The sequence below is a fragment of the Danio aesculapii genome, chromosome 16 (assembly GCF_903798145.1).
Source record: "Danio aesculapii chromosome 16, fDanAes4.1, whole genome shotgun sequence".
NCBI classification, from domain to species: Eukaryota; Metazoa; Chordata; class Actinopteri; order Cypriniformes; family Danionidae; genus Danio; species Danio aesculapii.
In genome coordinates this window covers 41,325,352-41,388,004 of record NC_079450.1, presented here as the reverse complement: position 1 = coordinate 41,388,004, position 62,653 = coordinate 41,325,352, and the positions used below count along the sequence as shown (strand labels likewise).

The 62,653-nt window shown below is 33.4% G+C and overlaps 3 protein-coding genes and 1 long non-coding RNA gene across 9 annotated transcripts in view; 3 read left to right on the top strand and 1 right to left on the bottom strand.

Moving 5' to 3' along the window:
• The first annotated feature begins 1,918 nt into the window (after positions 1-1,918).
• si:dkey-260g12.1 (uncharacterized) lies at positions 1,919-14,133 on the top strand. 4 transcript variants are annotated; one of them, XM_056475537.1, is made up of 9 exons: positions 1,919-2,031; positions 2,302-2,370; positions 2,561-2,621; positions 8,376-8,480; positions 8,656-8,913; positions 10,428-10,547; positions 10,634-10,662; positions 10,735-10,888; positions 13,104-14,133. In XM_056475537.1, the coding sequence occupies exons 1-9, from the start codon at positions 1,948-1,950 to the stop codon at positions 13,337-13,339; spliced, it is 1,116 nt and encodes a 371-aa protein (XP_056331512.1). In that variant the 5' UTR covers positions 1,919-1,947; the 3' UTR covers positions 13,340-14,133. The 4 variants fall into 4 exon arrangements, with proteins under 4 accessions (XP_056331512.1, XP_056331514.1, XP_056331511.1 ...); XM_056475539.1 differs by having other exon boundaries at positions 2,558-2,621; positions 8,791-8,913; XM_056475536.1 differs by having other exon boundaries at positions 2,558-2,621.
• A 9,020-nt stretch (positions 14,134-23,153) lies between these two features.
• Positions 23,154-27,454, bottom strand: LOC130242908 (uncharacterized). The gene is made up of 4 exons (XR_008839108.1): positions 27,399-27,454; positions 26,640-26,767; positions 24,855-24,989; positions 23,154-23,285 (listed from the first exon to the last, which is right to left on the bottom strand). It is a non-coding gene; the product is annotated as an uncharacterized LOC130242908 (long non-coding RNA).
• An 11,192-nt stretch (positions 27,455-38,646) lies between these two features.
• tnfrsf1a (tumor necrosis factor receptor superfamily, member 1a) lies at positions 38,647-48,568 on the top strand. 2 transcript variants are annotated; one of them, XM_056475996.1, is made up of 10 exons: positions 38,647-38,794; positions 39,190-39,259; positions 39,621-39,741; positions 40,205-40,333; positions 41,073-41,222; positions 41,323-41,404; positions 43,041-43,123; positions 43,454-43,602; positions 46,967-47,084; positions 47,172-48,568. In XM_056475996.1, exons 2-10 carry the CDS (start codon positions 39,224-39,226, stop codon positions 47,474-47,476), a joined length of 1,173 nt encoding a protein of 390 aa, XP_056331971.1. In that variant the 5' UTR covers positions 38,647-38,794; positions 39,190-39,223; the 3' UTR covers positions 47,477-48,568. The 2 variants fall into 2 exon arrangements, with proteins under 2 accessions (XP_056331971.1, XP_056331970.1); XM_056475995.1 differs by having other exon boundaries at positions 39,186-39,259.
• A 3,178-nt stretch (positions 48,569-51,746) lies between these two features.
• plekhg6 (pleckstrin homology domain containing, family G (with RhoGef domain) member 6) overlaps positions 51,747-62,653 on the top strand; it is a 39,194-nt gene continuing 28,287 nt past the window's right edge. For both annotated transcript variants that reach the window (XM_056475286.1, XM_056475287.1), the window contains exons 1-4: positions 51,747-51,847; positions 56,306-56,498; positions 57,744-57,869; positions 57,960-58,112. In XM_056475286.1, the coding sequence (XP_056331261.1) occupies positions 51,828-51,847; positions 56,306-56,498; positions 57,744-57,869; positions 57,960-58,112 (492 nt within the window). In that variant the 5' untranslated portion in view covers positions 51,747-51,827. The remainder of the gene's footprint in view (positions 51,848-56,305; positions 56,499-57,743; positions 57,870-57,959; positions 58,113-62,653) is intronic.

Genomic DNA, 62,653 nt, shown 5'->3' with positions numbered 1-62,653 from the left:
ATGAGTAGAATTAACTTTTAGTAAATGTTGAGTTAACTACACTCATTTTATTTGATAAAGTTGACAGTTGGATTTTACAGTGTGTTTATTTAATGATCTCCACGGATTCACTTTAAATTGATACATGTGCAAAGTGATTGAGTATCAGATATTATCTTAAAAATGTTTTCTTCCTAGACTCACTTGAGTATCTTAAGGGAAGGAATAAGTCCTGGATTGCAGCAGTGGCACATGAGTATACTGATTTAAAGAGTAACACACTGTAAAACAAAACAGTCTACTTTATTTAGTGAAATGAGTGTAGTTAAAAAATTTACTGAAAGTTAATTCTACTCATTTGAAAAGGGTTTTGAACTCAACTCAAATAGTTTGTAGCAATTGGTTTCCTCAAACGGTTTGAGTTGCCTTAACTTCTTGGGTTTTACAGTTCTCAGTTGGTTTGAGTTCTCTTTATTTATTGGGTTTTACTGTGCTCAAATTACTTTGTTTGCTCAAATGGATTAAGTTCACAGTACTCATTAGGATTAGTTTTTGAACTGAAACGGTTTGTTTCGATTAGTTTCCTCAAATGGTTTGAGTTACCTTAACTTTTTGGGTTGTACAGTGCAGGACTATATGTTTATATATATAAATATGTATGTAATCCAAAGCAGAAAAGAAATCGCTTGCTTTCACTTCAAGTGTACTGAAAGACTGGTGCTTAAAAAAAAAGATTTCAGAATAAAGGTTACTGCTGATCACACACTGCGAGGAGTGGAGTTTTTGTGTCATAGTCTGTGTTTTTCTTTCTATAGGTCATTCTTTCCTCAAAGTTTTTTTTTTATTTTTTATTTCTATCTCAGACTGTTATGCACTTAATTCAAGGTAATGCTGTAAAAAAAAAGTCAAAAGAATTAGTATAAAAATAAAAAAAACATTAAATATCAAATTTGTAGATGTTTTTGTGAGCTGAAGTATGTCATTTCACCATCTTATTTATCAGAAGTTTAAACTAAAATGTTTGCTATGCATAACACAAGATTTTTTTTATTTTATTTTAGCATATTCAGAGCTCAGCATATATAAATACACCCCTCACAAATGTATCTTTTAAATTCATACTTTTAATAGCTATACAATATAATATTTGTGCATATACATTAGGTTAGTCAGTACTGAAGCCAAATCTGGAGCTTATCTAACAAAAACTAGTACAACCAAACGTATATGTTATTGAAAAATATTAAATGCAAAATTTAACAAGAGGAAGAATCAAGAGAATTTTTTTTTTGCAATATTTTGCTTGAATTTAATTTTACTGTCTTTCAATTTCTAAATATATTTGGTGACTAAAATATTATTTTAATAAACATATCAGTTTAATAAATCTGTTTGGTTTAAATGCACTAAAATACATTGCCCATATTCACTGAGAAATGGATAAAAATATTCATTTTCAAAATGGGATGTATACTCAATTATGCTGAGCACTGTATGTATTGGGAGAACACTCCAGGTTTCTACAATGAGTAAGTTGTTATTTTACAGTAATTTACTTGTTTGTTGCTATATGACCTAGAATTATGTTCAAAACAATAATCAATAACAAAAAAGAAAATTTCAACTGTTACATCCAACTTGCTCATTGGAAAATAATGAATCTACCTTCTTTTAAAGTTTGTTTTACATAAAAGAGGTTTATTTTATTTGCAGCTTCACACAAACAGAGTTCATCTATGTATATTTTTATGAGCCATTTCAAAACTGCTCCAATCAGACTCACAGTTTGCGTCTTCTTAAACTTAATCAAACCAGTAATAATGAAACATCAATGAAACCGTAACAGCTGCACAGAATCTAAAGCTATAGTCTCTCTCTCTCTCTCCAAAAGCAGGTGAAGGGCAGTATAAGAAAGAGAGGGAGGAGAATGACAGGAAGACAGAGCAGGTGAGGAAACAATGATATGAGATGAGCAGTAAAGAACACAGCCTGGCAGAAGACACTGAAATTAAGTTTGAAAGCGGAACATTTTGGATTTTAACTACTGTTAAGGTACAGACGATTTTATTACTTAGATTGCAGTTGTTTTGTTTCTTTTGTTTTTGTTTCTTTTGTTCTTGTTTGAGAGACACAAATATACTTATCCATCTATCTTTTTCTGTCAAACAATTCTGTTGCAAAATGCAACATTTATTTGAAAAAAAAAAACTTAATGGTGTGAACCATTCTAAAAACACTTATCCTTATTTAAAAGTTAGATTATTTTGTAGAATAGGCCTATGTGATGTTGTTCGAATGAATTTATGATTGTATTATTTACAGATGCGTACAACTGTGTTATCTGTAGCCTTGGTGATGCTGACAGGTCATCTGATAAATGGCTTCCCTATGGTAAATTTGTATGCTCCGATAACATAAATGTTTTATGGAATTATGTGTTAGCTTCCTTTAACATGACGTTGTGTTGTAAAAATCTCTCTCTCTCTCTTTTCAAATTAATCACTTTAAAAAAAATGAATTGTGTCCATATTAGAGGCTTTATTTTATGATTTTCTTATGTGTTGCCATTTGTTTTTAGCAGAACGGTAAGATGAGAAGCCCCAGAGAAGCGTCAAACAATTGCAGCGATAGTTGTCCAGCAGGTGAGAAAGCATGTTGAGCTGGTAGCCTACTTTTTTAATAGAATCATATGTGATGTCACATTCTTCGAATTATGTCCATGTTTGTGCAGTGTGCGTGAGTGTACTTTTCTGTCATAACACTTCCCAGTATTACGTATGTGGTCTGGTCAGGAAATTGGCTAAGAAATTGATGGTTATTTGTTGAGTTTTTCTTTATCGTTTGCTCTTTTTTTTCTTTCTCCCTCTCTTCGTTTTCTCTCATGATGGGAAATGATTTGCTCTGACACAGAAGAGTAAACCACTTCCTTCATTAGAATGCTACTGCCGGTTTGAGCTTCTGTGTAACGTCCTGTTTTTGATGCTATTTCTCGTCTCTCCTCTTGAGAGACCTCAGTCAGCAAGTAAGACTGTGCACAGAAGTGTGTGTGTGTGCACATATATGTGAGTGTGTCTGTCTGCCGAGCACCCACATCCGCCTTTTAGAGATTCAGCATGTGCCCTTTAAGCTGAATTCTGTGCACAGTCAAATACAAATTTAGTTATATACACTGTGTTGTTGCGTTGTGGATTTGTCAGAAAAAGTGTGCATGCAAGTTAAATTAAGACAAATGAAAGATAAAATTATATTTCAGCAATTATATTTAATTTAATTATATTTTGCAAACCTTTTGTGTGCACCTTACAAACTTATCATTCACTTTGTGATGAAACTAATAAGGTGGCAGTGTCTATTTTAAAAAGACAAGTAATACAAATATGCAAGCAAACATTTTTACACCTGTCCACCTTAATTTTGAATATACACTTCCTGTCAATGTGCAAAACATATCCATTGGTCGACTGCTAAGCAACTAGATATTGTAGTTAACTAGAAATATCTGCACTACAATTGCATATGCATGTTAAAAATAGTGGCAGTCGTTCACACAAGATGTGTTTTTTCCAATCAGCTGAATGCAATGTGTGGAATGGAACAGAATGTTGTAGTTCAAAGTTGAAGCTGTGAGATTTTGAAATCGAGAGATGTGCTTAATTTAGTGTCTGCCCACTTTTTCAGTTACGCTTGTTATATATAAATAGAATGTATTATATATATATATATATATATATATATATATATATATATATATATATATATATATATATATATATATATATATATATATATATATACATATATAATGTATTATTATATGTATATTTTTTATTTTCTTATTTGTACAATTTATTTACAATTTTATAGCAATCCCACAAAATTTATTTGTGGCTATTAATATTGAAAAATATGGTGAAATATAATATTATTCATTTAAAATTGTATCTATACAAATGATTTATTTAAAGTGTATTATGTATTTATTTTTTGAGTGTATGTTCATTATGTATTTATATGCAAATGTATAGGTATTTTGAAAGTGCAGGGGACTCATAGGAGTTGGTGGAGCTAAAGGTCTCAAGATCTCATGATGCACTTTGCTCATCGTGGCTCTGATTTGGTGGAAATTTCAATTCAGCGTCATGAATAATATAGTTTTTATGCACAAATTCTAACATTTATCTATTTATCTAAATATATATATAAGTATTTGAATTAATGAAAACAGACGGATTTGCCTAAAGAATATACAACCTCAGAGATCACTCATTTACACTCAAACACACTGCAAGTAAAAAAAAAAAACACATACAAATAATTATTAAAACTTTTTTTTTTAACAAAACAACTCAATCAATTTTACAACACACGCTCGCAAATTCTCACAACACATGCAAAAAGTGCTGACCACAACGGAAATGTGTAGGGGGTCCCCAAGAGTGACAAACTCAACTGCTTCGTGTTTAGACTCAGCAGTGTTATCGGAGATCAGAGAAGTGAGGTTTTTTTTTGGGGGGGGGGTATTGTACTATTAATCATTTATTTTAATTAGCTAAAAAAGTACAAACAAAGAATCATACGACCAGGATGTTAAAATAAACAAACATTACACCTCTCAGATCCCCAACAACACTGCTGGGGTAAAAATCCAAAATCAAGCAAAAAGTGCTCAGGAGTAGTTTAAATAATGTGTTGGTGCTCTGTGGGCAAGGGATTCATCAGAACAAACAGCAAAAATCAGTTCAAGACACTCGAAAAATGTGGAAAAAAATTTTTTTTAAATCTTTTTTTATATTTTTTCCACATTGTTTGAGTGCATTGGACTGTTTTTTTGCTGTTTAACACTGCTGGGATGTTTTGCAGGACATTAATTCTTCGTTTTTCTATATGCTCAAGTTTTCGTAACGTGCAATGCGTTTCTGTATTTGCATGTTTTGTGAGATTTTTCAAGCCCATTTGTTCTCAAATTGGTTAAAATATTTCTACATTTGTAAGTGTTTTTCTCTTTGCATGCATTTTCTTAAAGTCACTATGAAGTTTGCACTTCTTGTTTAGATATTTATACAGGGCCGCCAACTTTTGGTTTTAGCTTGGAGTGAGAGTTTATGCATCCCCCCCTACTCCCCCCATTTATTTATAAATATAGAAATAGTATAAACAAATTATTATTTTGGCCATTTTTGGGGGGCATTTTTGCATTTATTAAGTTTATAGGACAGTGTCATAGACCGGAAGTTAAGTGGGAGAGAGAAAGGGGGTATGGATGGGAAATGTCCTTGAGCTGGGATTCGAACTCGAGACACCCTGAAGTGCTACAGCACCATATGTCAGCGCGCTAATCACTAGGCTGTTGCACCGACGAACATATTACTTTGATAAATACATTTTATAAAATATTAATATAAATAAGAGTATTATTATTATGATGATGATAATGATACAATTATTCATTCATTCATTTTCTTTTCGGCTTAGTCCCTTTATTAATTTTGGGGTCGCCACCACGGAATGAACCGCCAACTTATACAGCATATGTTTTACGCAGCGGATACCCTTCCAGCTGCAACCCATCACTGGGAAACACCCATACACATTCACATACATATACTACAGACTATTTAGCTTACCCAATTCACCTATACCACTTTGGACTTGTGGGGGAAACCGGAGCATCCAGAGGAAACGCAAACATGGGGAGAATATGCAAACTCCACACAGAAATGCCAACTGACCTTCTTGATGTGAGGCGACAGTGCTACCCATAGCGCCTCCGCATCACCCTATTATTATTATTTTATATTATTATTATTAATATTATTATTATTATTATTATTATTATTATTATTATTATTATTATTATAAATAAATAAAAATATATTCTAAATGTAACTGGAAAACAATAAATGGAAACTCAAGTGATATGCTAAGATCATTTCAGAAAAACTGCATATATTGTATAATATTTTGCTCTGAAAAAGAAGGAAAATGAATGAATGAAAATTATTTTTATTAGAATGAAATTGAAATGTGCATCTATTAACTTATAAAAAAATCTAATAAAAAATATTTTAAGGGGATGATTTTTCTGCATGAGAAAATGGATATGTGGTGTGAGAGCGTGAGAATACTGTCAATTGCTGACTCTCACGCCGAATGCATGAGAGTTGGCAGCCCTATTCATATAGTAGTACTTGTTATAAATGATGTATCTGTGCATTTCATTATTTTGTAAAAATAATTTTGCTCTCATAATCTTTTATCAAATACCATAAACTTCCCGGCCCCATCAAAGTGACTTTTTTTTCAGCTATCAGTGCACGTCTGGTTTCTGCTTTTGTCCATAAATCTTTCTTAATTTTGTTAGCAACGCCCATCTTCTATTTTTCTCATTTTAGGACCTTTAAATTGGATGTACATGTGATATTAAAAAGGACAACCTTAACCTTAACTTAACTTTTAAAAAGGATCTTAACTTTCATTTCAGAACAACTTTGTTTTAAACATTATATACCGTTTTAAACACGTTTACTGAAAATAAGTGCTTTTGAGCTCTTTTGGCCACCATAACAAAGTGTGTATTGCATCTGTGCTTATATTAGACCAGGGCTGCTTAGATCTCCTGGAGATCTACCTTCCTTCAGAGTTCAACTACAACCCTGATCAAACACACATGAACTAGTTAATTAAGACCTAATCAGGTGTGTTTAATATTGGTTGCAACTGAAATCTGCAGGAACAGACCTGTAGCAAGAGGGGTTCGAGTGGTTCAACAGACCCAGCCCCACTGACAAAGTGCAGAATTTGGCCCCTATATGAGCTTATTTGTCTCATTTTTGACAGTATGCCATCATAAATTGTGAAAATAACCGATTGATAAAGGCTTTAAGACACATTTAATTTTTAATTATTTAAATGTACAAATTCTGACTGAGGAAATGAGCTGGCTAGTTTGTTATTTACCCACATTCTACAGGTTTTAATATGTTTTTAGATAGTTTTAATAAGTTTTAACAGTTTCTTAATTGTTTTTGTTAATGATGCATGATAATAAATTTGTATTTAAAAAAATAAGTATTTCTTCATACTTCTTTATTCACATTTTTTTATTTAAAGTTCTGATCTTATAACATTATTAATTAAACTTTTGCAAAAATAATTTTGTTCTCATAATCTTTTATCAAATACCATAAACGTCCCGGCCCTATCAGTTGTTTTTTTCAGCTATCAGTGCACGTCTCGTTTCTGTTTTTGTCTAGTCGTCAATCTTCCTTCATTATGTTAGCAACACCCATCTTCTATTTTTCTCATTTCAGGACCTTTAAATTGGATGTACATATGATATGAAAAAAGGACAATCCTAACTACCATTTCATGGCAACTTTAACTTGTTTTAAACAACATTATGTACAGTTTTAAACACGTTTGACTAGCTTTTAGGCTCTCTCGGCCACCATACCAAAATGTGTAATGCATCTGTGCTTGTATTAGACCAAGGGTGCTCAACCCTGCTCCTGGAGATCTACCCCCCTACAGAGTTCAAACTCATTAGGTCCCATTTTTGACAGTATGCCAACATAAATTGTAAAAATAACAGATAGAAGAAGGCTTTAAGACACATTTAGTTTTTAATTCAAATGTACAAATTCTGACTGAGAAAATGAGCTGGCCATTTTGTTATTTACATACATACAGTTTTTAATGTTTCTAGGTGGTTTTTAATAAAAAAAATTTACAAAATTTTTTAATTCTAATCTCATAACATTATTTATAAAACTGTAATAACATGCAGTTTAAACACACATTTCTAAATAAACACTTTGTGACAAAATTCTTTGGTAAGCACTTTTACAAAATTGTAGGAAATATTTTTGTTGCATCAAAAAGTGTGGTTATGATCACAATCCGACAAGCTAATGCAGCAAAGGTTAGTGCTTAAAATGTCACTAAAATTAAGAATTTGAACCTCGTAATTTAATAGAAATTGAAGAGAATAACTGCAAAAAGCTCCACTTTTTAAGAAAGAAGAACTACCCCTTTCAATAGACTGGCTACGGCCCTGAGGAAAGTAGATCTCCAGAACTAGGGTTGAGCACCCCTGTATTAGACAAACAATTTAGCCTAGCTCAGAGAAACAGTCAAACTCCACTGACTGTAATGTATTGATGCAAATTGTAGACTAGTAGCAGGTTACTAGTAGCTATTGTTCAATGATATGAATTAAAAGAAACTTATGCTGACTTTTAAAAACACCATTTAATTAGGAAACACTGGCACCTGATTAATCTCAATTAACTAATGTGTATTTAAAAACTAAAGTGGTCTTTTTTTGTGAGTTTTAAATAAGGTGAACTTTAGCTTTTTTTTTCACTCCGTGTTTCTGACTACCTGTCCTTTTTCAGGTTTTTTCAAAGATGATTGCAAATGTCTTCAATGCGACCCTGGTTTCTTCAATAATAGAGAGAATGAAGACAGTTGCACCCGCTGCTTCCAGAGATGCACAAATGGTAATAAGCTCATTTCACGTAATTATCCTTTAACAAGATGAAGTGAGAATAGAAAAAGGAAGTCTGACAAAAAATTACTTAATTTTGAAATTGTGTGTGTGTGTGTGTGTGTGTATGTGTGTGTGTGTGCTTGTGCGCGTGTGTGTGTGCGTGTGTGTGTATCTGTGTGTATCAGAATTCAAAATGGAGGAGGTCAAGGAGTGCACGACCACATCAGATGTAGTGTGTCGCTGTCAACAGGGTTATACATGTGCCTCATACGATCAGTACACAGGCCAGTGTGAAAGCTGTGTTCTCATCATCACCCCAGGCACAACCCCAGACCCTACCCCAGACCCCACCCCATCACCTCAGTCCTACATCTCTGCTGATGTCGCTTCCGAGGTCCCTTCCTCCATCACTTCTCCCAAAGGGAAAACTGACAGTCCAATTGGTGAGCATAGCTGTTTTCTCACATTACAGTAGGTGTGGGCACTATTATTTTCATTAGCATTTCGAATTCTTCCCCATGTAAGAAAGATACACTTATTTTTTTTCTTAAAAACACAATTTATGGGTAAAATGTGAAGAAAATTATATTTATTGTTATTATTTTTATTCCGTTTTTTATTAAATTCTCTGAAGACTGGGTTTGTCCATATTCTTTCTGAAATTGGGTTAAGACAACCCAGCAGCAGTCGTTAGTGGAATAAAGGGTCTGCCACTAGGGGGAGCAGGAGGTTATGTTGAATACTAATCGAGTGCAGCAGGCATGATGTTAACACCACTCTGGTTCCATCAATAAAAAAAGCCAATAGAATTTTCCATTGAGTTTTGGATTACTGTGGAAAGTAATATCTGTCTTACACCAAGAACATGTTCCTGAATGAACTTTAGAGAAGGTTATGAAAGTGAAATACAGAAGTAAAAAGCAGAAGTTGGGTTGAAAAGTTAGCTGACTACACCAAAGTCACATTGCTTTACCACTACAAGCTTCTGAAAGTTCTTTCAGTTTTTATTTTAGAAATACTCATTGCTTAATTAAGTTACAATGCACTACATTCTTTGTGAGTGTGACAGATAGATAGATAGATAGATAGATAGATAGAGATAGATAGAGATAGATAGATAGATAGATAGATAGATAGATAGATAGATAGATAGATAGATAGATAGATAGATAGATAGATAGATAGATAGATAGATAGATAGATAGATAGATTTTATGTTGATATATTAAAAGCTTGAAATATTTAATGCATTAATTATTTTTCCTGACACAATATAACATTTTATGTATTGTTTAAAAATATATAATTAAGTGTGCAGCAGACACTTTTATCTTCAGGTTTTTAATTTTTAAATGATTTTTTCAGTAAAGTTTTTAATATGGACATAATTTTATATCCTTTGACATTAACATGTCCTGTTTAGCAACTTGTAAACAGCCTTGCCTTTTTCACAACACATTAAAGCTAAAAAAAAAACCTGTTTACTTTTGTTGTGCTTGTGTTAACCACAGACATTTAATTAAAAACCTGATGACACACTGATAAATCCGGAAGTAAAAAAATAATAAAATTGTTGCTGAGTTTTAAGACTCCTGAAGCATTGGGGTTAGATTTATCTTGCATTCTTTTTTATGAAAACAGTTGAAGTCAGAAATATTAAACCCTCTGAATTATTAGCCCCCCTGTTTTTTTCTGGCCGAAATAAAACAATTAAGACTTTGTCCAGAAGAAAAAAATATTAGACATACTGTGCAAATTTCCTTGCTCTGCTAAACATCATTTGGGAAATATTTAAAAAGAAAAACATTTCAAAGGGGGTTTAATAATTCTGATTTCAACTGTATATAACCATGGACACTAGTTTTATCTATCTTTAGGTTTTAGAATCTAAGATTTCAGCATATTTCATTAGGAATATTTCATTTCCTTAACTCATTTCCTTGTAATTATTTTACAGGTTACAAAGATTACTTGGTATGGACTTTATTTGGACTCATTTCCTCAATGCTATCCATCATCATCCTCACGCTGTTCCTCCGGTTCTGCAGTAAGAAAGAGAAGGAATGCTTAAAACACAGTGAGTAAAAGCCACACATAATTACAAACACATTTCTTTTCGGAGGTACTATTATCTTACCTCTCAATGTTTCTTCTCTTCCTCAGTTGTCAGGCAGTGCTCATTGGGAGGAGATGTAAGTAAGAGGTTATGATTCTTTGTTTCTAACCTTTATGTTTGAAATATTTGACTTACAGTCCTTCTTCAGGTGGACAGTGAGGTCACACCTCCCAGCCAACCAGATGAGCAGCCTCATACCCATGAAATGTTGTCAGATGTCTGCTCACCGACCAATCACAACACAGATCCTTTTCATCAGCCAGTCAGCCAAGAGCAAGCTGTTCCTCCAGCTGGTAATTTAGGTATTATAAAGAGTTGCTTTTTGTAATTTTCTTTTCCTATTAAACGGATTAAAGACACAATGCTCTTTTTTCAAATCTATTCATCTGATTTAAAAAAAAAAAGCTTTAAAAATGCCCATCTTTCTAGCCTGAAATGGGTACATAAAATCATTTATTAACAAATCTGCTTATTATTATGTGTGTTATATTTGGAAAATATTATATTTTTGATGTAAAACTATTTAGTCATGTAGTCAAAGCAATGTGAAAAAACATGCCACACAAATAAATAAAGCTGGAAATAATATACCTTGCAGAACCTCATGACCACACCAGGTCAAGGTAGTAATGATTAAATACCCTGATTTATAATTCACACACCTAAAGTATATGAAAACATTTGATTTATGATTTGTAGTTGTTAGAGTAAGTTTTACTGGTGACTTTTCTTCCTAATTTAAAAACAAAAAATTAAATAAATAAATGACAAACAAGGGTGGCATGTTTCCAGACATGTATATTTATTTTTAGACTTTTTTTGTGCGTAAGTTAAAAAGTCTAATTTTAAGTACTTCTTAACACGAGTAGCAGTGCGATGTGGCTGTATATCAGCACTGGTGGGAGTGCCTTAGTGTCCCACCAGTGCTGATATACAGCCATATCGCAGTGCTAAGAATGTGATATTACTTTTATACAACAGTTCTACGGCATAATCGAGTTTTTAAAATAGAAAATGAAACACAGAGAGTCTAAACACCCTATTGTATTAGGAACTACTTTCTTCCGCCATTCATTCACATGCAGCTGATGTCAGAACAGCAGAAACTGTTACTAATTCACCAATGTCATTTTAGATCTAGTGTTTGAATGATTCTCTAACATAATGTCAAAAGTAATGACAAAACAGGTGATTTTGCTGACATTTTAAGATTATAAGGCTGAACGGCATGAAATTTAATCAGTCTGGAGACATTTTCCAGTATTTCTCTGTTGAAATTGGGATATCACAATAAATAAACCCGAAAAAGCCAAAGCAAAGCAAACACTACCAGATTGCCGTTGTGTTTGCGAAACGCTAAACACATACTGGCATTTCTTCTTTCTTCCTTTTTACTGAACTAGTCGGTAGTAACAAAAACAGGAGACTCAACAGAAGAACAACAGATGGTCAACCAAAAAGTATACAAAGAGTAGCCAACACAAAATACATACATTTCTGATATGTGAGTCCATCTCACACAATTACTATGATATAAATACAGCACTACAACATATATAAGAGAGAGATTGACTTAGAAAGTCACTTAACTGTTTAATAACGATTTGATCAGCTGGAGTTAGAAATTATGTCTAGTTTTTCTCCTCTAAGGGCTTATTATGTGGTCTCTATCGCCATCTTGTGGATGGACAACGTCAACCGTCTTTTCTCTGCTCAGTACAGACTGATGGATGCCGACGTGCTGTATCTTCGAAATTATAAATTGTTAAAATAGGAACTATCCTTGTAAATAAACTGCAAAGTTGCAATCTAAACAACTACATTCATGCCTAAAAAGCCTAAAAAGGGCATTATATTGTCCAACAGCTGCAATATTTGTCAAATATATTGATCTGCTGTCACTCTATGTGGGCAGAGTAATACAAAAGGGTGAGGAGGCTGTACGAGTTCTGATATTGCAGAATACTGCATGGCTATTAGCCAATCAGATTTGAGAATATATATATATATATATATATATATATATATATATATATATATATATATACTGTATAAAAATCCATAATTTTACGTTTTTATAAAAAACGTATAAATATTTTTTTCGTTTTATTAAAAAACTTAAAATAATGGCTGTTAAATTACAGAAATTTACCAGAAAATTACATTTAAGGAAATTTCTGTAATGTCCGTTATTCTACGGTACATTTCTGTAATTTAACAGCTGTTATTTTACGTTTTTTTTCGGCACCCTAGCTGCCGGAAAAACAACTTCAAAATTACGTTTTTTTTTTTTTACAGTGTATAGATATATATATATATATATAGTATTACCGTATATTATATATATATATATATATATATATATATATATATATATATATATATATATATATATATATATATATATATACATATATATATAAACAAAAACACACATTTGACCCAGAACATGTTAATGAGAAAAAAAAAACTTACCAATGTAAGTGTAAAATGAAATGTTCTTTCTTTCTCATATAGGTCCTCTTCACATCTATGGCCCCCAGACAGTTTTTGTTAGCTTGCTCAATCATTTTGCAGGCGAGCAAAAAGCACACGAACAGGGTGAATCTCTAAACAGCAGTAACATGTCCTACCCTCAGTCCCCCCCCGTTCATCTCTCTGAAGAAGAAAGAAGCGGAGAGGACGATTTCATATTCTTCCCATCTCAGGAGCAAGGAAAAGAGTGCCACATTTCCAAAGAAGAGATGCTATGAGGAATCACAGGAGACTTCCCATTTCCGTTCTTCTTCCGTACTGTTCTGCTGCTGTGCGCTTTGTTCTACCTGCTGCCTCATGAGTGTTCAGTTTTAAAACTCTAAGCCTGGCAGGGGATTTCATTGAGGGCAACAAAGGAAGATCTGGCCATCTGACTAGTAGTATGGATGACAAAACTGATGCGTAAGAACTTGGCGGTTTGTGCCAGCTTTGAAATATCAGTTCGTACAGTGTGTTTATCTATGCTGAAGTTTGTTTGAAGAGTGCACAGGCTTTCAGGTCTTAGGTTGGATGAGTCTCAGGAAAGAAAAAAAGTGGAATCTTTTTTTTAAGTGTTTCAAGGCAATGTGCAGTTCTAAGACACTCAAAGATTCTCATATATGATGAAATATTTATTTTAGTTGAAGGATCATCACGAAGTTTGCCTGTAAAATCTTGATTTCTAAAGGGCCTTAATATGTTTTAATTTTTAAGCTTGTTGTGTCTTGACTAATGATTTTTATTTATTTATATCTATTACAATTGTTAAAAAAAAATTTATGCTTGCACAAGTCCATGGCTGACGTTGTCATTCTACGTCCTCTTTTCTTTGATTTTTATGTGGCAGATAAGATCGATCACCAAAAAAAAAAAATCCCTGACATTTTGAGGGTGGTCTGAAAATGTCAACATTGTTTCTCCTCTCAGAACTCAATAAGCACGGCACACACAACGTTTATCTTGTGTTATGTTTTGTATTTGCTGTAACAGACATTTTTATACCCGTTATTAAGTGTAAAGTGCAATATAATGAATAAAGGTTTATTTTTGTTATAATTCATTTGCATAATTATAGACTGCAATACAAGTTATTTACATGAAATACATCTTGGAAGTGACATGAAATTGACTCGCCAATTTATGATTCTTTTATAAATAATAATAATAATTATTATTATTTTAAAATGATTTAAACACTGAAAATATACAAACTTTATAGAATAATATCTGACTATATATGTAAAATAAACATAAAATATAAGTCCTATAAATCACATGCTTTACGCCTGTCAAAAGTTTTTTTTAAAGAATATTTTGTTGATTTTTTTATAATTAATGTATTAATTTTAAGATGATTGAAACATTGAAAAAACATTGTGTATGTCAAACCTTCACACTTTCCCTTTTATTATATAATTATATAAAGCTGAACTCAAAATCATTTGCCCTCCTGTGAATTTTTTCTTTTCTTTTTCGAATATTTCCCAAATGATGTTTAAAAGAGAAAATACATTATCACAATATTTTCTATAATATTTTTTCTTCTCAAGAAATTGTTATTCATATTATTTTGGTTAGAATAAAAGCAATTTTTCATTTAAAAAAAAATAAAATAAGGTCAATATTATTAGCCTCTTAAGCAACATTTTTGTTTAATTATCTACAAAACAAACCATCGCGCTAATAATTCAGCAGGGCTAACAATTCTTCAAATGTACATTTGAATTTAAAATCTTGATCTTAAAAAAAGTCCATCAGCACGCTGTTGGCAAACACCCCCGTTATAAATACAAACAAGCTCACAGAAAAGAAAACACATTTGTTATAAGAAAATCTGTATGTGAAATGTTGTGTTTGTCTTTATGTGAAGTGGGAGCTCAAATCTTTCTCCGTCTCAGCATTTCTCAGGATGGACCGTCATTCTGTTCTCTCGTAACATTCTGGATGATCCACCTCAGTGCAGAGTAAATGGCAGCAGCAGGTTCGTACTAGAGTAAATACTCAATACTCAGACGCACCAGTGGTCTTCGTCCTCCTCCTCCTCTCTCAGACATCCTCCAGTTTCTCTGTCTTCCCACACATCTCCTGCACTGGCATTGGGACCTCTTCTTCCTCTGTGCACTGACTGGATACAGAGTTGCTCTTTGTATAGTGCCAGAAACCTGATGACACAGTGGGATACTCATTATTAAAAGCTGCAATGCTTTCATGCAATATTGATTTCGTTATGCTGAAGTCACAGATTTTTGTTTTTCTTTCATCACCATGTTAACGCTAAAAATAGAGGGGTTTTGTGTGTGTGTGTGTGTGTGTGTGTTTTTTTTTTTTAGCTGTCTCTCCAGGTTTTCTTAAATGGTTTTGATAAATCAAAATAATTTTGATAGGATTATCTATAGGTATTGTTGCTTTGCAATCTTTATATTATATTATATTATATTATATTATATTATATTATATTATATTATATTATATTATATTATATTATATTATATTATATTATTTTATATTATATTATATTATATTATATTATATTATATAATTTTATATTATATTATATTATATTATATTATATTATATTATATTATATTATATTATATTATATTATATTATATTATATTATATAAATGTATATTATATTATATTATATTATATTATATTATTTTATATTATATTATATTATATTATGTTATATTATATTATATTATATAATTTTATATTATATTATATTATATTATATTATATTATATTATATTATATTATATTATATTATATTATATTATATTATATAATTTTATATTATATTATATTATATTATATTATATTATATTATTTTATATTATATTATATTATTTTATTTTATATTATATTATATTATATTATATTATATTATATTATATTATATTATATAATTTTATATTATATTATATTATATTATATTAATTTATATTATATTATATTATTTTATATTACATTATATTATATTATATTATATTATATTATATTATATTATATTATATTATATTATATAATTTTATATTATATTATATTATATTATATTATATTATATTAGTTTATATTATATTATATTATATTATATTATATTATATTATATTATATTATATTATATTATATTATATTATTTTATATTATATTATATTATATTATATTATATAAATTTATATTATATTATATTATATTATATTACACTGGCGTCGCGGTGGCGCAGTAGGTAGTGCTGTCGCCTCACAGCAAGGTCACTGGTTCGAGCCTCGGCTGGGTCAGTTGGCATTTCTGTGTGGAGTTTGCATGTTCTCCCTGTGTTCGCGTGGGTGCTCGGGTTTTCCCCACAAATACAAAGACATGCACTATAGGTGAATTGGGTAAGCTAAATTGTCCAAAGTGTATGTGTGTGAATGATATTGTATGGGTGTGTCCCAGTGATGGGTTGCAGCTGGAAGGGCTGCGTAAAACATGCTGGATAAGTTGGCGGTTCATTCTGCTGTGGTGACCCCTGATTAATAAAGGGACTAAGCTGAAAAGAAAATCATTCATTCATTCATTTTCTTTTCGTCTTAGTGCCTTTATTAATCTGGGGTGGCCACAGCGGAATGAAGCGCCTGAAAAGAAATGAATGATTTATTCATTCATTTTCTTTTCGGATTAGTCCCTATGATAATCTGGGGTTGCCACAGTGGAAAGAACCGCCAACTTATCCAGCACATTTTTATGCAGTGGATGCCCTTCCAGCCGCAACCCATCACTTGGAAACATCCATTCACACACATACACTATGGACAATTTTAGCTTACCCAATTCACCTGTACCGCATGTCTTTGGACTTGTGGGGGAAACCGGAACACCCAGAGGAAACCCACGCGAACGCAGCAGATGGCACAGTTGGCACAGAAATGCCATCTTACCCAGCCGATGCTCGAACCAGCGACCTTCTTGCTGTGAGGCAACAGCATTCGCACCACAGTGTCACCCCTATGAATGATTTAATTTAATTTACCATAATAGAATACTTGTGTTGCTATACTTGTAGGCACACTTAACTTACACGCAATAGCAATGATACATTGAAATTTACTAAAACTATAGTACAAAGTGTTGCAGTTGAATTTCGAAGAAATTAAAATAAATATTAATGCTTTCGCAACAATAATAATTGTTAATACTGTTTTGTTGATTTTTGTACATTTTTATTTAATTTATATAGTTTTAGAAATGCTGTAATAAGTGCTATTTTTATCATGAATTGTTATATTCTTTATATTATATTACATTTATGACCATCTTAGGGACGATGGAAAATTCATTCTATTTTCCATTGTTTTAGTCCCTTCGGCTAAAATTATTATTAAAAAGGTACTGAATAACAAGAATAACCCAATCACATTTTATACCACTAGATACAGTGCTTATATATATAAGTACACCCCTCACAAATCTATCCTTTCAATTCATATTTTTAATAGGAAGCTATACAATATTATATTTGTGCATATACATTAGATTAGTCAGTACTGAAGCCAAATCTGGAGCTTATTTCACAAAATAACTTATTATAATGGTCCAAAAACTAGTACATCCAAATTTATAAGTTATAAAAAAATTAAATACAAATTAAAAAAGAGGAAAAATCAAGAGAAGCAAAAAAAATAGAAAAATTTTGTTGAAATTTTGTGGTTTGTAATTTTGTTTTGCAATATTTTGCTTGAATTTAATTGTATTATCTTTTGATTTCTAAATATGTTTGGTAACTAAAATATTATTTGAATAAATATATCTGTTTATTAAATCTGTTTTGTTTAAATGCACCAAAATACATTGCCTATATTCACTGAGAAATGCATAAAAATATTCATTTTCAAAATGGGCTGGACTCAATTATGCTGAGCACAGTATTTATATAATGGAATGCGTGCAGCAAGCAATCATGCGTAAAGAGTGCTTTCTCAGCAAATGAAAGCATTTATGAGCACCACTGACCGGTTGATGCTGACATGATCCATCCACATGGTTGTGCATGTCTGCTGGTGAGAAGGAGACAGGTGAACAGAAAGCACAGACACACACACGCTAAACACAGACTCACCGAGATCCACACATTATCTGGAAGAGGTTGATAGAAAGGGTGAGAGTGAACGGGAGAGAGAAAGGGAGAGAGAAAGAGTGAACAGGTCAATAGAGAACACCCCTGATATACTCTGTGTGTGTGTGTGTGCGTGTGCGTGTGTGTGTGTGGGTGTGTGTGTGCGTGTGTGTGTGTGTGTGTGTGTGTGTGTGTGTGTGTGTGTGTGTGTGTGTGTGCGTGCGTGCGTGCGTGCGTGCGTGCGTGTGTGTGTGTGTGTGTGTGTGTGTGTCTGTTTGTTTTCAGTTTTATAGACTGACAGCAGTGATTCAGGGTTCAGAACCTCACCATTGGTGGCCGGTGTAGAAGCTGTAGTTTTCTGGACCCTGCATTTTCTGTCACGGCAACTGTAACCAGTTGTCAGATGGTTGTCAGATGGCATTTCTGCAAAATCAATATGGTAAAGAAAGGTTATGGTAACCCTTTATTTTGATGGGCCATTTGAGTATTAGTAGACTGTTTGTTTAATATCTGTTATATATTACAGATATACTGCTTATAGATATACTGTTATATACTGCTCCTTCAACAGACATTTAACCTCTTAAAGTCAAGTGCTTATTTTGGGGTTTCCACCTAGATTTTGCCTACCCAAATTCAAAAGCTTCCTAAATCCCCATTCAGAGGTGTAAATGTAAAAGTTTGGTATCATATAAAGAAAACCCTTTGCATTTTCATAAAACACTGCTGAAAGTGATTAAAATATTTGTATATGTTGTCTGTGTTGTAATAAGCTTTTTTTTTTGTAAACTCAAATTTGAAAGTGTACCTTTTGGGTTCAGTGTGGTCTAGGTTGCTGTAATTAATTTTGTTAGTTCCTGCACATGTCAGTAATCATAGGAGAAAAGAAAAATGTCGCTATCATAATCTATGAAAAACTTGTTCTAACCACTTATGGGGCCAGTACGGACCTTTAAAATTTAAAGAATGCGGAAGTAAATGATGTCATGGACCCGGTACCTGAACGAGTTTAGGAGGTTAACTTACAATTAGAAACTTTGCAATTATGTCAAATTACCCTAACCCCAACCTAACAGTGTACTTATAATCTAATGAGAATTGGTAGGAATGTACATGCAATGTAACCTAAATTCAACAAACGGATCATTAAAATAAAGTGTGACCAAGGTTATGAGCAACTCTCATTATGTTGGCTTGGGAAAGCCAACATACTGTTATACTATGTCCTCGAAAACAAACGTATCTCCTCCTAGGCCGTTCATGCTACAAGGCCCAAATTTGGTCAAAATGTTCCTTCTGCATTCAAGATTCATGTTATATCTCCTCATGCCATCAGACTTATTGTTTTTGGATTAAAAATAAAGTTAAATATTACATTTTATTAATCCGGCCATATAAAAAAATAATATAAGGCCCAAATTTGACAAAAAGCTGTGTTGTGCATTAGATTTTGTTGCTATATCTTTTCAGGTTTATCAGACTTCTAGTTTTCCAATAAATAATTTTTAAGCATTATTTTTCTCAAAATCTTTTTTTTTTTGGCTTAAACTCCTTATTTTTTTACTGATATGGCAATCCTTTTACATGTATCACTTTCATACTTTTTGAGCATTATATTTTCAATAAAGTATGGCAAGCCATTTTTACATAATGTCCAAGTCCAGTTTTTGACTGTCATAGAGACATTGGGGGTTGATTTATCATGATCACTCATATTGGCAAGAAGCTTTGATGTATCATCACTAAACTGTCAATTTTCCCCATAGCAATAAAACAGGATAATCTAGCAACCATTTAAAAACAGCAAAATCTCTACATCAGAACATACCTGTCAACCCTCTCTTTTTTCCCCAGGATTCTCTCATATTTTACAATTATCTCCCGCTATCATCCCATAAAGGTATTTTCCAGTGTTTCTCCCATATTTTCAAACAAAGGGTGGCAATAAACATTAAAGAGCCAATCCTCCCTATACGCAACCCATACCGCCAAACCACTAGGGAACGCCCCTTGTTCTTAAACAATAATTTATTCTGTGCTTTTATTTTATTTACGCATGAAAACCCTTTGAAATAAATATAAAATATTCTCAAAACAATCCTCAAAACAGTTCATGTAAGCGGTGCGTGACTGTCAGAAGCGCTCCATATTGATAAATAGACGTGGTTTCTCAAACAAATTCCCAAACGAATTCTTGGTGGGTTTTCTTTTAAACACAACAAATTTAATTTTAAATGAGCATAAACAGTTAGGAAAGCAATTGAATTATTTCATTATGGATATGTGCTTTTTTTAAAGTGACCTGTTATTTAATGTAATCAAATGAAAAGTCTCGTGTAGGTAGGGGGGTGGTGTTCACAATGTTCACAGGTATGCATCAGAACATCACAGGGACCTGGGTATTGGCTCATTTCACTCATGCTAGCAAATGGGGCTTCCTGTGTACTATGCATGGTAACAATGATAAGCCAAGCTTACGCTATTAATGATTATTTAGGACCAATAACATATGCTAGAAATGCTTACTAAGTATTAACATTTGATCAAACATGTACCTAGCAATACCATACCCAGTCCTAGCGCAGTCACGAACTTAAGGTTCTAGTTATTAGTTTCTGTGTTACAGCGGTACTCACACTTATCACATTCACTAGTTCATTTCACTTTATTGTTTAAACGAATGTAATTTCCATCATATCTTAAATCTACGTTAAATTGGTTGTGTATGCTACATTAAAAGCTCATTTATTTATGTACAATGTACAATGGGACTAGTAGAGTCGCTCCTTGGTGTTAAGCTGCTTCGATACAATCTACATTGTAAAAAGCACTATTTAAATAAACATGATAGTGTATCAAACACACATTAATGGTCACACTTTATTTTGATGGTTGTTTGTTGAATTTAAGTTACATTACATCTACCTGCCAACTAATTCTCATTAGATTATAAGTAGACTGTTAGGTTGGGGTTAGGGTTAGTGTAAGCTGACATGAACTTAAGTTTCTTATAGTCAGTTAAATGTCTGTTGAAGGAGCAGTATCAACAGATATTAAGCAGACAGTCTACTAATACTCAAATGGACCATCAAAATAAAGTGTTACCAACATACACTTTTAATTTTCAAATGCAACACAATGTTTAATTATTTTTTATCAGATATATTCTGAAATGTGCTCTTAACTTCTACATCTACACAAGTTGAACATCTGCAAAATGTTAATTATTTTTCTGTACAAAACGGATTCTTTTTTACACTGACCTGTATGAGCTATTAAAGATGTTTACATATACAGTAGTCCAAGAGAGAATATTTATTGAATTTATATATATATGACCAGTTTACAAGTTAACATCCTCTTGATTCTTAATACAGTATTGTTACCTGAATGATCCACTGCTGTTGTTACCTTTTGTTTTAGTGATGGTATTAAACCATTGTTTATCCTGAACATTTAAACTGCCTGGTGTTCTTTAAGGTCCCTCTCACTCTTCGTTTTTTCAGCATTTTTGTCTATTTGAACCTTTCTGACTGACTGTAAAAATTGAGATCCATCTTTTCATGTTGAGAACAACTGAGGGACTCATACACAGCTATTACAGAAGGTTAAAATGCACGCTGAAGCCCCAGAAGGAAAAAATATGCATCATATACACTATCGGTCAAACGTTTGGGGTCAGTTTTAAAAAAATTTTCATGTTTTTTTTTTTTAAGAAAATAATTCTGTTCATCAAGACGGCATTGTTGTTTTTTTTTTATAAAAATTGTTTAATTTTTATATAAAAATTTATTAACTTTTTGTATGTAGTTTCAAATGAAATGATTACACCAGTCATTTTTGCTTTTAATACTATTACCATTATTAATAATATTATTAATAGTAGTTATAATAATAATTAATATTAGAGTCATGTGCGATGCAGTGGCGCAGTAGGTAGTGCTGTAATCTCACAGCAAGAAGGTCACTGGTTCGAGCCTCGGCTGGATCAGTTGGCATTTCTGTGTGGAGTTTGCATGTTCTCCCTGCGTTCACGTGGGTTTCCTCGGGGTGCTCCGGTTTCCCCCACAAGTCTAAAGACATGCGGTACAGGTGAATTGGGTAAGTTAAATTGTCCGTAGTGTATGAGTGTGAATGGATGTTTCCCAGTGATGGGTTGCAGCTGGAAGGGCATTCGCTGCGTAAAAACATGCTGGATAATTGGTGGTTCATTTTGCTGTGGCGACCCCAGATTAATAAAGGGACTAAGCTGAAAAGCAAATGAATTAATTCATTAATTAATGAATATTAGAGTGATTTCTGAAGGATCATGTGACTCTGATGACTGGAGTAATGAAGCTGAAAATTAATCTTTAAAATCACTGGAATCAATTATTAAATTAAATGATCAACTACTTTTGAGCAGTTATTTTATAGTGCAATAACATTTCACAATTTTTTCATTTGTACTGTATTTTTAATGAAATAAATGCAGCCTTGGTGAGCAGGATAAGCTTATTTTAAAACGTTTTTAAATCCTACTGACCCGAAACTTTTGACCAGTAGTATATATATATATATATATATATATATATATATATATATATATATATATATATATATATATATATATATACTAACTTTTTTGTTTTGCCCTACAGTATACACTTGTTTCCTAGAGGACAAAGAAGTTAAATTCAAATTCAAAAAGTTTTCACCTTTGGCTACATTATAAAAAAAATTATATAATCAATTTAATAATTATTATGATTAACTTAAACATGTTCTACCTTAATTTTATAAGTTACGCAAGCTGTTTTAAGTTTAATGTAATATAAGTTCAATGGACGGACAAGGTTAATTTGATTGAAGTCAACCAGTATTTTTTTTTTTACAGTGAAATGCCTTGTATTTCTTTCTAGAGCCTCAGTGAGGCTTTAATGGTTCAGTGTTAAGAATCTCACCATTGGTGACCGGTAGTATTTTAGTAGGGGGCGTCGTTTTCTGGACTTTCACACATGTCTCGCATTTGTTGCCACTGCATCTATAACCATCCTCACATGTACACTCAGCATCACTTGTTGTCATACAGGTCCTCTTATACTTCATATCTGAAAAAAACATAATAGTGAAAAAAGTTATAAGGAGCACAACAGTTAAAATGTAAATAAAATAAAATAATAAAAATAAAAATAAAATTCATTTCACATAAGAAATATTAATTCATTCATTTTCTTTTTTGGCTTAGTCCCTTTATTAATCAGGGGTTGCCACAGCGGAATGAACCGCCATCTTATCCAGCATATGTTTTAAGCAGCGGATGCCCTTCCAGTCACAGGAAACTCCCATTCACTCTTGCATTGACACGCATACACTACAGCCAATTTAGCTTATTCAATTCACCTATAGCGCATGTCTTTGGACTGTTGGGGAAACCGGAGCACCCAGAGGAAACCAACATGAACATAAGAAATATTAAAATACTAAAACAGTCGGTGTGTGATGATTTTATTAATGATTTTATGTGCTGATTTTATTCAGAAAGTAGTTTAAAAAGTGCAATAATAAATGTATATTTACATTTCTTTAAATCCAATATTTAAAGTCTGAAGTACTGTAAATAGACTAAAACAACTGAAATTTGTTGGGCTCAGTACAAACCAAACCTTATAACATAAAAGTCCCTGTGACATATGTAAGCACAGTCATTTCAACAAAACGTGTAATAAAACAGTAAACGTTTGTTTGCTGACTCACAAATAGATTCTAACACCAGCTCAGGATATTTACTTTTGATTTCTGCTCGTCTCTTTTTATCACGAGACTGTTTAGACTGCATATGTAACCTATAATATGAGCTAAAGTATTTTTAGCACAGGATACACAGAATCACTCACACCAAATTCAAGATCAGTACTGCTTATCATCAAGGAACAAAGGTTTGACTTATCTATGCAGCTGGCCTACCACTGGTCAATGGAGATTAATGCTGGTCTGGTTTAGTGGGGTGTGAAAATAATCAGAACATCTAAGTGCTTTAATTTTGCTGTTCATTTTTTACTTTCTTTTGACAAATATTACACTTCTACACTGAAAAAATTATATGATCAAATAGTCCTGACAGCATATGTTTTAGGTCATTGTAACTTAATAAACTAAGTTAATCATGTTCTATCTTAATTTTAGAAGTTATGCAAGCTGTTTTAAGTCAGCTTAACATAATATAAGTTCAATGGACTCATAAGGTTAATTTGATTCAGCTTAAAAATTTAAGACAGCCAGGATTTTTTACAGTGTACATCTTGTTCATTTGTCAAATTGAATATATTTAACAGGCCATTTGCATATCAAAACATCTCATACGTTGCAGTTTTTTCCATTCAAAATAAAAAATTCCACCCTCAGGTACCCATTTTTTTTCCAGAGCTTCACATGTGTTTTCAGTATTTGCTGTCCCATGTCATGTTTGATACAAAAGATTCTCAGACCCCCACCTACAGTCCCTCCGTACTGAAAACCCACCACGATCTGCTAAAGGGGAAGTACCCGTCCTGTTTTACTGTTATGCTTGGTGTTTCTAGCTTATGACTTTTCAGACTGATTCATCAGAAGATTCAGAACATTTCTAAATGTATTACTGTAAGAACATCAGTCATCATAAAGAAATGGAGGGTACGTACGTTCTTTGGTGCATTTTGTGCAAGGAGAGCAATAATTATTTTTTATATTATATTCATTCGTGAAGTAGCCATTTCCACACGGCTTGCATTGGGTATCTCGCGAGCTTATTCCACATTTCTCAAACATGAACTGTCCTGTAAAAACACACACAAAAGGGGGAAAGCATAAATACAGTGATGTAAAGTAACAAATTACAAATACTCAAATTACTGTAATTGAGTAGCTTTTCTCAGTAATTGTAATTTACTAAATCTTTTATAAAATGTGTACTTTTACTTTTCCTTGAGTACATTTTTAGTGCAGTATTGGTACTACTTTCCTTTAACCTGCAGTCACTATTTAATTTTTTCTTGTCTATGGGGATTTGAAAAATCCATCCTGTGATTCCTGTCCAATCAGATCGCACACAGAAGGTAAACTGCATCATAATGAAATATGGGCGATTTATAATTGCAGCAAACTGTTTGGAAGCATTAAAAGTGTCTAAGAAGATGTTCAAAATCTTCACACGCATTGACCCAGAGACTGTTTAGATGCAAAAATGCCGGATGTTTACTGTATGAAGAGTAAAATGGCCTTAAACACCCAGCAGGCACAAGACGTCAACATGATTGAAGATTAAAGTTGTACCCCAACGTTGTGGGGAAGTTGCATTTTGTTTGGAAATGAAAATCGGGTTGACGTCAGAACTCAACATCAGACTGACATCAATGTCCAACGTCCAACCTAAAATCAACGAAATATTAACATCTAATGATGTTACAGCTTGACGTTACCCCTATGAAGTCTACGAGATGTTGGATTTTGGTTGCCATACCTAACAAATATTTGTCAGTATTTGACCTCAATATGACATTGGTTTAAGATTTTTCTAACACAATCTAAAATCAACCAAATATCAACATCATTTGACGTCATTATCAAAATAAGATTGTCCTTAGATGCTGGCTAAACATTGAATTTTGGTCACCAGACATCACAAACTAAATCTAACCTAATATTACCACCTTATGTCGTTGTGTGCCTGTTGGGCAATAACTAAATGCACTACAGAATGTTAAGTTTACACACATCCACAAATTACATGTAAATGCATCAGTTTTCACAGCGTAATACTACTCTTGAGTACTTTTAAAAGGGCTACTTTTTACTCATACTTTGAGTAATATTCACAATAAATACTTTTACTCGCACTACATTTTTAGACAAGTAATAGTACTTTTATCTAAGTATGATTTTTCAGTACTCTTTCTACCACTGCATAAATACAATGAGATGAGACTGCTGCTTATCAAGCAAACTGATGACATTTATGGTTGTGGCATTCAATGCTGACTGGTTTGAGAGTTTACCAGGTTGAGTTCAGAGAACAAGTCATCCTCATACGAGAAATTTGACGTGTCATTTGAAGACCTAAGTAAATGTCATCAAACCATAAAACAGAGCCATGAAATATTCTTACATAAGGTAATTCATTTTGATCTGCTGAAATTTTTCTGCTGAAACATTTTCATAATCAAAATGTCTTGTTTTAGTCTGCACAAAATTATTTACATAAAAATGTTTGAAAAACAAGATTGCTCATCGTATTTGAGATGTTCCTGCTTTATCATTCATTTTTTAGTTTTATAAACATTTGATTAAACTAATCTTGCATTTTACCTCAGTTACAGTAACTTCATTAATAAATCGCTAATCTTAACTAAGATCGTGTTAAGTCATTTAAAATAAGAAGGAGCAGAGTTGAATCAGTTCACAGTGATGTGGAAGCTGATTTAATTTACCTGGTTTACATTTTTTGCAGCACTGCTGGTTTTCAGCATACTCGGTTCTTTCGTTGCACTTCAACGATTGGTCGGCAGAAAAGACATGTGACGTGAGTAGGACAATACAAAGCAGTGTAAGCATCTTACTGGAAAGTGGAAAAAAAAGCAATGTGTAAATGTTCAGAATGACAGGACACCTGCAATGACTTTAAATGTCAGGAATGTAAAGACTAGACATGTATGTACTACTGTTACTTTTGTTTTATTATAATATTTGCTTATTTTACATCTGTTTAAGATAGATAGATAGATAGATAGATAGATAGATAGATAGATAGATAGATAGATAGATAGATAGATAGATAGATAGATAGATAGATAGATAGATAGATAGATAGATAGATAGATAGATAGATAGATAGATAGATAGATAGTATTTATTATATGGCTAGTTGCTTTAAAATTAACACTTATTCTCTTTACTTTGGCTCATTCCCTTATTTTTTTTAAATGAACGATGCATAAATGATTAATAATGTTATACATCTCTACACAAAAGGGAATAAAACAAAGCAGGGGTCCAATGATTAACATGTTGACATTAAACCCCAGACAGATCTGGTCACGCTGACCTAGTTACTTGCATTTAACATCTACATGAGGATGTCTTTGCGTAAACTACATGGTACATTTAAAGTGAATTGCTATTTTACTAAACATGTTAATCCACACAGATTTTAAATAAAAGGAAAAAAAAATGTCAGCGTGAAGACTTACCTTGAAAGTGTGTTGAAGATGGGAGAGAAGAAAAGAGATGTGAGCTAGTCGGCCCCTCTAAAGGTTTGAAGATGAGGGGGACAACAGTTCAGCATTAAATCATTATCACAAATGTCATGATGAGTCATATATAAACTACCGCTCAACTAATTTCTTCACCTATGGACCACCAACTGCAGCAGCCCTGCTCTCCTCCATCTTTTTTTCCTCTACCCCAAACATTCCATTGAAGCTTTACACTCTTATTTTAGATAAGTTCCAAAACAAACTCTCTCTTTTTCTCCATCTCTCTTTGAAAAAATAATACATATCCGCACAAACACTAAAGATGAAAAGGGTCTCACAATGACTAAACACATGACTAAAAAAGATTAGCTCTTCAACATATACTCATTTTAAGACAAGAAATTAGTAGCGAGGTCAGTGGTAAAATAACGACTTCGGTTCGTAAGTGGCTTCGGTTCAGAATCATGAAAACCATGTCTAGTCAGCATAAAGTAAATTCAATCTACAAACTGCGATTATTTCTAATTTGGGATTATCTTCAAAAAAACTGTCTTATAATAGTCTGCTTTCTCCCCTCTTACTCACACTCATGAGCTGTCAATTCACTAGTTTTATTCAGTGGAAGTGACACCATGAAGAGTGAAAAGTCATGCCCTTCTTGTAGTTTATAGATTAGACATGCAAACACCACACGTGCACACACACACAAGCACAATTACAGTAAATAGAGGTCTTACCACAACGACACTATGTGACACTAAGTGTGACATCAGCTCATGCAGCCAAAATCACTTGCTGACTGATGTGCAAGTTTGAATAAAAGAGTTTTACCTACCATCAGTGAGAGCCATCTTTAAAGTTTCCATATTATTGCTTAATTTGAAGTTTTATTCTGTAACAAATCTGTTACTGGTGTGCTTTGGTACTTTTTCTCCAGTTACCTTATTATTAATAAGTTTGTTCACCTTTCAATATTTAAACAAGTAATCTCAACTTTTTAGCATGTCAAGTTGTTAAACTGAATAGAATCAAGTAATAGACTCAAGTAATTTTGACTTACAATGATATGCATTTACAACTTTTGAGTGGTCATGTGCCAAAAGCATGTTAATGATAGAGAGTGGTGATGAGGGAACTGAAGAAAACAATTAGTAGAATTAAAACTTAAGCGTAATCAGACATAAGCATAATAAATCTGAGAGTTTTTTCAATTCCTTGATGTTCAAAATGTATTAATATATTATAATAAATTAAATAATATTTTTATGATTATAAAATAAATTATTAGCATTAGGGATGGCCAGATCCAATCACGTGATTGGAAATCAGGTCTGGTCATGCGATTTCAGACTCAAAATTGGACGTTACCTCCCAATCAGGGCTCGAATATATGTATATGTATATATGTATATATATTCTCATTATTTTTTTAACATATCTATAGTTATGCGGTGGCACAGAGTTAGACCTCTTTCTTGACAACCTAAAACAGCAACGCGTGCGGCATGACATGCTATTGGTTAAATGCCGGCAAAGTAGAACACGGAAGCAGCTTGAAGCAGAAAGCGCGAGTATGTCTGCGGTCTGGAGATATTATATAGTTGATGATGACAACATTGCCATAGCAAACTGTGAGATTTGTAAACTTATGATTACAAGAGGTGAAGAATTGATGTTATTTATTACTTGATTGTTTAAGCTACCTCACAGAAGTGCTCTGTTTGTTAACAGAGTTGTTGAATGTTAAAATAAGGTGAATTAAATAAAGAACAAGGAACATCCTGGATCTGTTTCTTCGCTCTTCTTTATTCTTTTATGTATTATAGACATTATCAGAACGGGTTTCGGTATCAGGACTTAGACTTGAGGGCAAAAAAAACCTGATTGGGACATCCCTAATTATTATAATAATATCAAGTAATGAAAATTACTTGTTATGAAGTGTTTTATTATTTTTTTGCAGTACTAAATGTTTTACAAGGTTGCATGTGCAACGCTGCATGGGCTTTGCATTGTTTTCATGCTGAGAAAATAACTATGTTTAAAGACCTGTTTAAGGTGATTAACATGATGCCTGATTGGTTGATTGATGCCTTTTACTGTACAATATTTAGACAATAGAAATGTTTTAGAAGTGTAGGTATTGGTTTTTGTCTTTACTTAAAGGTTTTATTTCATCTTACTTGATCATTTTAAGGCAATCTGTTTCCTAATATTTTCCTAGTAATCTGAACACTAATAAGATATTAAAACAACTAATTATTTTGAGTCAATAGTACTGAAGTTTACTTTATTAAGAACTTGTGAATACAAACTCTTAAGCGAGTTATGCTTACTTAAATTAATACACCACTTTACTTACACTGTAAAACTCAAGTTAAGGTAACTCAAACCATTTAACTAATCCTGATGAACTAATCCTAATGAGTACTGTGAACTTAATCTATTTGAGTAAACAGCAATTTGAGCAAAGTAAAACCCAATAAATGAAGGGAACTCAAACTAACGGAGTACTGTATAACACAAGAAACTAAAGCAACTCAAACCGTTTGAGGAAACCGATACAAACCATTTGAGTTAAAAAAAAACAAAAAACAATCTATATGAGTACTGTGAACTTACCCCATTTAAAGTTGAAGTAATGAGGCATTTAATTAACTCATTACCTTCAACACTGAGTTCAAAACTCCTTTCAAATGAGTAGAATTAACTTTTAGTAAAGTTTAACTACACTAATTTCATTTGATAAAGTGGACTGTTGGGTTTAGAATGTAGAATTCTAAACAGTGTAGAATTTTTAAGGCAATTGGTTTCCTCAGTTTTTCTAAGTTTTTTTTTTTTACCATTTACCATTAAGTTTTTTTTTTTTTTTTTTTACCATTTTTATTATTTGTTTTTACTTCTCTTATACTTGCTTCTTTTATTCCTGTTTATGTAAAGCACTTTGAATTGCTAATGTGTATGAAATGTGATATATATATATAAATAAACTTGACTTCAACTTATTGCATTTTACAGTGTAGTTGGTTTTATGTTTAGCACTGCATTGTCACAGGAAACTGGTATTATCAAAACATCTGTTAATTTATTCATAAACTTCATGGGAAACAGGCCTGAATAATAGACCATTGTGACAAGGAGGTTATGCAAGACCAGACAAGGAATAAAGAAAACTAGGGAGTATAAATATGTAAGAGATGATTAACTAATGACAAAACAGGGGAGTAAACACAGGTGAAAATAATGAATACTAACAAATCGCCAACCTGATTTCACCAAGTAGGACATGTTCCTGGATTAACATCTATGTTGATCCTGGAGCAACATTCCAATCAGCCAATCAGAATTAAGGGATATGTTTACTGTTAATGTAATTTTAGGCTTGTGGTTAGATTTATGCACTTCTACATGACTGTTCTCCAACAATTATACCTCTCTAATTTTGTGAATACTTTACAGTTATGGGAATAGGTATGGATTACATTTCTGAACAAAAATTATGTTCGAGGATCAACATAGATGTTAATCCAAGATCACATCATACTTGGTGTGCACTAACTAATGGCAGAAAAACAGAACTAAGGAATCACATGATTAAACAAAAACACATAGAACACATGATATGGGGAAACAGACTCCTGACAGGATTTCCTTTTGAAGAAATGTTTTTTATATATATATATATATATTTATATATATATATATATATATTTATATATATATATATCTTACATTTAATAATATCTCTTGCAGAGGACTTCTGACTTCTGTCATCCTTATACTCTACACCAAAACATAGTCAGATTTAGAAAAGAAACAAATTACAATACACTTGCAACATTAACATTTTTAAGATACTGTTTAAATATTTGTTCAAAACTTTTTTTCTGGAAATCTTACTCTATTATGTGGTTCTTGCCAAAGGCTTAAAAAAATGAGCATAAAAAATGTGAACATTATTTTTGTTTTGAGCTTGACAATCATTTAACATTTTTCATGTGCAGTGTTTTTTAAATTGCTGTGTATTTTAAACAGATTTTTGGAGAGCCTACATCCTGTTGCAGTGCGGAACAGAACAGAACAATCTGTTTATTGACAGGACAAAGCACAGGTAGACAGATAAGGGGTGACAAGAGCACACAGAAAAGCCAGTGGCAGGGTAAAACAGCACCAGAGAAAACAGCCAGCCAGGAGTAAGAGCATCAGTGGACAGAACCAGGGCTAGACATGAGCTAGCAGCATAACTCCAGACTGTCAGGCCAGGGACATGACTGGAGCCATACAAGACACTCAAGAGACAAAATAGGCAGTAACAATTATCCAAGGAACAAAAATAACTCTGACTCTGCCCAAAGGAAAAAAACAATCAAATATAAATTCGTGTTACAAATGAAACTAAACTGACTTGGGCAAAAGAACTGAGAAAAATCCTTCTTTAATTCCAGAACCTTAAACAAAAAGAAAGTAAACAAAGTCAAAAAGACAACGAAAACTCAAGTAACACAAGACTGGGACCAGACTGAGACTGACAGAAAGACGGAACAAAAACAATTACAAGAATAAAAGCTAGACAACAATTGAACACAAAATGTAAAACAAAAGGAAGTAGTACAGTACCTACAAACAAAACTATATATAGGCAAGAGAACTAGGAAAAGAATACAAGACTAGGATACAAATTAAGTGAGGACAAGCTCACATGGAACAAACCGGCAGAGAAATAAGAACACACAGCACAATATATAGAGAACGAAGCACACGAGAGACAGGTGAGAAAAATCTGGATATAAGGTCTAAATAAGAGGGCATGGTCACTGAAAACAAGGAGGAAAAACAAGAGGAGCACATGGCCAACACATGACATATAAGGCAAAGCACTGTGTTAAGCACAGCCCAATAGGGAAACATTAAACTTTGACAGGACAAAAAGGACTGACAGATCAGGACCCTGACATTTTATTTTTGTTGGATCCTAGTGTGACTGAATGTTGGCTACTATACAGTAAAAAACGTACTTATACTGTAGATCAGTGGAGCCCAAACTCAGTCCTAAAGGGCCAGTGTCCTGCAAAGTTTAGTTCTGACCCCAATCAGACACCCCTGGGCTAGCTAATCAAGCTCTTACTAGGCCAGAGATGCCCAAGCTTGGTCCTGGAGGGCCGGTGTCCTGCAAAGTTTAGTTGCAACCCCAATCAGACACACCTGGGCTAGCTAATCAAGATCTTACCATCCTTTCTAGAATCATCCTTGCAGGTGTGTTGAGGTAGGTTGGAGCTAAAATCTGCAGGACACTGGCCCTCCAGGACTGAGTTTGGACACCTCTGTACTAGGCTTTTTAGAAACATCCTTGCAGGTGTATTGATGCAAGTTGGAGCTAAAATCTGCAGAACAGCCCTCCAGGACCAAGTTTGAACACCCCTGATGTGGATGCTGTCATATGACCTGAGTGAGATAAACAACCCAGACTAAACCCAACTAAAACCTCGGACTCTGTATCGAATTTGTAACCAATGTAAGTTGGTTTCTTTTTGTAGTGTCAGTTAAACGACTAGCAGATGAGTTTTGAAGCAACTGCAGGTGAGAGAGTAAGACCTAATGCCGCGGTCACACTTCAGTTTGAGCATGCGAAATTCTGTAGTAGCTATGGCTCTGGGAAAAGCGGGGGATTAAACAAGATGATTAGACATTTTAAAAAGTGAGCGATTGGTCCACATTTAAAATTTCTGTACAGAGAGGTCATGCTTTCATCTTCGATTAGTTTTACGCAGCCACATGATGCTATTTCGAGTTCACCAAGCGTGAACTTTCCAATGTAGCGAACTGCAAAATTTGTCGCATGAGCTTGCGTTTCTGGTCTGTTGCATTTCCATCCCAGATAGCATACGAATGTGGGCCACTTTAGGCAGTTATGTGGCACTGGTGGTATTCCTTCGGCCCAGACAAAATGAATGTGAGCCTGAAGTGGCCCACCTGTACAATGGCAAAGGGGGGCCAAAGACTCAAATTCATATATGGGCCATTTAAGGCAAAGATTTGGCACTTATGGCAAAATGTAATCTGCCTAATGTGGCCCATGTGGAAAATGATAAATTTGACCCAAATGATGGAGGACAAATGTGGGCCACAGTTTGCAAAAATGTGGCATAGTCATTTAAGGGTAATCTGGGTCTAAACCCAAAGTGCCTCACATGTGTAGGTGCAAATGTGGGCCACTTTTGGCGAATATTCAGCACAGTAAGCTATGGCTATTGCCGCTGTAAGCCTAATGTGGCCCAGAGAAAATATGGCAAAAGTGGCACAGTTATCCTAAAACATATGTGGGCTACTTTTGGCAAATATTTGTCAGTTAGCTCTGGTTAATGTGGCTGTGAGCCTAAAGCGGCTCAGAGAAGATATGGCAAATGTGGCCCAGTTATCTTAAAATATATGTGGACCACATAGAATAAGTCACCATCATTGAGAAAAGTGTTTGCTTTAGTTAGGCTCATAGCCCTGCACCTCCTAATATAAATTTTCTTTTGGGCTGCTGTAACTTTTAAGAACTTTGCTTGAAAAGTTTATTCGTTACAGCAAACAAGCCAAGTAAATACAAACAACAAACAAACCAAAAAAAAAAAACAATAAAATGAAGTGAGGCACAACCTGTGATGAAATGATTTAATTCACTGATGTTAACCAATGTTTAATCTATTATTAGAAGTAACGTAATAACATGCTTGCACATGCCACAGAATTATGAAGGTTTATAAGCTAAAAGAAATTCTATGATTTAACTTCTGCTCACAGAGACATCAACAATCAGAGTATGAACCTCAACAAGTGACAATTAACAAAATGAACAAAACTTACAAAAAAGGGACAAAATCGACAACGTCACCCTAAACAGCAAAATCAAATGCAAATAATGAAAACTGTAGCATCAATAAGCTATAGAATGTATTCATACTGCAATGCATGCTGGGATTTTTGTACTTTGCAACACCCAGCAAGTGTAAGGTGTAGGCCAGATCTGGGGCAGAATAAAAGCAAACTGTGGCCCAGAATAGGGTAAGTTCTGGTTCATTTGGTTGAATTCCAGCTAATATGTGGTACTGCTATGGTTCATTTGTGGCCCAGATCTGGTAAACAGAAGCGGACTGCCCAAGTGCCATCATTCCATGCGGTATGTGGGCCGAATGTAAGTGTCTGTTGAGGGCCGGATTTGAGCCACATGAATTTTGCTAGCTGGCATGCCTATGAGTGGAAATCTATGGGGAGAAAAGTTCAGTGTGACTGCGGCTTAACTCTTAAGCAGGTTGTGATCGAGGGGTTAAGTTTTTATAGATTTAAATTTATAGATTTAATTCATTAACATCTCGTTTATTAATAAAACTTATTATGTTTTCAGTGTTTTGAGGGATATTGAGTGGTTCTCAAAGACTTTTGTGATATTAAGGGTGACCAGTTTGCTTTCCTTAACCTATTAATGGATGACTATAAAAGACTGCACATATTTTTTATTTTAGTGTTTAACTTCTATGTGCGAGCCAGTGTATAATAAAATACAAACCATGCATCTAGTTTTACAAACAACCTTTTAAAAAATATATGTTTTGTGAATACCTACACTGTCTGTTGGTGCTCTAGATTTGCCAGTTTTTAACAGATGAATTAATATTTTTGGCGCAAACATGTATTCACAATGGCATGAACCATTATAGGGGTGGGTGTATTGAAGTTATGTATATTGAAGTTATCTATTATTTTAATTAGTAATATTATATAAGATGCAGATCAGAGCAAACTATTTCTTAAATATTAAAGACGCCCTCATACATCTTGTTTTGATGTCCTTCAGGGGGGAAGCATTAATTAGGGGGGTCAGACCCCACCCCCCAAACTCCCCAGTTAATTGTACCCTGCTCTTAAGTGTCTCAACATTCACAAGTGTTGCAATAATGCAAATGGTTTATTAGTACCCAAGTTTTTGAAGCTCCAAAAAGCACATCCATCCATTTGCCTTTAGTGGGTTAATGGAGGATTTCTGAAGAAAATCTAAAGAAAATCTGGGTTTTCATGTGAAAAATATGACTCACTCACCCACTCACTCACTCTCCTTTGGCTTGTTCCCTTATTTTTATCAGGGACCGTCACAACAGAAGGAACCATCGATTGCTCTGGTGTATGTTTTATTGCCATATGCACTCTCTGCCACAAGATAGACCTGAAAATCCATATTTTCAATTTTATAAATTGTTATTATCAACAACTGCCACGCACTTGTTCATGGGAGAAATTGATGTAAGCCTAAAGCATTGCAAAAAGTAAGGTAAAAAATGGCAATTACAGAAGCACAGAAGACCGAGCAAGACAAAACTCTGGTCAACATTTAAAGCGAAATGTTAAAAATAATGTCAGAGAAGCGAGTCTTAAGTTTTTGTCTGAAAATGAGTACACCAACCAGGATATGGATGAGGCTGCATCAGCAGCTAAACCATAATTCAATTCAATTCAAAACGGTTCATATTTATTTATATAGCGCTTTTACAATGTAGATTATGTGTCAAAGCAGCTTAACATAGAAGTTCATTGAAAATGTGTCAGTCCAGTTTACAGAGTTGAAGTTCAGTTTAGTTCAGTGTGGTATAAATTTCACTGCTTAAAGTCCAAACACTAAAGTGCAAATCCGTCGATGTGCAGCTCCATAAGTCCCAACCAAACAAGCCACTGGCAACAGTGACGAGGAACAAACTTCACCAACTGACAAAAGTGAAAGGAAAAAAACTCGAGAAAAAACAGATTCTGTTGGACACAAGCATTTCTCCTCTGGCCATATTTCTTGTGCGGAGCTGCAGTCTAGTCGCCAGAGGCTGGAGAACACTTTACGTCCATCGTGAACACTGGACATCTATAAGCATCTGATAGGCTGAGGTGCAAATCTACAGTGTAGCCAAAACGACAATTCTGTGGTGACAATTGTCCATTTTTGTCTGAAAGGAAAAAAGCACATACATCTAGTATGGCTTTAGTCAATTTATGTAGGCTGATAAATAATAGTTTTTTACTGGCATTTTCTATAAAAGACACATTCAAGATTTAGAATCACTGGTCTAATGAATGTGTGGTTGTTGGAAGAATTATAAGTCTAAAAAAGAAGAGAACTGCATGAGTTCTTACTGCAGGCCCTAACGTGTTCTTTTGTGATTCAGTACGGGAAATTACTCTGTAAGATCATAGATATGGTAGTTTTCACTAGAAATTCTACCCCTAGACAAAATCATTCAAAAAAATGTCATGAATTAACAACCTTGTAGCTTGTAGGTCTATCTTTAAAGGTTATTAAGTAATTGATAAAAATCTGTTTCTATTTTTCTATATTATCCTTACTATGAACGTTTTTATTTTTTATGGAACTCACCTTAAACTACATAAAATATAGCAATGTAGACAAGCATGTATTTGTGGTTGGTGGTTTAATTAACCATAATTGTGCAGTATGGGCATTATTGGTAAAGATAATGAAACAGTAAGATACTTCTGGTTTAACATCCAAACTGTGGTTAAACGCATTTGTGAGGTCTTAGAATCAATTATGCTATTTATGTGGTCATGCATAGAGGCAAAACCCTTTCACAACCACACTATTCACCAGGCCTTTGGTTTAGCCAATGAAATATATTTCCATTCACTCATAGGTTGCATCAGCTGTGCACAATAGCAACTGAAATGGTTTAGTAAAGCTATTTTCAATTCTTTTAGGTGTAGAATTGTTTTGGGATCAAATTAATTGTTGCTTGATCATTTGTTATCTGAAATATGAGTCCAACCATATAATAATTCCATATAATAATTTTAGACTTTATTTCATTATACCTATAAATAATTATTAATGAGATCTACTAAAGGTACATGTTATTAAAAGATGCATCTAATATGTATTCAAACAATAATAAATTAAACTCTTCCTTTCTCAACTAGTGAAATAAACAGCTCAAGTGGTGTCCAAAAATACAATGCAAATTAAACATCAGAAGTTTTTACATTTATTGAAATTATTTATTTTTAATTCATAATGTCAGTGTATATTTTGTAGCAGCATAGTCGATTTTTTGTTTTTATTTTGGATTAGTCTCTGCACCATGTTACACAATAATAATTCGTGGGCATTTTTGGCAATCTCCATGGTTACCTTTAGAGAGGATGTGGTTTGAGAAGTGAGGAAGTTATTTTTTCACCTCAGTCTGCAGCTTCAAGAGAATCTACATTTCCTACAACAAAACGACTTTAACTGTAACCTGCAGGCTAGCAGTCAACAGAATTAGAGCTTTATTAACTCATATTCCATCACCTTTTCTTTTTAATTTAAATAATTATATACTTAGCATTTCTATGTAACATAAAATGCATGCACAACACATGGTGAGAAATAAGAATTCAGTGATACTCTCAAGCAGGGATTCAATTCATAATCATATTTTTATATTTGTTTATATGAGTGTTTGTCTTTATTTGAAGTCATGTGATTGCTTTGTGTAACAGACAGACATTTTATTTATTTAAGATTTTAACATCTGACTAAATGGACTACGGCAGAAATGAAGAAACCTGTTATAGAAAAAAAAACATTGAAAAAAACACAGTCAAGCAGTTTTTATGCCTTTCTTATGCCATTATTAACAGCAATTATTTACCACCTATTTGTCACTAATGACAACCATCGTGGTTGGAATGTCATTCTGTATTGTTTCAGCCAAACAGTGATTTATACTATGGGTAAACATCTGTCTTTGTTCTGGAAATGCAATTCCCAATGTTTCTCGATTTGCAACACAAAACTGGAACATTCTTATTTTTTTTACTAATAAAAAGCTCCTAAAATCAATATATACTATAATATAAATTGCATTGATTTTATGGGAAACTGTTTGTAACTTTGTGGATAATCTGTTATTTGTTATACCTTTTCTGCCTTTGTTTGTAACAATCCATTAATTTATGTGATTAGGTTTTCTTTAACTGATACAGAGGTTTTGAATATCCTGCCCAACGCTCAACAAATACATTACTCTGCAATGCATTTACGCTTTCTTAAAGAACGTGTTCACTGTAAATACTGTAAAATATAAATACTTTACACATAAATACTGCGCAGCTCAAATACTGTGCCTTTCATAAAGCTGAAGTGCTTTCGATTCCTTGGATTCCTTGTAAAAGGAGGAGCAGAGTGTTGCGTCACGCTTGACATTTCCAGTAAAACACTGCCCTTCTCTGAGGAAATGGACGATAGCGATACAGCAGCCTCACGTTTTTAAAAAAATACGCATTTCTATTAAATTGTATTAGCTCGGTAATGATTAAAAAACTACTTTCCAAGAGTAATCAAGGGAAATGCTGGATCGACATGAGTAGAGGTAAGTTCTTGCTCTTGTTAAAATCTCCGCGGAGAAAAAGATTGCCAACACTAATGTGACTCTGTGGGGGCGTCATACAGAACTGGACGAAGTGGGAGAAAATGTTAAAGCGACTGGCACAATATGTTAAAGGGTCTCGACTGGCACAATCAAAACTGTATTTAAAATGTTACTATGTGCGGATTAGTTGCGAATGCTAGAACCATTATTTCGCAACAGGTTAGATATTCTCGCCTGGATAAATGCTACAAGGTTGCACGTTGCAGAACTGTTGCTGTTTCTTGACTAGATATTGGCGAGATAAGAATTGTCATTCTTATATTCAGTCGTTCACATATTGTACCCTAATAATGCCCTCTCTTTTCATGAATCTACCCACCGCCCTCTCTAGACAGTTTGAAGTGAGCAGGACTGCGCCACCTAGCTGTCATGAAGATATGTCAACTGCCCGCGTGTTTGTTTCTGGTAAGCATTTAGCCCTCGTTACCAAGTTATTATCTAAAATACTTCCGTGAATGTTTATTCTTGTATGGCTTTAACATTGACTGACATTGAGAGGTGTTTTGATTGTTTAATAACATAAGGTAAATTCTCTAAAAAGTTGAGAATTTTAAAAATGTATATATAAACATTTGAAGTAGACCAAACCTTTCATTAATATATGATATGATGTACGGAATGACTTCTTGTTTGTATTGTCAAGTAAATAGGGATAAATTATTGTACAGACAGGGCACAACATACATTAGCATTAAGTTCTATTCAAAGCATAGCCACTGTGATTTTCCTTGTAATTTTAGCCAAATTAAATGTATGTTCCCCACAGGTTCTAACCAGCCAGTTATATACAATATCAGGACTTGGTGGAAACAAGACAATGAAGGGAAATTGTCGTGAAAATGAATACTGGAATAAGAAAGGATTCTGCTGTGATAAATGTCATCCAGGTAAAGCAAATTGAACAAAATGTCCTTTATGAAACTGAATTTTCAGTTGGCATTTCTATGTGGAGTTTGCATGTTCTCCCCGTGTTTCTTCAAGGTGCTCCATTTTCCCCCACAGTGAAAAGACATGCGGTATAGGTGAATTGAATAAAATAAATTGGCGAAAGTGTGTGTGAATGAGTGTGTATGGATTTCCCAGTACTGGGTTGCAGCTGGAAGGGCATCTGCTGTGTAAAACATATGCTAAATAAGTTGGTGGTTCATTCCACTGTGGTGACCCCTGATAAAAGTAGACTAAGCCATAGGAAAGTTAATGAATGAAACTGAATTTTTGGTTAGAATGTTTAATAAAAGCCAAGAGCTGTTGGCTTCCATCCCTGATCCAGTAGGAACAGGATGTGTTTCCAAAGAAATGTTTTGTTCAGCTTTGTGCCTCTTTCTCTTCCTTTCTATGCTTTATTTCCAGGGTTTAAGTTAAAAAAGGAATGCCATGCAGAGAACATGAGGTCAGAATGTGAGAAATGTGATGAAGGAACCTACCTGGAACAAGCAAACTATTACCCAAACTGCTTCAGATGCCAGGAATGCAAAAAACGTAAAGACTTTTTTTTTATTTCATCTTATTAAGGTGACAGATAACCAAACCATAAAATGTTTTCCTTTAAACATTAAATGTTTGTCCAAAATAGCACTGGATTCTCATTTAACTAAATTGAATAGGGGAAAAACAGATATAAAAATATGGATTGATTGATTATATTGATTGTAATAAAGGTTTTGTGACAAATGGGATATATTCACACAGACTTTTAATTTCAGTCAGCCAGCCCCAGGGCTTCACTGCCTGAATGAGTTACAATATAAAGTGGGTATCAGGCCAAACAAGAAGCACTGAAAAATTATATTTTTTTAGTGCCATGTCTTTAAAATATGGAATTAAATTTTACCCCAGGATTTTCAATGAAATTTCTGCGCTTGCCATTGCTAATGACAGTGCCTGCGTTTTAGGTGTTTTTCATCTCTTTTTACGCTTGAACAACTAAATAGATGCTTGAGTCAATTTAACTGATTATGTTTGAATTACATTACAACATCGGTGCTGTAAAAGAAACCTTATGAAATTGAAAATAGTCACATAAAGCTTTCACTGGAAGTTCATCATTGGCTGAAAAACATTAGCTGTGCATATAGCCCATTATCAATGAGTACACAGTAGCTGAATTTTAAGCTGTAATTATTCCTTTAACATGTGGAGGATTGGTGTAAACATCACAGCCAATTTGTTTGGCATTTGCAATGTTCTCATATATCTTGCATCTGTCATTTACATCCAGCCCATTTCATCGAGTCTTCACCCTGCACACCCTACTCCAACAGGGTGTGTGATTGTTTGCCTGGTTATTACAAGAAGAAGCTAGGTGATTTAGGATGGGAATGTTCTCCCTGTAAAACGTGTGGCGATGGGCAAATTGAAATTCAGGAATGTAAGTTCCTCATGCTTCCCTCAAGTTATATGAACTGTTTTGTACTAATCTTAAATTTGCGTTATTGTTTACCCTTGGTTAATGTTTGTCTTTTTGACAGGCACTAAGGAAGAGAATACACAGTGCAAATGCCAGGAAAACCATTACCCTGCTAGTAAAAACTCTTGTAAGCTGTGTGATAAGTAAGTAACAATGCAGTACTTTAGAATTGTTATGATGTGGCATAACTCACATTCATTTGTGGTTTTGGAGACATAACATATTTTATTGTATTCTTTCTCTAATTTATTTTAGTTGACATTTACATTTAGTTATCATTTTAGCATTTGTTAACAATAATATGTATGTCCATGTACTGTACTTGTAGTTTGTCCATATGTCCATGTAGATAAAAGTTTACAGTATTTCTGTTCCAAGATATTTGTAAGTTAATATTTTAGAATATCTGCAAATATTATTTAGCCCTAACTGACTAAATCAGGGGTTCACAAACTCGGTCCTGGAGGTCCAGTGTCCTGCAGATTTTGGTTCCAACTTTCCTCAACCAGCAAGCATGCTTCTAGAAAGCCTAGTAAGAGCTTGATTAGCTAACCCAGGTGTGTCTGATTGTGGTTGGAGCTAAAATCTGCAGGGCACCAGACCTCCAGGACCAAGATTGAGAACCCCTGGACTAAATTATCCTCATGAATTTCTTATATATGTGATGTACAGGATATAGTCATTGCTGCGCATCCACATAAAAGCTAACACCTTTCATTAGTGATTTAAAATTTAAATGAATAGATCTGAATAATATTAGACATGGCCAGTGGTGGACAGAAGTTAATGTAATTCATTTAAATGTAGCTTTTATCTGTACTGTATTGAAGTATTTGCTTTGGGCGGAATCTTTACTTTAACTTAACTACATTTCAAAGTCTAATATCTTTTACTCAACTCTATTTTGTGAAATTGTGTCCTCCCTTTTTATGCATGAGTTGATAAAAACTTAGTTTTATGTGAAGCAGTACATTAATTAATGCACAAACACTGGCAATCTACTGGCAATAACAGGATTACTAAATTGATATAACATTCTTACTGGAGAATGACTGAAACAGAGACTTGTACACATATGCTGCTGTGTCTCTTCTAATACAAAATGCAGTTCCTTTTACAGTAAATCTGATATGGTCAGTTTTTATTCATACAGTGTTGACAGCAAATTTTTATTTAGATTTAAAAAAAAAAAAAATTATGTCCAATTTAGTTTTAGTCATATTAATAGTAAGGCTACACAATATTATATTTGTGCATATACATTAGTCAGTACTGAAGCCAAATCTGCAACAAAATAACTTCCGATAAGGCTCCAAAAACTAGCACAACCAAATTTATATGTTATAGAAAAAAAAATGCAAGTTTAAAAAAGAGGAAAAATCTAAAAAAGCAAAAAATAAATAAAAAAATTTGTTGAAATGTTATAGGTTGTAATTTTTTTTTGCAATTTGTAGATTGAATTTAATTGTATTATCTTTCAATTCAAGTCTAAATGTTTGGTGACTAAAATATTATTTTAATAAATATATGTTTAATAAATCTGTTTTGTTTAAATGCACCAAATATTTACTGAGAAATAGATAAAAATATTCATTTTCAAAATGGGCTGTACTCAATTATGCTGAGCACTGTACTTTGGATGCTTAAGTACCTGTAAAGGCAAATCATTTAGTAATTTTACTTAAATTTTCAAGTACTTGGTTTGAGTACTTTATTCACCACTGGACATGGCAAACAAAATAATGAACATATTTATAATGAATTTTTAATTCCCTACAGATGTCAGTCAGAATGTGATCACCTATGCAAAACCAGCATCCCCTCAGTCTTTTTCATATCTACTACGCCAAATAGTCCTGAAGGTGAGTACTGAGTACCCAACAACATTCATTAGCATGTGATTTATCCCACATTTGTGTCCATCACAGATGAACCAAATAGCAGTCAGTTGTAGATGTCTGTTTCCTTTCTTCATGTTTTGGATGCCAGACAGTTTTTCTTCTCAAGTTTTTTTAACTATTACTAAAATCAAAAACTTGAGTCACTTGGAAAGTCCCTCAATTTTCTGTTGAATTTGCCTTGCCATGACTAAGCAAGATGTCTCTGGGTTAAAAAACAACATGTGTCTTTAGGCAAGAGATAATACTGAGGTATGTATAATGTTTCTTAATCTCATCATGTTAATGTTTCAGACACGGTACCTCAAGTACTAGTTCCTGTTTGTGCAAGTATCATGGTTCTATCGTTAGCTGTTTTTATGGCATATGAAGGCATCAGACATTGGCGAAAGAGGGTACAAGCTTCGTCATCTCAGTCATCGTCACCTGCTAGGGAAGAAGAGGTAAAATACTTACCATTTGACAAATGCTGACGAAGAACTCGCATATTCTTCTCAGTGTGAATAATTCACATCTGATGCTAAGCGCATAATTGCTGTAATGATGTTTTCACAGAAGATGACTCACTTTAATGATAAATACTAACTTATATGCTGTTGCACTATTAGCATAACTATTCTGCATAATAGCCATAGCCACAATAGCCATAGCATAAAAGCCATTTGGGAGGGGGCTATTTGGGGTTTGGGGTCAGTAATTTTTTTCGTAATTCTCACCAAAATTGTATTATCTACACGGTTGAAATCAGAATTATAAGCCATTCTGGGATTTTATTTTTTATTTTTCAAGTATTTCCTAAATGATGTTTAACACAGCAAGAGATTTTTCACAGTATTTCCTATAATATTTTTTCTTCTGGACAAAGTCGTATTTGTTTTATTTTGGCTAGAATAAAAGCAGTTTTACATTTTAAAAAAAAATGTAAGGTCAATATTATTAGCTCTTGTCTTAAACAATATAATTTTTTGATAGTCTACAGAACAAACCATTTTTATACAATGACTTGCCTAATAACCCTAACTTGCTTAGTTAGCCAACTTAGCCTAGTTAAGCCTTTAAATGTCACTTTAAGCTGATTACTAGCATCTTGAAAAATATCTAGTCAAATATTATGTTTTTTTATCATGGCTATTAGAAATGAGTTATTAAAACTATTATGATTAAAAATGTATTGAAAAAATATTTTCGTTGAACAGAAATTGAGAAAAAATATACAGGGGGTATTAATTCAGGAAGGCTAATAATTCTGACTTCAACTGTGTATATATTAGGGCTGAACAATATCAATATCGTTTCAGCATCAATATTGCAATGTGATCATTCGCAATAGTCACATCGCGAGTATACGCAATGTTGTCTGGATAATAATTTATCATTTTGCAAGTGTTTTTGAAAACCTGTGACCATGTGAGGGTTTTAAAAGCATTTAGGCCTAAGAAATTGTACCATTTGTAACTATTTAATTGGTATGTTTTTCTTTATTGATTTTATCTACACTTGTAGTTTCTTGTATTTTATGCATACAGAATCATCCTAATCGATTATTGAATCCCTATTCTTTCAAATAGTTTTTAAACTCATCTAGTGAAATAGTATTATACCGCAATTTATATTGCAAAAAAAAAATCGCAATGTATCGATATTTAATATCGTGCAGCCCTAATATATAAATATATACAGCTGAAGTCAGAATTATTACCCCCCCTTTGAACTTTTTTTAAATATTTCCTAAATGATGTTTAACGGAGCAAGGAAATTTTCACAGTATGACTGATAATATTTTTTCTTTTAGAGAAAGTCTTATTTGTTTTATTTCGGCTAGAATAAAAGCCGTTTTAAATTCTTTAAAAATCATTTTAAGGGTCAAAATTATTAGCCCTGTTAAGCAAATTTTTTTTCTCGATTGTCTACAGAACAAACCATCGTTATACAATAGCTTACCTAATTACCCTAACCTGGGGTGCATTTTCCCAACTACGACGTAACTTGCGGCTGAACTATCATAGTACGATGCATCCTTTGGGAAAAGAAAAAGCTGTAGTATCTCTATTGCAGATCCATCGTTTGAACTATGTTAGTTATAATGTAAAACGCCCATAATGATGCTCTAAACGGGGTGGAGTAGCAACTTCTTTATAGAAGAACCCCATAATTTCTTTGTGCAAATTATATTGTTTTACACGCACACGCATTTAAAAAAAAATCCAATATTACTTTTGGTAAAAACATGCACTTGTTTTCCATTTTAATTGAAATACATGTAAATGGCACATATGTTTCCTTTACAAATATCATTGAGAATATTCCATATTCTATTCTAAAACATAAAATCACTTACAAAAGCCACCACCTATTCTAATATCATATATAAATCATATGAGGCTATTTATTAAGAAATAAAATTCAATATTTATTATTATTAGGAAATGAATAAAATCATACTTTAATAATAATATTAGTAATATTAATGATGATTATGACAATTTTTATTATTATTATTATTATTATTAAGTAGGATATTGTTTATTTATTTATTTATTTTTTGAAAGGTCTACTTTTACAATTTGAGAAATGTTCTTACCAACAGGCCCATGTTATATACAGTACAGATACTTCATAAGTAACCTTAATTAAAAGCATTAATGTATGCTATGTTTTTTATTTATTTATTTTTTTCATAAGCTTTGGAAACATTTTAAATACTTTTAAATATTAGGTCACCTATAGGTTTCGTCAGCTGTGTTAAAAATGACATCAGTGTTCAAAGTGCACTGCGATGGGAGCGCAATTGTCAACATGAATAGGGCATAGGGTGATAACTGGGATTAGAACACAGCCATGTTTCTAACTACAGCTCAAGAGGTGTAGTTGCAAGCATTGAAGTTTGCAACGCAGTTTGCGATGCATTTGGGAAGTGCCAAATCAACTAAATATGTTTGTAACAACACAACTTGCGACCTTAGTTGGCTAACGATGGTTTTCGGAAATGCACCACTGTCTAGTCAACCTAATTAACCTAGTTAAGCATTTAAATGTCACTTTAAGCTGTTAAGAAGTCTCTTGAAAAATATTATTTACTGTCATCATGGAAAAGATAGAATAATTTAGTTATTAAAAGTGAGTTATTAAAACTATCATGTTTAGAAATGTGTTGAAAAAATCTTCTCTCTTAAACAGAAATTAGATAAAAATAAACAGGGGGGCTAATAAGTCAGGGGGGCTAATAAGTACACACACACATATATATATTTATTTATTAATTGTTTATATATATATATATATATATATATATATATATATATATATATATATATATATATATATATATATATATATATATATATATACTGTCATTATTATTGGTCATTATTGCTATTGATATTACCATTAATAATAATAATAATAATAACAATAACAATAATAATTAATACTAGAGTGATTTCTGAAGGATCATGTGATTAAATAAATGCAGTCTATATATATATATATATATATATATATATATATATATATATATATATATATATATATATATATATATATATATATATATATATATATATATATGACAATATGAAATAGTTGAAATCTTTTTGGTCTTGTTTATCTTTAAGTCAAGCTTATTATTTTGCTTGCTGAAACACAACGATTTTGTTTTAAAGAAATATCCTTAATAATTATGTTATAATAATTATTAATCCATAAGATTTTTCCAGTACCTTAAAGTATGCCATATATCTCAATACATGACACATCCTACACTCTTAACTGAGCAGTGTTCATTTATGGTTTTGCTGTTCCTCACAGCCATTATTCATCACTGTGGTGCAGGACTCAAAAAATGAGAGCGTATCATTCACAAATCAGCCGTGTGAATCCAAACCTCTAAAGAATCTCCCAGACTGCATCCCAAGAGAGATCAAAAGTATGTCCTTTTTATTTGTTTTAACACAAACCCCTGGAGGCTTGAGTAATGGTGCTTAATGATTTGTGTCTCTTCTGCTATTTGCAGTTCACGAGTTCTTCTATTTTGTGCTGGACGAGGTCCCTATCGGACGATTTAAAGAGCTTGTACGTCGACTTGGAGTTTCTGAGCAGAACATTGACCGGGCAGAACAAGACCATCGGAACTGCAAAGACGCCCAGTATCAGATGCTGAAGGTTTGGAGTGACGGTGGCAGTGGAGGAGGGAACAATGTTTTGCCGTATGACCAAATCCAGATGCTCATAGGAACACTGAAAGACATGTGTCTGGTTAGTTGCGCAGATAACATTGAGAACAAGTTCCTTTCACAGTACACAAGCGTTTCGTTATGAGGACATCGGAGGAGAATGGAGAACAGGGCATTAACAGAGAACTTCCACTCGTTCGCATTGGATTTCATTGAAAGTGGAAGTCTCAAGAGCAAGACACCAAATCAGACGTATTTCCAGACTGAAAATTTCACACTAAAATGTTTTTTAACTTGTGAACATTCTGTGTTCTGTGTTTAATGACCTATGCACTTGTTTTATATTAGATGTATATATTTAGTCAAGGAAAATTTAGAGCTATTTTTTAATATCTGAATGGGTGGTTGGGTCAATGGGATTTGGGTGATTTCTGCAAGTCTTACATTTAATGAAACATGTCCTGGTCACATTTCACAGTATACAGTGCTCAGCATATATAAGTATACCCTTCACAAATCTATCTTTTAAATTCATATTTTTAATAGGAAGCTATACAATATTATATTTGTGCATATACATTAGATTAGTCAGTACTGAAGGCAAATCTGAAGCTTATCTAACAAAATAGCTTACGATAACGACCCAAAAACTAGTACACCCAAATGTATATGTTATTGAAAAATATTAAATACAAATTTTAAAAAGAGGAAAAATCAAGAAAAGCAAAAACATTTAATGATTTAGTTGAATTTTTGTAGGTTGTATATTTTTTTTTTGCAATATTTTGCTTGAATTTAATTGTCTTTAAATCTTTAAATTATCTTTCAATTTCTAAGTATGTTTGGTGACAAAAATTTTATTTTAATAAATATATCTGTTTAATAAATCTGTTTTGTTTAAATGCACCAAAATACATTGCCTATATTCACTGAGAAATGGATCAAAATATTGATTTTCAAAATGGGGTGTACTCAGTTATGCTGAGCACTGTATTTGTTTTCTTTCATTTCTTGTATTCTTATACTTTCATTTTCTTATATTCTGTTATGTCCTCTGATTTTGGCAGCAATTTCTCTTTGTTATTACTTTAAGCATAAAATCCTTTTTTTATTTAACTGTTTTGGGGGTGAAAATGACCCGGGCATGTTGTCATATATTAGTTTATGCAGTAATATATGCACTGAATTTAAATGTATAAGAGCAGAGCTGTTAATAATTGCATTTGTGTTGCACATACTTTCTGTGTATCATTCCATGGAATAATATGGTGCTTGAAAACATATGACAATTAGCATTAAATTGAATTAAAAAAAAACTATAATAAAATGTAAAAAAAAAAAAAAGTCATAGAACAAACATGATTTATTTGTGTTTTTAGTATTGTCATGCAAGTTTAATGAACAAAACAGTGTTAATTTTGTAGACAAAAATATTTTGTCATAATTGTCGTGACGGAAGTTTCTTCAGACAAAAACTAGATGAAAACTAAATAAAGATTAAGTGATCATGACGACAAATATAATAACAATATACTGATAATTTTTCTATGAATAATAAAAACAAGATGAGATGTGATTGAGGGATGTATTATATGTAATAATAATAATAATAATTCCTTACATTTATATAGCGCTTTTCTAGACACTCAAAGCGCTTTACACATTGGGGGAAATCTCCTCATCCACCACCAGTGTGCAGCATCCACCTGACAGAGTGATGAAGCCAATTACGATATGGGGATGGTTAGGAGGTCATGATGGACTGAGGACAGTGGGCAAATTTGGCCATGATGCCAGGGTGAAACTCCTACTCTTTTCTAAGGATTTTTCACGACCACAGAGAGTCGGCACTACGGTTTAACATCTCATCCAAAAACAGTGCTCACTGAGCAGTATAGAGTCCCCTTCACTACACTACACAGGAGCAATTGGACCCACACAGACCACAGATTCAGTACCTCCTGCTGGCCTCACTAACACCACTTCCAGCAGCAACTTAGCTTTTCCATGTGGTCTGCCATCCAGGTACTGACCAGACACAGCCCTGCTTAGCTTCAGTGGGCAACCAGTTGCAGAGAGCTAGCTGCCAGCTGGATGACTGGATGTAACATAATCATTTGCCAGTCAAATGTCATTACTCTACTTATTTAATCAGTGATATACAGCTAAGTACCAACTACTGTAACCCCAACTACAAGAGTAAAGCTTGGTAGACTGACATTGCAAAGTTTCTTTAACTCTTTTAAGGCCTTTCAAATATTTAATGGCTTGAAACTGTTCAACAATCTGCTTAAAACGACTAGTAGTTCAACTAAAGGGTTTGCTAAATAATTACACAATCCTGCATTTTCAGATGGCTACTGTTCTGGATTGATTGCCGACACATCATTTTACATACAGTATTTCTTATGATATAAATAAACAATGCATATCTAATTTTTGTTCTTCAGTGGAAAGGCTATATTTTAATCATGCATTTAATTTTAAGTTATATTTTGTATATATAAATGTATAAAATATTTTAATTAAATTACACTTAAATTAAACCAAAAATATTTTAGTCAACTAAATAGAGTAGATTTAGTCGACTAAAACTAAAATTATTCAGAAGACTCAAATATGTCTAAAACTAAAATTTTAGTCAAAAGATGACTAAAACTAAATCAAAATTTTGCTGTCAAATTTAACACTGGAACAAAAAACTAATTCTACAAATACATTTCTTATATTTTGAACTATATAGTGGAATTTGCTTTTCATTGAAAGGTATTCTTTATATGGAAAATGATGGTCACATGCTTTCATGTTTTTCAGTGTAGCAAAGGCCAGCTAGTGAAGTCCTGTGCAGGTAAAACCTCACTCCTCTGGCCTCTAAAGGTGCTCTAGCAACAGACGCTGGAGACTATGGTCTTTAGCCTCCTTGGTAGAGCAGCAGACTCCCATGCGGAAAGTTGCTGGTTCGATCCCTGCTTCGAGGTAGTTGGGTGGTCAAGGACTGGCCGGGTTAAATCTGTCATTAAGCAGTGTAATTGCATCATAATGAACAACTTCAGGACATCTGCGATTTATAATTGCAGCTAACTGTTTGGAAGCATTAAAAGTGTCCAAGAAGATGTCCAAAATCACAGATGAACACGCAATGATCCAGATGCATATATCATATATATCATATATATGTCACTCGCAAGAAGATGACAGATGTTTACTGTATGATGACCGAAATGTCCTTAAACACCCAGCAGGCACAAGACGTCAACACAACATCAGATTGACGTTGTACCCAAACATCGTGGGCATGTTACATTTTGTTTGGAGATGAAAATCGGGTTGACGTCAGAACTCAATGTCAGGCCGACATCAATGCCCAACCTAAAGCCAACCAAATGTCAAGGTCTAATGGTGTTACAGCTTGGCGTTGTGTGGACGTTACCACTATGATGTCTGTCAGATGCTGGATTTTAGTTGCCATACCTGACGAATAAATATTAGTATTTGACTTCAACATGACGTTGGTTTAAGATGTTGGCTTGACGTTGGATTTTGGTTACTTTCTAACAACCTAAAATCAACAAAATATGAACGTCATTTGACGTCGTTATTGGACATCAAACGTTGTCCTTAGATGATGGCTAGACATTGAATAGACGTTGAATTTTGGCCACCTGACATCACAAACTAAATCTAACCTAATATTAATGCCTTATGATGTTGTGTGTCTGCTGGGAAATAACTAAATGCACTACAGAATGTTGCTTTTACACACACCTACAAAGTACATGTAAATTCACCAGTTTTTAAAGCATAATACTCGCTACTCTTGAGTACTTTTAAAAAGGCTACTTTTTACTCATACTTTGAGTAATATTCACAACAGATACTTTTAATCTACTTGCACTACGTTTTTAGGCAATTAATAGTACTTTTACTTAAGTTTGATTTTTTCAGGACTCTGTCCACCAGTAGATTGGGAATCTTTATGAGGACATTGCTGGTATCCCCAATTCTCAAAATCTGGTAAGTCATACAGAATGTTTTTTTGTTTGTTCATTTGTTTCAGAAAGTAAAACTACATAATTTCTTGTGAGGGATTGGTTTAAGGATAGGGCAAAATAAAATACAGTTGTACGGTATAAAAACAATCTAAATAAATGTAATTTTTCATAAATTGTGTTTGTGTGTGTGTGCAGATGCTTTTCTATGTGAGCCTTAACCAGAAAACAATTTCGGTTTAAATAATTACAATCGAATATGTTGTTTCGTAGCTGTGATCTGTGGCTGGTTGGCTGTCGGTCAAATCAGAAAACTTTAATAGCCCAATGAGATGTATCTTCTCAGGGTGCAGCCGTGCATGAGATCTGACTGAAGAATCCAGTCTCGCTTGCTCAACCTGTTACTGAAGGAAGGTTACAGAGAAACATTCGAAGAAACACACAAAGGACTCAGTCAGGAAGGCAAGAGGGAATGAAAGAGACCATAAAGATGTTTGTCTGAGGGAAATGGACACTGTTAAATCCAGGTATCTAGAGTTCATGTGTTTATTTGTATGAGAAGGATGGTGTGTGTGATTTGTGATTGTGAGAATTTCATTCATTTAAGAATGGAGATTGCACATTCAACTTCGGCTGCAGAGTTGGTTTGAGTTATTAATGTGAATGCTTAAGTTTCTAATTCTGTATCGCTAATGTTGAGTTTGTTTTCTATATATTTTAAGTTATTTTGTATTTGCATGTACCCTATGTTATGTCTTAAAGTATAAGTGCCTATGTGCAGACATCATATTTGCATGTTTATGGTCGTGGGTGAGTGGGTTTTTAATTTGGGGGCATTTTACCATCAGTTGATGGCTAATGATAACTCTGACAAGCTCAGTCTGAGGAGAACTGGTGTTTTCCCAAAAAGTGACGTCAAACGTGGGCGTGAACATGTGTGCGCCAGTCTTATGAATAGTCTCAGATTCATTCACGCCTGGGTAAATTTGACTCACCTGAGTTACAGTGAATTGTATGAATAAGGGTTGGGGTGTGAGTTTATGAGCTTCAGCTTGTCTGTTTATGTCAGGGTCTTGTGTAAATGTGGTATGATTTGTGTGTAATTTCTTTTGATGTGGGGACCATATGTGTTAAAGTAAATCCAGATGAGAACAGCAGACACTTTTGTTGCTGTGGTTGTGTGTGTTTGGGTTAGGGACAGAATGTAAAGAATGTATAACAAACAATTATTTGCTGTCAAAACCTAACATGTGTTTAAAGCTATATTCACTTCTGAGGAAAAATGTGTCCCTAAAAGTAAGCTTAATCTTATTTTGGGGATGTCTGTGCTGTCCTTTAATTGATAAAGTCATTTAAATAATAATTGAAATAATATATTGTTGTACTCTAAGTTTAGGTTTTAGTTGTGTTTGTGGTCTTTGAGGGTGCATTTACATAGCAAAGAAAACTTTTTAAAGTGGCTGGCTGTTCTTTTACACAGCAACAGCATTTCTGGCATGGATATGTATAATTAAATGCAATATTTCACTGCTTCTGACGTAGACGTGTCTGACATCTTGGAATTGTCAACAGTAAAAATGTCACAACATTGCACAGTTTTGGTTGTGAAAACCGCAGCGATTTCAACTCCTAAAGTAACGTGATAACCTGTCTCTGTTAAGAAAGTGTTTGTTTGCATCTCTACACGATGGTATGAATGTGATGGTCTACAATATAGTCAACTGTTATTTACGTTTGACCTTCAATTAAACTTTAACGTCTTTGTTGTTTGATGTTTCATATTGTGGTAGTTGATTTGCTGAAGTCTATTGCAGATATACAGTTGAAGTCAGAATTATTAGCCCCCGTGTTTATTTTTTACTCTAATTTCTGTTTAACAGAGAGATTTTTTTTCAACACATTTCTAAACATATTGGTTTTAATTACTCATTTCTAGTAACTGATTTAATTTATCTTTGCCATGATGACAGTACATAATATTTTATTAGATATTTTTCACTTCTATACAACTTAAAATGACATTTAAAGGCTTAACTAGTTAAATTAGGTTAACTAGGCAGGATAGGGTAATTATGCAAGTTATTGTATAATGATGATTTGTTCTGTAGACTATCGAAAAAAAATTGCTTAAAGGGGCTAATAATTTTGACCTTAAAATGTTTTTTTTTTTTAAATAAAAACTGCTTTTATTCTATATAACATATCTCTGCTCTGTTAAACGTATTTAAATATATACAAAAATAAATAAATCAAAGGGGGGCTAATAATTCTGGCTTCAACTGTACATGCATTTTATGGTTGACACAGTCAACTAATTTGATTCATTCTAAAGTATATGGACCAACTTTGACTGTTCCAATATGGCAGCTTACGTGCTGTCCATGGAAACAGCCACTAATAAGGCATCTGCAAAAAAAAACCCAACCTGGAGGAACAGGACATACACACATACACTACGGACAGTTTAGCTTACCCAATTCACCTATAGCGCCTGTCATTGGACGTGTGGGGGGAAACGGAGCACCCAGGAAGAACATGCAAACTCCACACAGAAATGCCAACTGACCCAGCCGGGGTTCAAACAAGCAATCTTCTTGCTGTGAGGTGAAAGCGATACCCACTGCGTCACCGTGCCACCCAAACTTTAATGATATCTAACAAATTTAGATTTTACTGTAAACTGAATCCATTAACAATGTAAAACAATGCAAAATGCTTAAATGTGACAGGGAACATTTGATTTTGTTACTATTGTTGAACAAATTATTGTTCATTTTTTTAAACCATTAACAAAGTTGACAAAAACAGAGATCGCATTTTTCACAATTTTATGCCTTAGCTAAGGATGCTAACCTCAAATAAGGTACAACGTGGCAACATGCAAATTTATTACATCATGCAAATGCTTATTACGCACTATGTAGATACATTAAAGGGAGATTGATCACCAACTATTGGCCTTGCAAGTATAACATGTATATACATGTGTATAGCATGGATACATATTATGTTCAATCTGAATGGGGATCATTATAATTTTGTCAACACTCAAAACCGTTCAAAAACAGGAAAATATTCTTGTTTCTATTACATTGTAGTTGAATAAACACCCTCCATTTCTATTATATATATATATATATATATATATATATATATATATATATATATATATATATATATATATATATATATATATACTCACCGGCCACTTTATTAGGTACAACTGTCTAACTGCTTATTAACGTAAATTTCTAATAAGCCAATCACATGGCAGCAACTCAATACATTTAGGCATGCAGACAAGGTCAAGACAATCTGAATGGAGAACAAAGGTGATTTAAGTGACTTTGAATGTGGAATGGTTGTTGGTGCCACATGGGAGTATTTCAGAAACTGCTGATCTACTGGGATTTCACGCACAACCATCTCTAGGGTTTACAGAGAATGGTACAAACAAGAGAAAATATCCAGTGAGTGGCAGTTACGTATGTAGGTGCAAATGACTTGTTGATGCCAGAGGTCAGAGGAGAATGGCCAGATGATATGAGCTGATAGGAAGGCAACAGAAACTCAAATAACCACTCGTTACAACCGAGGTATACAGAAGAGCATCTCTGAATGCACATGTCCAACCTTGAGGCGGATAGGCTACAGCAGAAGAAGACCACACCGAATGCCACTCCAGTCAGCTAAGAACAGAAATTTAAAGCTACAGTTCGCACAGGCCTGATGAGTCTCAATTTCGGATGGTAGGTTTAGAATTTAGCATCAACAGGGGGTCCAACCCAGTAACAGTAAGGTGTACCTAATAAAGTGGCGGTGTGTGTGTATGTGTGTATATATATGAATCAAATTTTGTTTATTAATTATTAGTATTTTTATTAGTAATTTTCACACCTCTCTGTTGTTTTCCCATCATAATTGTGTGTATAGTTAGTTCTTGTTTTGTTTAGTTCCTTGTCTTGTTCACTATTTACTCTAGGAAATTAAGGTACAAAAAAGGGGGCAGTTGTATTTTGCTTGTTCCTTGTCTTGTGGTACTTCACTATTCTCTATCAAAATTAAAAGTACAAAGAGAGCAGTGGCATTTTAGTTCCTTGTCTTGTGGTGCTTGCCTATCCTCTCTCAAAAATAAAAGTAAAAAGAGGGCAGTGGCATTTTGATTAATTCCTTGTCTTTGACATTCGTTCTCATTTGTACATTTGTACCAAAATTGTCCATACTGGTACTTATATTAGTAGAATACCTAAAGTGTACATAGTGGTAGTGCAAAAAAGTACCCCTATGAAATGGTATTGCCCGAGTAATAGCTTTTGAATTAAGTTAAATAATATAATGTAATAAGGCACTACTAGAGAATAATAAAATAATAATAACAATAGAATAGAATAATGCTCTGACATTCCTCATTAAAACATTTTAAGCTTATAATAATAGTTCATTTTACATATAACTATTATTAAAAACATTCTAAAGTACTTCCGGTAATTGTTTGGGTTTCAAATAGCCTGTAATACTTTACTGTAATACTTAATTTTTAAAATAAAACAAGATGGATATTGTGTGTTCTCATTAAAATAAATAATTATGATGGAGCTTCAAGTTGTGTCTACGTGGATTTTAGAATCCAGGTTTCATCTTTAAAAAACAGATGTCATGGGAAATGGATATGAAAACACACCATGACAAAAACAAGCATGTGTTATAGGTCTGTTAAGGTCATGTATTTAAAGGTCACACCGCTGGCAATGAGCTTCAAAAGACTAGTATCATTTCCTTCTAATTGTGGCTTACAGTTTTCAGTGAGTTATGTATTATTATGCATTTAATTGCCACAATAATAAATGAAGGGTAGGCCTATATTTATGTTTTTGTGTAATCTTTCAGTGCTGCTGCTACTTTCTCATCCATTCTCCCTGTATACTTTCATAATTTCCTTGTTCTTGGCTATTATCCACATTACTATAAACTTATCTATCTATTAGTAATTCATCAAATGCACCAGAAGTGAGCAATGTCATGGCCCCGGAGGAAACTGCCCTCGGTGAGAAGTGTGACAGACAGCGGCAGGAAAACAATGAACCAGATGCCGACGCTCCTGATGGATTTGTTGCAGTAGCATCAACCGGTCAACGGAGGGCGCAAGAAAAACACAGATCCAACACTATAGGCTACCAGGTACTGGGTTCATATTTATTTGTTGTCTATGGTTCATACACTGAATCGAGTTTGCATTCCCTGCTGAAAAAAAACATCTTAAACCAGCCTAGGCTGGTTGGCTGATTTTAGCTGGTCGACCTGCCTGGTTTTAGTGGGGTTTGGGCCATTTCTAGGCTGGTTACCAGCCATTTCCAGTCTGGTCTTAGCTGGTCAGGCTGGAAAATGACCAGCTAAAACCAGCTTGACCAGCCTGGTTTAAGCTGGACATAGCTGGTTTTGGCTGGGCTCTTAGCCTAGCTAGGCGGGTCAAGCTGGTTTTAGCTGGTCATCTCCCAGCCTGACCAGCTAAGACCAGGTTGGAAATGGCTGGAAACCAACCTGAAAATCGCCAAAACCCCTCTAAAACCAGGCTGGTCGACTAGCTAAAACTATCTAACAAGCTTAGGCTGGTTTAAGCTGTTTTTTTTTTCAGTGGGGTTATTTACATGTTTTTGTTTATAAAATCAAATGTTAGTTAAGAGTGTAAATAAAATAGCACGCGGTACAAGTTATACAAATTAAACATGCAGATTAATTAATCAAAAGGATGCACCAAGAAAGGACTGAATCAACAAATAAATATTAAATATGTCAACTTATATCCTCATTTAACATTTAATGACATCCACAAATTAATCATTTAAGTAAACTGTTTTTTTTTAATTCTTATTATAATTAACATTACTGAAGTACATAACATGAAAAAATAGAAAAATATTTCAAGAGCATTTATAATTTGCAACATTTACTAATACATAAGTACCTGTTAACATTAGATGATAACATTGTTAGTGTGTCCTAAGGTGACCATAAACATTTTTCTATATTACATTAACAAAGGTTAATAATGCTTGAAAAACAAACAATTTATTATACAGTAAGTCAAAGTTATTTAATGCATTATAATGTTAACAAATGACACCATAAATGTTGTCCATAGGAATCAAGAATAAACCACATCTTGTATTTTTATTTTCACCATTTTTATAATTCAACATAGATGTATTCGTTGTCTGATTTAACTAAGCAGAACACATTTTTCGTCTTTGAAAGCCTCTTTGTAACCTCTGTGTATTTATGGCCATGGTGAATGTTGTCTCTTGATGGTTTTGCAGGAACAAGTTCTACTTGTAAATCCTGTTATGATTTACTGTAAATGCAGTGATGGTTGTTAAAACATCTGTAATTAATGCTGTAGTTGAAATAACAATTTTACATTGTCAGAAAAAGAAACAGAGGACAACTGTAGACTTTTCTACTGTGAGCAAAGGAACCGGTGTGAAATCCAGAGGTGCATTAAAGCAGGTGCTTTTCAACCAGGGAACAAATGACAAAAATGGCACTGTGGAGGTAATTCATTTTTTGTCTGAATCTCCATTGCACATTTTTTGTTTAAAGGCGATATTTGTACTTTGTAATTTGGTTACATTTCTCTCTCAGGAACGATTGGGTGGAGTACAGGGGCAGGTGGATGTACTGAAGCAGCTTCTGGACTCTTTCAGTGTACCTGCTGACTTAAGGTGGACATGGGGGGAGGGAGGAACTGAAAGAACACTAGAAAAGAGCTGGACAGAAATAGTGCACTCTCATGAGGTACTGACTTATTTAAAATTTGTTGAAATATGGCATTTAAGTGACAGATTGCTACCAAATAACACAAACAACAAGAGCTTAAAGGTGCAGTATGTAAATTTGACACCCAGTGGTTGAACTAGGTATTACATTCCTAGATCAAACAAATGCAAGCGTAGGTTGCCAGATTGAGGAGCAAGTCTGACGATCGTTTTTCGAGCCTAAAAGCTGATATAATTCGTCTTCTAAATTAAAGCAAAAGCACGTGATGGAGGAATATATTCCATATTAAAAGAAGTTTTTGTTCTAACCAACACCTTGAATTATATTAGGAACAGCTTCTATTTCTTGCAGCTGAACAAAAGGATGATCACCTCAGGTAGATCTCATGCGCTTTATTCAGTGTTGAATGCTAATAATGTGACTTTGAATGCTATTTTACATGACAATTATTGCCATATCTCTGAAAGCAGCAGCAAATAGTTCACCTTAGATCTTGAAAATAAACTGTTTAACATTGAACTTTAAAACTGTGACTCAAAACCAACACAGTGATTCAGTATGTACATTTAATAATGTTAAAGAAGTTTAATATGTATTATTAGCTTACAAACCTTACCATTTCGTGAATGCGTATTCTGTGCTTCTAAATGGCTGTATTTAAATTTCTGTCATGTTTCATCTGGTGCAAACAGCCAAATTGCTTATCCCTGCAAATCTCATCACGTAGCGTGATGTTAGGACATGCGGTTACAATGTAACATGCTCACCTAATGTTTACGTTCGTAATATTTGTATAATTTGCTAATTAATAACCTCATGTGTAACTCTGAATCTGCTTCTCATTTCGAAGTCTGCTACTGTCCACCAAAGGTTGCATTTCGGTCAGGGGCGCATGCTTTGAGAACCATTCTGCAACCATCAAGGCAAGGCAACCGGGGTGCTGTAATATAATTGACTAAACTGGCATTGGGCGGGTTAAAAGAACTAAAACAAAGACAGCGTTCCAGCACGGAAAACACATTTTCAAAGCAGAATAACTGACTTCAGCATTGTTTTTCAGATAAACAAGAATGTTCACTTAGTATGTTTCTTAAATATCTTAATTTTTTATTCTTTAGAAGAGTCAAAAAATTACATACAGCACCTTTAACAATTGAGACTATTAATGGCTGTTTTTAAAGTTTTTTTGGTCCAATAAATAAAAGATCTTTCTTTTCTGAATTTAGCAGTAATAATTTTCTAATCATTTAGCTCTTGATTTTATTAACTATAAACTCTGTGGGTTTTGTGAATAGGAATGTTTCACCAGTCCCCAAGGAAATATAGGAATAGTATTGTCTGTTTAACAGTAAAACTAGCCTCATGATTTTTAATGATATCTCCTAGATATACAGATCTATACCATAACTTTTCAATCCAGATGGCTGGGGCAACCATTACTGCATCCAAAATGGTAAAAAGCCTTGGAGTAACGATTGATGACCAACTAAACTTCTCTGACCACATTTCTAGAACTGCTCGATCTTGCAGATTCGCACTCTATAACATCAGAAAGGTCCGACCCTTCATATCTGAACATGCAGCTCAACTTATTGTTCAAGCTCTTGTTCTCTCCAAACTGAATTATTGCAACTCTCTACTAGCCGGGCTTCAAGCTAATTCTATCAAACCTCTTCAGCTGCTTCAGAATGCAGCAGCACGAGTGGTCTCTGATGAACCCAAAAGAGCACATGTCACTTCGCTACTCACCCGTTTGCACTGGCTGCCAGTTGCTGCTCGCATCAAATTCAAAGCTCTGACGTTTGCTTACAAAGCGACCTCTGGCTTTGCTCCTTCTTATCTGCTCTCACTTCTGCAGATTTATGTGCCCTCCAGAAACTGGCGTTTTGTGAATGAACGTCGCCTCGTGGTTCCATCCCTAAGAGGGAAGAAATCACTTTCCCGAACTCTCGCATTCAATCTGCCCAGTTGGTGGAATACCAACTACATCAGAACAGCAGAGTCACTTGCTGTCTTCAAGAAACGACTAAAAACTCAACTATTTAGTCTCCACTTTCCTTCCTAATCTGTAACTGCCTCTCTGGCTATACCACTAACTGTACTCTCTCTCTCAAAAAAAAAAAACAAAAAAAAAAAAAAACACATTACTAATGCTTTGCTTCTCAGACTTTACACACCTGAAACTTGTCTATAGCACTTGTTCACTGCTGCTCTTATAGTTGTGTAAATTGCTTCCTTGTCCTCATTTGCAAGTCGCTTTGGATAAAAGCATCTGCTAAATGACTAAATGTAAATGTAGATTGAAAAGCAAAAGTCTAAGTACTGAGCCTTGCAGTACACCATATTAAATGTATAAACTATATGACACCTAATTATTTACTGCTACAGATTGATAATAGTCAGATAAGTATGATTTGAACCATGCCAATACAATCACAATAATGCCAGCATAATATTCAAGCATATCAATGTTATTGGTTTCAAATGCATCACTAAGGTCCAGTAATATTAATAGAGAGATCATTCCATGACATCACAATTATTTGCACAGGTATTATTTGCACAATTATTTGCACAGCCAGGTGGCAGTGCTGGTATCCTGAAATTTTATCCTACCCATCAGATTATGCCACCAACAATGTATTTGAATGGTACTGAGGTTGGGGTTAGGGATTAGGTAGGTTAAGGCGATATTACAGCTTCATATCACACTACTCCACATTAAAATTTACACTGGTAGCAAAATCTGATGATATTACGTCATCAAAATGTGCTACCTATTTTTTGAATGGGAGGTAGGACAGTCTGACAAGGTAGGGGAAAACGACAAAACACTGTTCCTACACCAGTCCCTTAATAAAAATCAAGAAGGGTCTGGCTGCACTGAATGTGCATCTTCAGACATGCACTCTTAGACACTATTGGCTTTTAACTTCTACACCTACCTCAGAGTGACATCACTTGATTTATTTAGTGCATGTGCCTGAGAGTGTGTGTGTATTTCTGCAAACAGACAAAAAATAAATAAACAACATCCCAAAATGCCCATAAATCCCTTAATCTGTTCTTTTATATAAGAACTATAATGATAGTCCAATACACAGAAATTGAATCACTCACTCACATACCATCAGTTTATTTCCTGCTTTATCAGGGGTCACCACAGAGGAATGAACTGCACAGAAATTGAATCGCAATCAAATTTGATTACATTTTGTTCTTAACAGTTTTGATAATGTATACAGTAATTCTCATTTACTAAATTACATTTGAATTACTCTCTCATCTTGTAGTAATTTATGGAGGACGAAAATAAATACACAAATATATAAATAAATGAGTAAATAAATCCATAAGTTCCTGCATAAATAAAATAATAAATACATAAATATGCAAATAAATGTATTTAAAAATCCACAAGTTCCTGCATAAATAAATAAATAATTAATGAATATGAGGGCAGGTAAATAATGAAATAAATTACACGATTATTGGGGGAATAAGAAAATGCTAAACTAAAGGTTTATTTTCCCCCCTTTCGAATGTTTATTCATTCATTCTCATTATCATGTTGACCTGAGGAAAAGTAAATAAGGAACTGCGTTCAAGAAATCAATAAACGTTTGAAAAGGGGGGGAAATAAACTTTCAGTTTAGCATTTTCGTTCCCTCAAACATAAGTGTAATTTTATATATTTTATATACAGTTGAAGTCAGAATTATTAGCCCCCTTTGATTTTTTTTTTTTTCTTTTTTAAATATTTCCTAAGTGATGTTAGTCATAGTATTTTTTAAAAACTATTTTAAGGTCAAAATTATTAGTTATATAATATATATTTAAGCTATGCCCTTTATAAGCCCTTTTAGCTATATATTTTTTCGATAGAACAAACCAACATTTTACAATAACTTGCCTAATTACCCTAACCTGCCTAGTTAACCTAAATAACCTAGTTAAGCCTTTAAATGTCACTTTAAACTGTAGAAGTGTCTTAAAAAAATATCTAGTAAAATATTATTTATTGTCATTATGGCAAAGATAAATCAGTTATTAGAGATGAGTTATTAAAACTTTTATGACTATTATGACTTAAAACTATTATGATTAGAAATGTGTTGGAAAAAAATCTCTCCATTAAACAGATAAGAGGGGAAAATTAACAGGGGAGCTAATAATTCAGGGGGTTCAATAATTCTTACTTCAACTGTACATTTATATATCTGCATATTTATTTATTAAATGTTTTCATAAATTAAAGAGTTTATTTACTACACTGTTCCTATTTACTGTTACCTTTTATGTGAAGCTGCTTTGACACAATCTACATTGTATAAGCGCTATACAAATAAAGGTGAATTGAATTGAATTGAATTGACTCAATTTATATATTTGCGTATTTATTTATTTATTGTTTTTGCAGGTTTCGTCCTCCATAGTAATTGTCTGGTTTGTTGTTTATTAACTTTAAATAGCGTTATTAAACTTTAAAGAGTGTCACTTTAAGACTGAATAAACACATCATTATTATGTTTATTTTATGTTGCAATAATAATGACCTT

Bases quoted from the DNA above. Each gene is read 5' to 3' on its own strand.
- si:dkey-260g12.1 (XM_056475536.1), top strand. From the start codon at position 1,948: ATGAGCAGTAAAGAACACAGCCTGGCAGAAGACACTGAAATTAAGTTT. The intron at 2,371-2,557 runs GTAAATTTGTAT...ATTTGTTTTTAG, and splicing joins TGATAAATGGCTTCCCTATG to CAGAACGGTAAGATGAGAAG. The intron at 8,914-10,427 runs GTGAGCATAGCT...ATTATTTTACAG, and splicing joins GAAAACTGACAGTCCAATTG to GTTACAAAGATTACTTGGTA.
- tnfrsf1a (XM_056475996.1), top strand. From the start codon at position 39,224: ATGAAGATATGTCAACTGCCCGCGTGTTTGTTTCTG. The intron at 39,742-40,204 runs GTAAAGCAAATT...CTTTATTTCCAG, and splicing joins CTGTGATAAATGTCATCCAG to GGTTTAAGTTAAAAAAGGAA. The intron at 41,223-41,322 runs GTAAGTTCCTCA...TCTTTTTGACAG, and splicing joins GCAAATTGAAATTCAGGAAT to GCACTAAGGAAGAGAATACA.